The sequence below is a fragment of the Anas platyrhynchos genome, chromosome 29 (genome assembly GCF_047663525.1).
Source record: "Anas platyrhynchos isolate ZD024472 breed Pekin duck chromosome 29, IASCAAS_PekinDuck_T2T, whole genome shotgun sequence".
NCBI classification, from domain to species: domain Eukaryota; kingdom Metazoa; phylum Chordata; class Aves; order Anseriformes; family Anatidae; genus Anas; species Anas platyrhynchos.
The window spans coordinates 8593767-8664407 of record NC_092615.1 but is presented as its reverse complement, the minus strand read 5'-3'; the positions used below and the strand labels follow the sequence as shown (position 1 = coordinate 8664407).

The 70641-nt window shown below is 44.7% G+C and overlaps 2 protein-coding genes and 1 long non-coding RNA gene across 3 annotated transcripts; all 3 read left to right on the top strand.

Annotated features, from left to right (window-relative positions):
- Positions 1–39450: 39450 nt before the first annotated feature.
- Positions 39451–44022, top strand: LOC139999763 (uncharacterized). The gene is made up of 4 exons (XR_011805275.1): positions 39451–40073; positions 40170–40319; positions 41400–42471; positions 43904–44022. It is a non-coding gene; the product is annotated as an uncharacterized lncRNA (long non-coding RNA).
- A 12328-nt stretch (positions 44023–56350) lies between these two features.
- Positions 56351–67261, top strand: LOC139999766 (ubiquitin carboxyl-terminal hydrolase 42-like). Its single transcript, XM_072029279.1, has 14 exons — positions 56351–57721; positions 59321–59558; positions 60303–60503; positions 61096–61206; positions 61366–61468; positions 61673–61740; positions 61897–61967; positions 62500–62582; positions 63552–63663; positions 64041–64181; positions 64376–64476; positions 64940–65081; positions 65762–66043; positions 66841–67261. The coding sequence occupies exons 2-14, from the start codon at positions 59321–59323 to the stop codon at positions 66931–66933; spliced, it is 1746 nt and encodes a 581-aa protein (XP_071885380.1). The 5' UTR covers positions 56351–57721; the 3' UTR covers positions 66934–67261.
- LOC139999730 (uncharacterized) lies at positions 67068–69432 on the top strand. Its single transcript, XM_072029104.1, has 3 exons — positions 67068–67100; positions 67402–68565; positions 69128–69432. Exons 1-2 carry the CDS (start codon positions 67068–67070, stop codon positions 68536–68538), a joined length of 1170 nt encoding a protein of 389 aa, XP_071885205.1. The 3' UTR covers positions 68539–68565; positions 69128–69432.
- The last annotated feature ends 1209 nt before the right edge of the window (positions 69433–70641 follow it).

Below are 70641 nucleotides of genomic sequence, written 5' to 3'. Positions count from 1 at the left end.
TTTATTCTTCATTAAGATAAACATTTTCAAAAATGTGCTTGTTCAACCTTGCTCCCACTGTGTGCATGGGAGGGAGATAACTGAAAGTGGGGAGCGTTGCTTGGATCCTGCAAGTGGCTGAGGTCCAGTGGGGTTGGAGGCTTTCTTCCTCCTTTTGGAAATGCAAAGCAACCCTGCACCTCCCCTGCACTTGCAGGAGGATCGTGACAGCCCAAAGCACAGCGGCTTTGTAATTGCTGCATACACTTCGATCGGATTTACGTTTGGTAGCAGGGGCCTGCAGGGATGGTGTCTGTGAGAACAGGCCAGACAACAGCCAGCTCCAGATAGCTCCAAAAGGGCCCCGGCGCTTGCCAGAGCTGAGCCAATAAGCGATGTTGTTTGCACCTCTGGGAGAGCAGATGTAAGAAGGGGGAAATACTGCTGCACAACAGAAGCTGGAAGAGCAAGGAGTGAGAAGCAGCCCTGCAGCCCCCAAGGTGAGTGCAGCAGGAGGCAGGAGATGCTCCAGGCTCACAGCAGCAGTTCCCCTGCGGCCTGTGCAGGGAGAGGCCCCTGGTGGAGCAGGCTGTCCCCCTGCACCCATGGGTCCCGCATGGAGCAGATCTCCACGCTGCAGCGCCCCTGTGGGTGGAGGAGCCCCCGGTGGAGCAGGTGGCTGTGGCCTGGAGGAGGCTGCGGCCCATGGAGAGCCCCCGCAGGAGCAGGCCCCGGGCCGCAGCTGCAGCCATGGAGAGGAGCCCCCGCAGGAGCAGGGGGGCTGGGGGGAGCTGCCGCCCAGCCGTGGGGGACCCGTGCTGGAGCAGTTTGCTCCTGGGGGATGGATGGATGGATGGAGCCCGTGGGACGGAGCCGTGTGGGAGCAGTGCTTGAGGAGCTGCTGCCTGTGGGCAGCCCGTGTGGGATCAGCTGGGGAAGGACGGCATCCCGTGGGAGGGACCCCACGGGGAGCAGGGGCAGGGAGGGAGCCTGAGGGTCACTCTGCTGAGTCTGCTTTGCCCGTCACGATACTTGTTGAGCCATCGCCCTGTCCTTATCTCAGCCCTGGAGCCCTTTGCATCGTATTTTCTCCCCCTTTCCCTTTGAGGAGGGGGAGTGAGAGAGCGGCCGTGGTGGAACTCGGCTGCCCACCCGCTTCGAACCACCGCAGTTGCAAAGTCCTGGGAAAGATTTCTTTCAAGAAATTAAACAAGGTGTTTAACAAAGAAATGCAGAGTTTCCTTTTGAAGGCTTCCTGGAGAATTGGGCTTCTTTCCTATTCCCAGCTCAGAGGAAGGGAATTGTTGATTTCACCTTCTTTTTTCTGACATGGAAATCAAAGGTGAACTGCTCCACAAGGACGGGCAACGTCTCAGAATCAAGCTCTTTTGCTCTGTAGTCCTTTCTCAAGGAAAAGATTGATCACACACCTTCCACAGATGTAGGGGAGCAGAGAATAATTTGGGAACTACTCTAATTCAAGTCAGTTTGGGCATAGTGGTACTTCCCTAGCTGTTTCTGAGACAGACGCATTAGTAACAGAGAGTGTTGTGCTGTCACTGGGAGGCGCCTGCGGTGATGACTTCAGAAACAGAACTGAATTGTGTCACCACAGCACTTTGGCAACAGCTGCCTCTGTGCACGTTTAGCTGGGAGGCACAGAGAAGGGTGCTGGATGCGATGAAACCACGTGAGGATTTGTGGATCTCCCCTTGAGGTGCACAGAGAGGGACCATGCCCTTCTGTAAGTGTTCTGATGCTTGGCTGAGGAAAAAAATGTGGTTTTGTTGTGAATGCTTCATTGTAGTATTCTGTAGTTTGTGTCAAGTCCTTACAGAAGCCTCAAGGTTGGTACTTTGCTCAATGATGGAGTTGCACAGAGTGAGAACAGACCCAATGTACGGATGAGGGCCTCTGCACGTTCTCTTCTTCCTACAGACGATCAACAAATAAGGGGAGACAGAGAAGAGTGTGCTGTGGTCCTCCCATAGACCGCAAGTACTAAAGCATAAACAAGAGGCTTAAGAGTCCCCCTGTCACGTTAAAATTCAGGACAGCAATGGACTTCCTCACACGGGCTGGCCTGTCGACTAGTGTCTCAGGCTGTGGCGTATGAAGATGCACTCCATCTGCTTTCAGGGTAGCAATGGCAGTGGGCAAGCTGCCTGACCTTAACATTTGTCATTTCATTTCTCACCTGAGTTTTGGTGGTTCTCCACGATTCATTCTTGGTCTAGAAAAAAAAAAAGAAAAAAAAAAAAGTGAATTTGGATCAAAATAAAAGGATAAAAGGATTTCCTTTCCATTAATTACATGTTCTTAACTTAACTAAAAAAAGTGAACTGCGATGAAAATAAAAGGATTTCCTTTCCATTAATTACATGTTCTTACCTTTGTAACAGATTTGGTTATTGACTTAGAAGGCAAATATCTGGCCAGACTGCAAGACTTGTGCTCGCAGCGTGGGACAGCTCTCGTAAAGGTGATTCAGGGCAGTTTCTGGAAAACAAGACATCAGATCTCCCAAACAGCTTTCTTTGTGCTAATGTAGGAAGGGTGAGTAAGTGTAAAGGTAAGAGCCCAGATACCGTAAGAAGCAGAAAGTGTGAAGGAAACTTCCTTCTGGCTGATACAGCTCCATATCTAGTTGTCAAGTATGAAGAGAGCAGTGCTAAGTTTCTTGGGGAGAGGAAAACAAAGAGGCTGGGAGAGTGTACAAAGAAAAAAATGGGATTCCCTATTTCAGGAAATCCTAGGAACTGGAAATAGAGATTGGAAGAGTGCTTTAAGCCAAGACAGACATGTTTTAAAACTAAAACCTAGGAGTTGAATGAACCAAGAAATGAATCCCTTCTGATTATGCAGTTGTGTCCAGTGTTATCTTGGGAAATATGGTTTCCACATAAAACGTATCTGGGGCTTGAAGTTCTCCTAAGGCCCTTCTCTGTGTATTCCCTACTGTTTGGTAAGCGCTGAGGTCACACTGCAGACAGCAGCACGTCCTCTCCCCACTACTTAGCTGTCTGTTCTCACAACACATCTAGGAACAGAATGGCTTGGACACAACTGCGCCTAGGACCGAGTTCATTCAAGCTGCTGGACGAGGTAAAAGCTCTGGACAAGCGAAGGGGAGGGAGGGATGGGTGGACATACAATATGATCACTTTAATCTCATTTCTCTAAGAATCCTGGCTGAGAAAACAAAACAAAACAGAATCAAAAAGAACAGAACAGAACAGAACAAATGAAGCAAGCAGCTAGCTTGCTGGAGACATTGTCTGGGAAGCAGTGAAAACACTTGCAAACAAAAACACGTCAAAGGACTAACTCTTTGAGCTTAATTCTAATCCAACAGCATAACCTCAAAGTCCTGTTTCTGTTCGTAACAGGCTGCTACAGTAACATGTCCCATTGGATGACTTTGCAGCATAGATGTCAGGAATGCAGCTTGGGATCCCCTCCTTCTACTCAGAGTTCGCTTTGAAGGGATGAGCAAGTAATTCTTCCTGGGTTGACGGAAATCTAAAGTCTGTTTTCTAACACTCTTGCAGACGCTTCTCTGTCCATCGGCCTGTCCTGCCAACTCTGGTGTGAGTGTGAAGTTGTGGCAAGAGGGATTTCCCATTCCTATTTGACCTGATGGACACCAGCTTTCCTCGGAAATGGCTGATGTTGCTGAGGAGGCAGCAGTATCAAAGCCCTTGCTGATGAAGGTACAACCAGCTGGGGAGGCTTTGGCATTTCTGCACAACGCTGCTCCCTGACTGTCACTCCAGACTCAGATTCGGAAAGAAGCAAAGCAAGCTAGAGGAAAACTGGATGTCCTGGTAATTTTCTTTTCCTTTTATTTCTTCATTCTTCACTTGTAAGAAAATCTAAATCTTAACCCTTTGTTTGAAAACACGGCTTTACGGAAATGCTTATGGGTGTGCTCCTTCACCTTGTGTGGAACCTGCTTCACCTCGCTTCAGCTGTAGGACACCTATGCTCCAATTTATGCTTCCCATGATAAAGCGGTGTTCTTTCGGTGTTCTTTTCTGTGATGCTTGCAGGCGAGGTTGAAAAGAGTTGTCAGTAGGATTCTTCGTTTCCTTTGCAGTATCCAAAGCTCCGTATTACCGTGGATCTTCTCCTCTGATCTGGAAAGCTTCACAGGCCAAAAGAGAATTGAGATGAAGAAGGAAATAGAGAATGCTGACCAATATTGCCAAGTACCACCCGTAAGTTTTGTGAAAGAATCCGGTGCATTTCTGTAGTGGTAGAAAGTTCATAAAATCATCGTCGTGCACTTGAAGGCAAGCAATGCTGTAAAAATGAAGAATGCAAGGCCCTGCTTAAGGACAATCTTCAGGCTGCTTCTAGATCGACAGCTTATTTGCTTCTTCCACAACCTCATCTCCGCTTGCTTAGAAGTTGTGAAGGTCGGAAGCACACTCCGTCTTTTTCATCCCCTCTGCGTATCTTTTCCCTGACAGCAACTTCTGTCTTGGCTCTTCACATCCAGCCAGAGCAGTTGCTTTGCCTCCGCAACCTGCAGGCTGACCTCTCGTGTGTACCTGTGCTGGACTGAGGGTAATGCTTGTAACGCACACAGATGCTGCATTCACTGTGACTTTTAGAAAAGAGAGCAAGAAGCTAACCTGCACAGCAGACTCTTAGGTTTCTCTCTCTCTCTCTCTCTCTCTCTCTCTCTCTCTATCTGCATATATATTTCAGTACTTATTTACTTCTTTAAAGATACCTTAAATAGAATAGATACTTTAAGAAAGCTTACTTGTTCTTCCCCTTTCCTTGTTTTTAACGTTTGCTTTTCTAACCAATCCTTAATGTTACAACATTGGATTGATGCAGTACTCAGTCCTTAGAAGTTCTCAAAGCACATCAGTGATTTCTCTATTTCTCAACCTTTCCATCTTCATTGAGATCTCTCATCTGAATTTAGGTATGAGGTGAAGAAGAACACTGCAAGCAGCTGAAGCCATATCAGACACATGCTTCTGCTAGGAAGTCATTCCGAGTGATTCCACGGTGTACTTTAGACAGGTTTGCTCTGGTCCTCTGGACTCAGCATCCCCAAGGGATATTTCAAAGCTCTCGGAAGGACCCGTCATTATCTCTGACACTGCAGCCTCCAGTAGGAAGGGGTAAATATTCCTTGCCCTTGTGCAAAGGAACTACTCAGTTAGCTGTTTCTAACCCAAATCTCGTTGTTGTCTTCTATTGACAGACACCACCCGGCTAGCCAAGCTAAACCACTGAAAATGGAAGGAGTGGGACATCTTCCAAAGCCTGCTGCTGCTTCTAAGCAGAACTGCGCTGTAGGTAGGGACACAGCAAGAGGACACGTCCAGGCCACGGTGGAACTGCAAGGCACCTGTCTGAGCCACACAACGAAGTCAGCGATTCCCAGTTGGAGACTGTTGCTCGACCAGTGACACAGCAGCTGGAGCGCTTCTGGTTGCTGCTGATGGGTTCCCGTGAATCAGCCAGGGATAGGAGCTATGAGAACGACTGAAGCGATTTGAAGTTACCTGAAAGAAAGAAGAGAGGAGAGAAGAAGACAAGAGGGGAGGGAAGGGGAGGGAATAAAAGGAAGGGAGGGCAGGGGAGGGTAGGATAAGATAGGATAGGATAGGATAGGATAGGATAGGATAGGATAGGATAGGATAGGATAGGATAGGATAGGATAGGATAGGATAGGAAAGGATAGGGTAGGGTAGGGTAGGGTAGGGTAGGGTAGGGTAGGGTAGGGTAGGGTAGGGTAGGGTAGGGTAGGGTAGGGTAGGGTAGGGTAGGGTAGGGTAGGGTAGGGTAGGGTAGGGTAGGGTAGGGTAGTGTAGCGTGTTAGAGGGGAAGGGAGCATAGGAGAGTATAGGGTAGTGTAGGGGATCGGAGTTTAGGGGAGTGTAGGGTAGGATACGGGAGGGGATTGTAGGAGAGTGTAGGGGAGGGGGGCATAGGGTAATGTAGGGTAGTGTAGCGAACGGGACTTTAGGGTAGGATAGGGGAGGGGAGTGTAGGAGTGTGTAGGGTAGTATAGGGGAGGGGAGTGTAGCAGAGTATAGGGACAGGGAGCATAGGGGAGGGGATGGTAGGGGAGGGGAGGAGACGGGAGGGGAGGGGAGGGGAGGGGATGGGGGGGAGGGGAGGGGAGGCAAAAGTGGGGAGAGGAGGCAAAAAAGGGGAGGGGAGGGGAGGGGAGGGGAGGGGAGGGGAGGGGAGGGGAGGGGAGGGGAGGGGAGGGGAGGGGAGGGGAGGGGAGGGGAGGGGAGGGGACGGGAGGGGACGGGAGGGGACGGGAGGGGAGGGGAGTGCTACCATAAATAAAATTGCCAAATACATGACATTTTGGATCTGGAGCCAGATCTTTGTGTACATGTCCTCTCCCCGTAGCCCCACGTGCTGACCACCCACCCAAATCTATCATACTGTTGGTCAGAAAGAACAGGGAGCATAGGGGAGGGCAGGGGAGTGGAGGGAAGGGAAAAGAGGGGATGGGAGGGGTGGGGAGCACTACCATCAATAAAATTGCCAAATACAATGAAGGAGCAGCAGAGCCTGCAACCTCCAGTCCCCAACATCCTCCAACCACCCCCCCACTGCTCCGTGGGAAATAGGTAGAAGAATCAAGACTGAGGTTTAGCCTGGGATGGAGGTAGTGTGGCGAGGTGGTTTTCTGTTTGGTTGGTTGGTTGGTTGGTTGGTTGGTTGGTTTTAAAGTTTTTAAATTCTCACTGTCTAATTTAGGATAAGAGAGAGAAAGTTGTGTTTACTATTGCCCTGGAGTTTCTGTTGGTCTGGCCACGGAAATGGAGTACTCAAAATCCTCAGGACACTCAGTTTATACCAGATTTATCCTAAAACTGCAGTATTTCTAGGCCCTTGGGATTCTTATCAATTAAAACATACTTTTTCACGCACAGAAGATGCAAAAAAGTGCGTCTACTGCAGTATGCAGACAGAGCCAGTCCTGTCTCTTGATTCCTTCTGCCTTCTGCCTGAAGAGCAGCAGACAATCGAGTTCTTGTCTTCAGTAGCTACGGCCTTAACCAACTGTGCAGTCTGTCCATTCATACACAGAGGAGGAAAAATAGCGTGGAATAACTCCTCTCCTTTGTGCTAACAGAGGAGGGTACAGCTTCCTCACTCCAACCCCACCGAGGCAAACCAGTCAGCAGTGCACGCCAGAGCCTCTGTCTCTTCCCCGTCTCATGATGTGCAGCTGGATCACTCTCCCTTCTATCCCCAGGATCGCTTTCAGCACAGTCACAGAAGGGTCAGACTCACAGCTTTAGGAGCCATCAGAAGAGGCTTTCACTCTTCTGCCACCACACCCCCTATACACATGCAATTTCACACATGCAAAGAGACACCATGGATTGGGGAGTTGCACAGAGAGGAGACCACACCCGTTTGCCTGCCTGCAGTTTGACACCAGTAGGGAGGTAATTCCCGTCAGGAGTTTCCATAGAGATGACAGAATATGGCCCTAGGGTCCTGCTGCTTCTTTCAGCCCTAATTCTTCAAATCCATAGGAACGGAAGAAACCTTCCCAGCCAAGTGCTGCATATCTTGAAGATTGGAGAACCCACAGCCTTCTGCTTCATTTCATTTTAAAGATCAATCCCAATGTCACTCCCATAGAAGTAGTGGAAGCCATCTGGCTGGCTTGGCTTTCTCTCCAAAGAAGACCAAATGAGAGTTGGTCACGGGTGAGGATGAGCCCTGACAGTTCCTGCATTTTGGTTCTCCTGCAGCCCACAAAGCTCTCACTGCCTTGCCTGAATTTGAACCCCTTTGGAACCAAATCTACAGATTATCTCTGTAAATCCAAAACAGCACTTATTCACCATGTGAACAACAAATGCCTGGGATGGTTAACAGCACTTGGGTGCAAAGGTCAGATATATGTAGCTGCATGTTACACATTTTTAGTCTGAATAGCACAATTTATCCTTTGACTCCATTTTGCTGTCATGTGGATATCAATTTGCAATCATTTGGTCTGTCCTCCCTTTGGTGGCTTCCGTGAGAAGAATCTAGAAGCTGCCCCCCGTTAGATAACGGCTCCACTGCTGGCCAGAGCCAAGCCAAGAAACGATGTCGCTTGTTCCTCTGGGAGAGCATATTGAAGAAAGGAGAACAAAAATAACAACAAAAAGCTGTTTCACAGGGAGAAAGAGAGGAGAAGCAGCCCTGCAGCAGGCTGTCCCCCTGCACCCATGGGTCCCACATGGAGCAGATCTCCACGATGCTGCCCCCCTGTGGGTGGAGGAGCCCCCGGTGGAGCAGGTGGCTGTGGCCTGGAGGAGGCTGCGGCCTGTGGAGAGCCCCCGCAGGAGCAGGCCCCGGGCCGCAGCTGCAGCCATGGAGAGGAGCCCACGGGGAGCAGGGGCAGAGAGGGACCTTGGAGGAGGGAACTGTATCCTCTTTTTTCATCGGTGCTGAGATTGAGGATCAGGATTTCGTGGTAGGAATTTGTTTAGATGAACCAATTTACCTCCATATGGGTTTTGTATGTTTGTTTCACCTTGTCTTGCAGGACCATCTTGGCTGGGTCTGCAGTGTTGTGCAAAAGTGAAGTTTTTCACAATAAAGAGCAGCTTTTTTTTCGGGGAAAAGGCTGAGGTGGCCTTCATCAGAGTCTTGTGACCTGAAAATGCAGAAAATGGGTGCATGGCTGGCTGGATGGGTGGGTGGGAGTTGGGAATTCAGCCTTGGGATCAGAACTGGGACGTTGTTGGGATAGGAAATGATCAGTGGGATGGGAAGTGATGATGGGGATAGGAACTCATTGGGATGGGATAAATGGGTTTTATTTTTATTGCATTAAATCCACTTTATTGACTGTGTTGTACAGTATGGCGTTGTTTTATTACTATAAAATTATGATGATTATTATTTAATCTTATTAATTAAAAAATTTTTATACGTTATTATATTATAAATTATAAATATTAATATTTATTATATTGTTTTTATTCCTTTTCTACCCTATTAAACTCTCTTTATCCCAGTGCACTGCTTTGGACTTTAGTTTTCCTTCCGAGTCGTTGTGGATTCACTCCGGATGGGGGGACATTAGTGAACGCCTGTGTGCTTCAGATCCAAGGTCACCTTTGCCCTCAACTCAAGATCCATGTTTGCATCTATTGTCGTGAAACAATGTTAACAACAGCAACAAAAAAGTTCCCTACTTGCTAGCAGCATCCCTACCTTTGCTGGGGTCTGCTCTGTGCATTTTGAAGACCGTTCCATGCTATTCAGCCCCTTCAGGAGGAAATGGATGGTTCTAGGAAAATGCGTCTTGACCTGATGCAAAGCTGTGACTCAGCACCCTGCAGCCCCCGCAACCCCTGGCATTTTACCTGCAGCCCCTCCAACAACTCCTTCCTTCCTTCCTTCCTTCCTTCCTTCCTTCCTTCCTTCCTTCCTTCCTTCCTTCCTTCCTTCCTTCCTTCCTTCCTTCCTTCCTTCCTTCCTTCCTTCCTTCCTTCCTTCCTTCCTTCCTTCCTTCCTTCCTTCCTTCCTTCCTTCCTTTCGTTCTGTCTGTCTGTCTGTCTGTCTTTCTCTGTTTCTGTCCAGCACTGATTTTATGGCTACGTGTGCATATCCACAGTGTAGAGTTTTCTCCGTTCCGTTTCTTCCCTGAGTCTTGCCCCTCTTCCCTGCAACTGAACAGCATTGCCTTGATCAAGGAAGTGGCAACATGCGGCTTACACAGTAAACTGCTGAAATTACAGCTATAACCATGGAGCACAGCTGCCGATCAACACAAGACCACCAATCGCTCACATTTCTAAACTGCTCGTCACAATTCTTCCGTATGTAGGCTGTGATGCTGCTCATCTCTTAAGCACCCATCCATTTCTTCTCTTCCCAGACCCTCAAGGTGTCCTGGTCAAACCACCTCCCTTCCTCTTGCCCCATCTGGCTCTCCCACCTTCCTTTTCCCTCAAGGCTCAACTTTTTTTTTTTTTTTTTTCAGCATAGGAGCTCCATAGAAGCTGCTGCTGCCCACCTCCGAGTTGACTAGGGCTGAACTACTGAAAAAGAAAAGAAAATCTATAAATAAGAGTGAGAGATGGTGAATACCTAACCATCTCTTAAAAGCAGGATTTTAAGAGAATAAGTAATTGATAAATGGAGTTAAGATCGGAGGGAAAAAAATCCACTGTTGCAATCAATAGAGTTAAGAAGTTTTTCAAGTACATTAGGAACAAAAATTAGAGTAATGACACAGATCTGATACGGGATGGGTATTGCTTCAGTGAGAAATGATGGAAAAAAACACAACACAACACATGTGTATGTGTTGTTGGGTATTTGTAAAAAAAAAAAAAGAAAAAAAAAAACAGGTTAATGAAAACTGCATGCTCAATTAGATGATTTTTTTGTTGTCATTGGTAGGGAATTGTGTGCTTTACAACACAGTATGTGTTATATATATATATTATATATGTTTTATATATGTTTTATATATGTTTTAATAAAATAAGGAAATGATATTTTTTTTCTACGTTTGTGGTTTCCAAACTGTAGTTAATAAACATTAAACAAGATGCAATAGGATCTCGTTAACTCTTTTGTTTGAAAAAACAGTGGCCCTGATCGAGAGGTGCAAGTGAGAGGAGACAATATTCAGTATTTCTCTATGTTGTCATTTATTGGTGAAGATGAAAGTCTGCAGTTCATGTTCATTACACTAGCATGACAAAATGACCACAAGGGGGACTGTCTGGTAGTGAAAAGGAACTTCAGCATGGATTAAAAATCTTTGCCTTTCTTTATTCTGAACTGTTTTTCTTACGGCTGCTAGAGAGAGATTCTCTGCCTTAGAAATAAAACTGCCCAGGCTGTTCTGATAAACCTGTAGGGTTAAGGCACTTCTACCAAAACAGATTTCAAAAGGCAAGAAGTCAAAAAGCAACAATTCAGTAATCTGTGTACGCTTCTATATTAAGTTTTAAGATCACCTGGTTTATATTTAGTTCACACAAATTAACCAAACATAGCAGCATACAACCTAAGAAAAGCTTAAGAAATTTATTAGATGCACAGATAAAGTGCTGTAACAGAGAAACTTGTGTAAATCTATTCTAAAATAAATAAGGTACAGTTAAACCACCTTTGACTCGTTTTAACTCGGAAAGAAATAACCTAAGTTTTAATCATTTGAATTTTAAGGTCAAGGTGAAATATACCATAACTATAACAGTGGTTGTGATCTGTATCAACTATTTGAGGCTCCTGTTCCTCTTGAGGTCTCCCAGAAACAGGAAGGCTATTGCAAAATGTATACATTAGACATAGCTCCTTTTACAGAAACATTTTTGTAATAAAGTCTGGTTGCTCAAATACATGTTAAAATATTTAACAAGGAAACAATTTTCTCCTGATCCAGTCGATCTTTTAAACAAGACGATGTATTTTTCCTATGACGCAGCCCACAGGAGGGAACAGAAGTAAACATCCTCCTTAACTGAAGACTGTTTTGTTTGAAGAACTAAACTATTGCATTATTATATGAGAGCAAGAAATATCCATTTGGGTTATCCCTTTCTCCAAACATGGTGCCCAGTGATACATGTATTTTTGCCTTAATCTCAAAGGCCCGTTTGTCTCCAGGTAAGGTACGTTAAAAAGAGATTCCCTTTAAGCATCTTATCACAAGATCTCTTACTGCCTTTCCATCCGGGGAAGCTTGTGTGTTAAACTGCCCTTGGAGTTTTGGATGCTACTAGATTTCTGTGCTCTGTTATCCATAATTTCAGGCACTTCGGGGCTAACATGGCTGTTTAAGTCAATGCAATAATATTACCAACATATTCAACACTCAGAAGAGTCACCACAGTTTCCTTCACACACTCAGGATTTCAAATTCTTCTTCCAATTCAAATAGCTTGTCAGTAGATTCAATGAGTTCTCTAAAAAAAGATAAAGAAAAAAATGCTTCTAAAGACATGCCTGATTTTGTTCACTTAAAAAAAAAAACTTTGAAAGACGCATTCCAGAAAAGTACTTTGTAAGAGTGAAAAAAAAAATCTGTGCTAGCAATTGTATGGCTTGTTTGGATACATGCCTGCTATATATTGCTTGACACTCACAAAGGATAGTTATTCTACCTGTGATTATTCTTTTATTTGCTAACGAGGAACATAACATTGCACAATTAGGCTTTTAATCGGTGCCTTACCTGCTCCTGTGGTTTTCACTTCTGGTTTTGTTGGAGGTATGAAAGGAGGCCAGTGTGGCGGGTGCTTCTGGACCAGCTCAAACATCCATAGACTCTGCTGCTTTAGAATCTCCTGAGGACAGAATACTTTCATTTTAAAAGCTGGCTCGGGAGACGCTTCAAACACAAAATGCGTCTGCTTAATTGAAAGTGTTTTTTAATTACGCATGTCCATCAGGAAAAAAAAGTCTTTATACAGACATACTGTGAAATCCAAGCACCATGGTCTCTGTAATACATCCCTAGTTAAAACACATCTGGAAGACAGATCTCTTGAACTGTACTACAAATTATCAGTCTTATCATCTTTTGATATCAGCTTTGATATCTGCAAACCTGTAATTTTGTTTACATGTAGCAAGCACACTAGGAATGTACAATATTTTCTGCTTTTTAAAAGAAAGTTGCTTGCATAGAACTCTCCTCAAGTTTTCTGTTGATCAATAGCACAAAAGACAGATCTATCAGCTCCTCCAAAGGGGAAAAAAAAAAAAAAAACGCATCAGATTTTGAAGGACAGGTTTTGGTCAGGAAAAAAGGTGTTCCTGAAGCCAAACGCTATTCCTCTTCAAAGAGAAGTTACCTTCTGTCCTGTATTTCAGTTATTTACAAACTGTTTTCCTTAGATGATTTTTTTTTTTTTAAATAAATGCCTTTAGATGTTGATGGTACTTTACATTCAGACGTCTGGTGCTTAGCTTAACAGCTGCATGCAGAAACATCCTCAAGTCTGTTTCCTGTGGCAGCCAGCACCTTCTGTTCTCCCTAGATCAGCAGGAGCTAGAGGCCTGCAGCACTTACAGAATCAGATCTTTAAGATAGCAGGGACTAACAGTCATAATTAGAACACGCAATCTATTATGTCAAACAATAAAAAAGGATCAGGAAGCAAATCATTGATACATCACTACAATATGGCAGTTAAACCTTAGTCATTTAGTGAGAATTAGAAGTTAAAAGCAAGTGTCACCCAGTAACACCTTCAAGTGTGGATGTTTACACCCATTTTCCAACTGGCAGGGTTTGTGGCTGGTAAAGTGCTGAACAATTTCCAATTAGCAATTCAGTAGTATTGCCTTACCCTGATGCTTTAATGCATTCTTCTCTATGGCTCATACAATTTGTATACAAAGGAAAATGCAAAGGAAAATTTTACAAAAAACAAACAATAAAAACCAGACTTTATAAAGAACAAATCGAGATGCTAAGTTCCCACTCTTACCTTTTGTACAAGACTACACCGGTTATCAAAATCACATTCTTCTTTGCAAAAGAAGCCCTTAGGGGAAAAAACAAACACACAGAGTTTTACCTTTGCTGATGGTAGGTATGTGGTACCAGCAGGTAAGGCGGTTTGACCTCTGATACAGTAATGCCCTGTACGATCAGTAGATATAAGACTCCAAATATGTGGCAGCTCTAGGGAGAGAACCCACGGGGAGAACAAGGCCCTGCAAACCCCTAACGAAATAGTCAAGCAAAAAATAGCAGCAGCTCCTGTGTGCTCCTCCATGGAGCGCCACCCAGTTCCTACAGTCCAGGTATCAGCAGAAGCTGAAAACTTGTAGATGATGGACCACCTAAGGAACATTTCCATTCTGGTATCTATACTGAAAATATTTGCTCTTCCTTATGATTTTGTCTGTCTCGTTGCATCATGCCACATTTTGCACAGTTACGTAGTTAAGTATTAAAACAAAACAAAACAAAAAAACTTTCTAAAAAGCAGCAGTATTAAAAAACAGGTATGTGAATGAATGACAGATACCGGTATCTTTACAGATTGTTTAAAGCTTTAGAAACACATCCCACTGGTGACAACTGCCAATCACCCAATCACAGGATACTGGCATGGGATCAGATCCAATTTTTTCAAATACCACACTACCCCCATGACATTTTGAGTGAATTACAAATAATACATTTGTATTTGTAATTTGGGGTGAAATACAATAATTCCACTTAAACATTTTTAACTTATGATATAAAGTAAGTTTAAGTAACTTGTCTAGAGGTGACCAAACCTAAAGTAGTGATAGAATAAAACACATAAACCTGTTTCAGTTCCTTGCTCTGACCATTATAATGCCTCTTGAAAGAAGTAAAAGCTGCTCAGTAAAGAAAACAAAGCGAGCTCCCTACAGTACAGACAGCTCCCCACTTGCCCTAAGATTCTCCATGTAGTTATGTACAAACTACTATGTGTTGATCACAGAAGACAGCTTTGTGATCTTGGTTCTGTTCAAGGAGATGCATTGCTGCCCTTACCAATGTAGAGAGACATTACTTTGAGATAAAGTACATGCATTCCAGATTTCCTGACACTTACTAAAGCTACTGAAGGGTCCAAATTCATGATCTTCATTCTATGTGGGGCTTCCTGGCAGTGGAAACTCTCATCGTCAACCGTGCCATTTTCTTCTGAATCTACAAAGCTTTGAGTGGTGTGAGGGTCCAGATAGATCAGCTCATTGCCTGGATGGGTAAAAGCCGTATGTTAAAAATAAGCAAGTGACATTAATAAGCACTTGGTCCAGAACTGTAAAATAGAAATTAGATTGCCATCGCAGTCAGTATAATCTAGACTTTCCAGCTAGGGATTCTTTAAGAGAATCGGAAGGGTTAGACACAACGTTTCCCACAGGGTATTTAGTATAACTTCCTATTGGTGACCTATTACTGTAATTTTTTGGTTGGTTATGTTCTATCTTTGTCACATACTTTTATTTTTCCATGTGAGATCCAGTACTTTTTTTTTTTTTTTTTTTTTTTTTTTTTTAATCTCAAGTGTTGTAAACACTAACATTTGACAGATTAAAAGGTACAGGATGTTCACAGATGCAATCTGTAATCCCATTAGGCATTCATTCAGAAATTGGAACAAAAAAGCCTAACTAAAACAGGTTAGGTTTTACAAAAGGACAAAATAGGGTTGCAAAATTTTGGCCCAAAGTGGGGTGAAATCTGAAGGAATGCATTTTAAATTAATTAGAGCAATACTTAATAACAGAAGGTATACAAAAGGTGAAAAAGATACTGCCATCAGAAACAGTTTTGAAATACAAGAAAATAAAAGTGACATTTGACCAATACACTTGTCAAATGCTATCAGCTATTCTCAGTATGTTGCTCTTGTTGATGTCATCACTTATTTTTACACCTAGCTTTGCTGTTAACTTTCTGCTCCTGTTAAGGATCATCTCATACTGTTTCTAAACTCTTTTAGATATGCTTCTTCATTTATTTTATTCTATTCTCATCTTTCTTTACTTCTAGAGGTTCACGCTTAGACTCCTTACTATTTCCCCTTCAAAAAATGTTCTCTTTTGATCATCTGCACATTTGGAATAAGTTTCTTTTTTCCTTACCTAAAAATCCTATGAAATAATAGGCATCATTTGGTTTCCCTCCTAATGCTCCCAAAGACTGTGGCATCTTAAAGCATTCCTAGGAGTTCAAAAGGAATAAAGGAAATTGTAATTCATTTCTTTACTGACATCACAGATACCCAAACTTATTTGACAGTAACGAGCAATGAATTGAAAGAAAACCTTACTTTAAATGCATCAATATATACGGGATTTATGTGATTTATCCCTAGTCGTAGAGGTATAATAAGCAAGAGGGCTTTCCAGCCTGTGCAGAGTCCTCCTGCGTTCTTGCTTCGGCCAAGAGCACTTCTGTGCAAATGTGCACTGCTGTGGGACGCGCTGCTGCTCTGAGGAGGGGACCAGCACATTTTTTCTGCGGGAATAAAACTAGAAATCAGTCAACGCACAGAGGAACACAAAGCAGATCTTCCTCTCAGTAGTGAATTAAGCTAGTTTGCCTGGGATCTTTATAGGGCACCCAAGACAAAACGAGCCGGGCATGGCAATTACAGCTATTTAGTAGAAGTGATTCTAGCAGACAGTATGTGCTGGCACGTCCAAGTGAGACGTTAGATAAATGATTGGGGGATGACAATTTAAGACTGCAGTGACATGTACTATTAATGTTATTAATAGTGTCAAGCTTTGCCTATAAAACGCCAGAGAAATGAAATGGCAGCAATGATGACAGTAGAAATTCTTCAAGGAGCTCTTCACATCCAGTGATGTGAGCACGAAGTTGGCATCAGGGATCAAAAAAACACAACTGAGTTTGTATGTCCTTCTTCCCTCTTCTTACCCTTGCAAGACAAACCCATGGCCCCCCAAGTATTTGTTCATGTTTAGATACATGCTGGCAAATGGAGTCAAATCAGAACCTGTTAGCAGAAATCTGATGAGGTTTCACTTACTGATGTCTTCAATGACCACCGTATTGCCCATAGATACATAAACTGCTAATGAATTCCATTCATCAAATAAAGCAAGCTTCCTAGAAAACATTAAGGTACTAATTAATATAAACTAGTTGGATCAAAAGGGTAGCTTTACACTCAGAACCATTTGATTTATTTATTTTTTTTTTCTTAAGAAAAAACATCCTTTCTGCATTTTTTAAAGTCTCCATGTAAGAAAAAGAAAACTTTAAACATTAAATGTTTAATATCTTTAGAAAAATAGGTACTGAGTGGTACCAGGAAAAACATATGCGCTGCACCATGTGCAAACTGTTTTGTCTTACTGCTAAGTGCAGTGACAGTAACAGTCCAACTACATCAAGTTTATTACTTTTTATTGCACTCGACAGTCTCTGCAATGGGTTCTTGCCCAATTGTGTCTTTTCTCATCTGGAAAAGAAAAAAATTCCTATGCCAGTTTTGCAGATTACTTTTTGCTTAAGAAATTCCACTGAATTCAGTGGAATTACTTCTGCCTGAGCCTGCGTGCACAGCAGAAATGGGGCATTAAAAGCTAAACCAGCTAAGGGTTTGGGGCACCAAAACTTCAGTGGGAGACAGCAGCACACAGTTTTATGTCCACTTCTGCAAAATCCAAACCTTTGGGGAAGGGAGCTACACTCTTAAGCTGCACTGGCAGAATTAGCTGTTTCAAATAAGCCAGAAAGAAATGGGGCTGAGCGTTTCACCATGAAAAACTTGGCCATGAAAGATCTGGAGTCCAGGGCATGCTTCAGCTCCCCTCCCTCTTCAGATCATGTGCCTGTTCCAGGGTGTCAAAGACTTGCTGCTGAGCTCGCAGGACCTGTAGCCTAGCCCCTGCCTGAGGTAAGACACCTCCACGTACCCCTGGAGAACTGAGCAGCCTCAGTTCCTTTCAGTGTGGCTCCCAGACTATGAGGAGCTGCCCATCTTTATCCAGTAGCCTTGCTGGCAGAACTGCTGCTCAGAAAGGGAGGAATTGCAGCTCAGTTCCCTCCTCAGCCGAGATGGCTTCTCTCTGATGTTTCACACCACCACTCCGACCTACACGGTGGCACTCTCGACCTGCCAGAGCTGTGCCACTGTGCAGAAAGGAATATACATCTGTGGTGTGACTGGTGAGGGCATGCAGACGGCGTAGCAGGAGACTTTCCTGCAGTTTCTTCTCCTCAGGCTCTTCCTTTATTAAAATTTAGAGGTCACCCATTCCCAACTCAGTACCTGCACACCGAGCTGTGGCATGACATTCCATGCTGCACTTGTAAATAGATGGCAAGTACATTCCTGACTGTGGGACAGGGGGAGATGCAGCCTTCAAAACTCTGCCTGGGCCTTCTCTTGGCTGCCCCAGGGGAGTACGTTCTGAATGAGACTGGTATGATCTCACTTACTTTAGTACTTGAGCAACTGTATTTGGTCCAAACCATTCTCCAATTGACTTCCCCTCTCCAACACCCACCTGTGCTGTTTTCACAGTGAAAAAAAGACACACGTACACAAAATCAAAGAAAAATGAGACCATAAAGAATGTGGGAACAATATACAGTAAATACCGTGACTGTCAAACATTCTAGAGTAACTGCAATCTGTACTTAGCAATAACAATTATTTTCTCAATCTATGCTCTTTTCAAAACTTAGGGAGTGCCAGTTTCTTTAAAAAACAAAAGGCTTCTAAACTACAATGAGAATTACAAGTTAACAAATGTTAGTGCCCTTTATTACAAATTACAGCAATAAGCTACAAGACTGTCTGTTCTAACATTACTGACTCTGGTACCCAAGGCTTACAGAGTTTATCAAGAGCTAGATTCTAGTACATGGCTTTATTTAGGTCTCAGGGAATGTTTCTGTACTACTAGTCTTTGCGCCCATCTGCATACCTTTTTATTTTTGTATAAGCATACACACTGTCTTCACATCCACTTTTTAAAATTATGAATTAACATACTGCAAATTAGTGATTCAACACAGTAGAAATTTCAGTGGAAAAAACCTGAAAGTTTATGTTTGTTCTTACCCATCTGGTGGATTGAATAACAGCAAGCCTTCCTGTCGAGAAAGCATCGTAGGATTCTGTGATATTCTTCTGGTTGTTTTTTGTGTTTTTCCCATTGCCAATCTGAAAGGAAAAATTGATAGAGAATAAAAAATGGTGACGTTTTCATTACACTGATCAAATGTCTAGACAGCAGAAAGCTTTATAATGAGATGTTAAAAGACATTTCAATTCATCTCGAATATTTACATTTTGTGTAGAGCTCCTAGAATTCCAAGCTTGTTATTTATCATCAAGCTGCCCTTTATCATCATAGGCTAGATTGTAAAAACAGGGAAAATAAAACAAAACAAAAACATCAACTGCAAACATATTCTGACGGATCATGCTGCGTGTTGATAGCCATTCCAGTATCTCTGAGCTTCCAAGATTATTTAAAAGTACAGGCTGTGTTTAGACCTTGTTGGATTTCTAAGCACCCATTAAATAACAACATAAGATCCATACAGAAAGTCCAAACACTCCACTGGCAGCATCCTGGGAAGTGACATGCACGCTTAAGAGCTTGCACCAGGGGGGTTTGGACCTCGTGCTGCTGACAAGTGAGGAGTGAAGAGAAGGGTAAGAGCACTGTCCCACGGTGGCAGGTTTTCCCTTGGCCTCAACTTGGGTGTTACACTAAAAGGTTTATAAAAGAATGGCGACAGGATTCCCCATTTGTTCTCCTTCTATGCCTATTTCTCTGCTTCAGGCTGGGATGATTTCACCCAGCTGAATATGAATTGATTCATTAGGAACTGTTACCAGGGCATCAAAGAAAGTCTCACTAATAAATTCAGGGTTTGTGCTTTTAATGGAGTACTTACGAAGAAGCGTCTGCAGACAATACCGAAGTTCCCTCAGGACCAGCACTCACCTCTCCCTGAGTGTCTGCAGATCAGTGCTTGGGCCAGCATCATCTGCCCGCATCGCAGCATACATCCCCAGCCAGCGTCCGACGAAGGACCCGTGCCTCCTGTTCGGAAAGTTCAGCACAATCAGTGCAGGCTTTCAACTGGGTGCAGCACCACAGAGGACATTTCAGAGTGCTAGAAAACAGATAGGGCTGCTGAAGCCTCCATGAACTGTCCTACAGATAAAAGGCACAGAGCAAGACTTTGGTTCCATGCTGTTGGTCTAATTCTAATCTCTGCATTGCACAAATAAACAAAATTCATTTATTCCTTGTGGAGCTGACTTACTCTTTTCATTCTTCAAGCAGCATTCACAAACCATTTACTGCATGCTATACAACATGATCACCTGTTTACATACAGACATAAATAAACACTGATTTTAATAATCTTCATGTTTGCATAAACAGTTAAAATGATGCTCAAAATGCGCTAATACTCTAGAAATATTTTCCCAGCCTACGATGCCATCACTTATCTTGCTGTTTAATTTAGAACAATGCAGCAAATCTGCAGTATACTCACCAATAGGCGAAAACTTTCTTCTATACGTAAACCACACGTAAATCATCTTTGTGCCCAAAGATGAGCCAGCGGGGAAGAAGACCAGCCTGGCTCAACAGAGAATTGTGGCTTGAGCTTAGGAGGAAAAAGAGGGTTTATAATCTTTGGAAAATTGGGCAGGCCACTAAGGAGGACTATAAGGATGTAGCGAGGCTGTGCAGGGACAAGATTAGGAAGGCCAAAGCTCATCTGGAGCTCAATCTGGCTACTGCTGTTAAAGATAACAAAAAACGCTTTTATAAATACATCAACACCAAAAGGAGGACTAGGGAGAATCTCCATCCTTTACTGGATGCGGGGGGAAACTTAGTTACAAGAGATGAGGAAAAGGCGGAGGTGCTTAATGCCTTCTTTGCCTCAGTCTTTAGTGGCAAAACCGGTTGCTCTCTGGATACCCAGTACCCAGAAATGGTGGAAGGGGACGGGGAGCAGGATGTGGCCCTCACCATCCACGAAGAACTGGTTGGTGACCTGCTACGGCACTTGGATGTCCACAAATCGATGGGGCCGGATGGGATCCACCCAAGGGTACTGAGAGAACTGGCAGAGGAGCTGGCCAAGCCCCTATCCATCATTTATCAGCAGTCCTGGCTATCGGGGGAGGTCCCAGCTGACTGGCGACTAGCAAATGTGACGCCCATCTACAAGAAGGGCCGGAGGGCAGACCCGGGGAACTACAGGCCGGTCAGTTTGACCTCAGTACCAGGGAAGCTCATGGAGCAGATCCTCTTGGGAGTCATCATGCGGCACTTGAAGGGCAAGCAGGTGATCAGGCCCAGCCAGCATGGGTTTATGGAAGGCAGGTCCTGCTTGACGAACCTGATCTCCTTCTACGACAAAGTGACGCGCTGGGTGGATGAGGGAAAGGCTGTGGATGTGGTCTACCTTGACTTCAGCAAGGCTTTTGACACCGTCTCCCACAGCATTCTCCTCAAGAAACTGGCTGCTCTTGGCTTGGACTGGCGCACGCTTCGTTGGGTTAGAAACTGGCTGGATAGCCGGGCCCAAAGAGTTGTGGTGAATGGAGCCAAGTCCAGTTGGAGGCCAGTCACTAGTGGCGTCCCCCAGGGCTCGGTGCTGGGGCCGGTCCTCTTTAACATCTTCATCAATGATCTGGATGATGGCATTGAGTGCACCCTCAGTAAGTTTGCAGATGACACCAAGCTAGGTGCGTGTGTCGATCTGCTCGAGGGTAGGAAGGCTCTGCAGGAGGATCTGGATAGGCTGCACCGATGGGCTGAGGTCAACTGTATGAAGTTCAACAAGGCCAAGTGCCGGGTCCTGCACCTGGGGCGCAATAACCCCAAGCAGAACTACAGGCTGGGAGAGGAATGGTTGGAGAGCTGCCAGGCAGAGAAGGACCTGGGAGTGATGGTGGACAGTCGGCTGAATATGAGCCAGCAGTGTGCTCAGGTGGCCAAGAAGGCCAACGGCATCCTGGCTTGTATCAGAAACACTGTGACCAGCAGGGCTAGGGAGGTGATCGTCCCCCTGTACTCGGCTCTGGTGAGGCCGCACCTCGAGTACTGTGTTCAGTTTTGGGCCCCTCGCTACAAGAAGGACATCGAGGTGCTTGAGCGGGTCCAAAGAAGGGCGACGAAGCTGGTGAGGGGCCTGGAGAGCAAGTCCTATGAGGAGCAGCTGAAGGAGCTGGGCTTGTTCAGCCTAGAGAAGAGGAGGCTCAGGGGTGACCTTATTGCTCTGTATAAGTACATTAAAGGAGGCTGTAGAGAGGTGGGGGTTGGCCTGTTCTCCCATGTGCCTGGTGACAGGACGAGGGGGAATGGGCTAAAGTTACGCCAGGGGAGTTTTAGGTTAGATGTTAGGAAGAATTTCTTTACTGAAAGGGTTGTGAGGCACTGGAACGGGCTGCCCAGGGAGGTGGTGGAGTCACCATCCCTGGAAGTCTTCAAAAGACGTTTAGATGTAGAGCTTAGGGATATGGTTTAGTGGGGACTGTTAGTGTTAGGTTAGAGGTTGGACTCGATGATCTTGAGGTCTCTTCCAACCTAGAAATTCTGTGATTCTGTGAAACCACAGTAAACCACGCGTGAACACACCTTGGCTTATTGTCTGACTTTGGCTTATGGTGCGTCTGTTGCTGTGTCCAGCACAGTGCAGCCCCTAAATTGCTACCAAAACCTTGCCACAAACCTCAATCCCCCTGTTAAAAGAGACCCTCTTGTTTGTTGCCCTTCTTTCGACACTCTCTAACAGTTTTATGTCTTCATACATATATATACAACAAAACATCAAAGAGCTCAGCAAGGTCCACCAAGGAAAGGAAGCAATGCAGGAGAAAGAAGACAGGACAACAGGGAGAATGGGCAGCATAAGGGAGGAGGCAGCCAGTGGCCTTAAAAACAAAGCCTAAAAAATAACTTCCACTAGTGGGACATAGTGAATTGGAGCTCTGGGGTCTGCATCTAGAGATGTCTTTTCTATTTATCGTCTTGTTGCGGAGATGGGTCCTCTGGCTTTGGTTGTGTTTTTTCATGTTGGGCAATTATCTCCCAAGAAGAACCCCCTGTTGGACAGAAAGGTAGAGGTGTGCTCCAGAAACACAGTGATGGCAAGGAGTCCTCCACTTCATTCTGGCATTTTTTTCCAGCTGGAAGCATTCCCAGTTGTCAACGGAACTGGTTTTGAGGAGTAGGAAAGACAGCATTGCTGGATTTCTGCTTTCTCCTCCATCCTATCAGACCACATCGTGAGAGTTGTCTTTGTTTGATGTTCTTATGTCGCGTTCTGTTATTCTATATTTTTTTCTCTCTGATGTGATTTTATGTTCTTCTGTTACGTTATGTTCTTATGTTCACAACAGGACTCCTTGCCAACACCGCCTCACAGACACCTGGGCCAAAGAGCAGGGCCTTGAGCGGCTAGCTCACCATGACAGAGCTCATTTCCTTCCCAGTAGCTGCCAGGTGCCCTCTGGGGGCATTTCGGGGCTACAGCATGGGAAGACTTCCTTGGGGTGGGAAGCCATTGGGCTAGGAAATGGGCAATGTTCCCTAGGAAGGAAATCCCTGGGAAGCAAAAGCCTTGGGATGGGAAGTCTTGAATGGGGTGGGTACCATTCCCTGGGGAAGGAAGTGCTTGGAGAAGTCCTCCAAGAGAGGGGAATTCTTTGGGACGAGGTCTCTTTGGCTGAAGAAACGCTTCGTGTTGATGGGGCAGATTTCGTCTGGGTTGCTGGGAATGTGCCATGCGGTGAAATGGCAAGGATGGGCACTGCCGCTGAGGCCGAGAAGCTGGTCCTGGGCTGGGCAAGCCTTGGGCCGGGCAAGTGGTGGTGTGGAAGCGTCCTGGGCATGGCAAGTGCTGCGTGGGAGGGAAAGCCTGCTGGGGATGGCCAAGTCTTGCGCTGGGCAGCCTGCTTGGCTCCAAAGCCTGCAGTCCTCCCCAAGATGTCGGCGAGGGGCTGGTCAGCCGTTGGGACGGAACCCCCGTTGCCCGCGTTCCCCAAGCAACCGCCCCACTCTCCAGCCACCATGGCAGGTCCAGCAGCCGGCTCCCGCTCCTCCCGGGGCTGCGGCCCTGCTGGCGAGCCCAGCGCCCCAGAGCTCAGCCCAGCGCCCTTTTTCCCACAGAGGGTTTCCCCAGACGGCTTCCGCGGCTTCCGCAGACGCAAAACTCCCCCTTCGTCGTCCCAGCCGTGCCGCCAACGGTGGCTGCCTGGCTGCTTCCCTCCCTCCCAGGAGCGATGGCGCTGCCCTTGCAGCCCCCCCAGGTACCCACCCTCCCCTCCGCACTGCCCCAGGCCACCGTCTGGCACGTGGTGCCGGGGGTCCAGGGGCAGGTGCTGCAGCTCCCCGCCAGGGTGCAGCTGCCACCTGGGGGGCACCTCCCAGCCCAGGGGCACCACCTGCAGCTTGGGCAGCTCCCTGCCGCCGCCGTGGGGCAGCTCCCTGCTGTGGGGCAGCTCCCCCACAGAGCTCCTGTGGGTGCCCCCAGTGTCTCCCAGCCCCTGCTGATGTGGACGGGGACGCTGGTGCCCCAGGATGGTGCTCCCCTCTGCTTGAGGCCCAGGGCCGTGCTCCATGGGGAGCTCCTGCACCCCGCAGGCACCTGCCTGCTGCAGGCCCCTGCCTACCCCGGCCCCACAACACTCCTCGTGCCGGGGCCTCCGCTGCGGGGGCAGGCGCTCCCCGCGCCCCGCACCCTCAGCAGCAGCCGGGGGCAGCTGCCGGAGCCCTGCTTGCACGCTGTGGGGCTCAGCGAGGACCAGGGGCCCCCGCTGCCCGGCCCCACTCCCCCCGAGCCTGCCCAGGCTCCAGCGACCGCCAGCACCCAGACGGCGACGCCCGACGGTGAGTTTGGGGCTGGCACAGCCGGCCGCTGGGCGCCCCACACCCAGGAGCCATGGCAAAGCTGGCAGCGGGGGATGCTTGGGGGATTGCATTGGCTTGCTTTTTCCTCAGCGGCGACACTTGCAGAGGTGCCTGAGGAGCCCCTGGAGCTGCTGGAGCTGGGCCCCGATGCCTTCGCCGAGGCCTTTCCCCAGCTGGCAGGGGACAGCCAGCAGCTGCAGCACCTGCAGGACCAGCTCCCGGCCGACCTGGACAGCTCCGGCTTGGAGGAGCTGCTCAGCTGCCTGGATGCCGTGGAGCCCCACGACGCCTTCGCCGCTGTCCCCAGCAGTCCTGTCCTCAAGCGCTTCCTCTCGCAGCTGCCCGACCTCTGCGAGGACATCGAGGAGCCCAGCACACAGGGACTGGCAGCCACCAGAGCGCTGGGTGAGGTCCCCTCAAGCCCTGGGCTGCACCCCGACAAGGTGCAGGCTGGGTGGGCGCTGCAGCCCCCTGCAGCTGCTGTGCCGCCACTCAGCTCCCCCCTCAAGCCTGCAGCCCGGCCCCAGCTCAGGAGAGCCCTGCCCAAAAGGCCCCCCCAGCAGGAATTCATCCCTGCCCGCAGGAGAACCTTGCCCCAGCCTCCCTTGGCTCCCCTCAAGAGGCGCCCCGACCCTGACTGCCTCCCTGCCCGCAAGAGACCCCTGCCCCAGCCTCCCCAGGCTCCCGTCCAGAGCCCCCCCGACCCTGACTTCCTCACTGCCCTCAGGAGAGCCCTGCCCAAGCCTCGCCTGAGTCCCCTCCAGAGCCCCCCCGACCCTGCCCGCAGGAGACCCATGCCCAAGCCTCTCCCCAAAAGGCCCCCCCAGCAGGAATTCATCCCTGCCCGCAAGAGAACCCTGCCCCAGCCTCCCTTGGCTCCCCTCAAGAGGCCTCAACTTCTCCCAGCCCTCAGGAGAGCCCTGCCCAGTCCCCCTCGCAGTCCCCTCCAGAGCCCCCCGCTCTGGAGGGGACTGCCCACGGCTCTGCCCACGCAGCCGCGCACGCTGCAGCGTCCGGCGCAGCCCCGCGGGGACTACGTGCCCTGCGTGGGGCCCTGGGCGGGCGGCGACGCAGCGCCCACACCGCTGGAGGAGCAGGAGTCGTCGGTGCCCATCACGCCGCAGCAGCGTCCCGAGCGGGAGCGCCTCAAGAAGCTGGCCCAGGAGGAGCGGCAGCGGGCGGCCCACCACATGAGGATCGGCCCCGGGCAATTCTTCGAGCAGCGGCAGAAGGACCACGCCAGAGCCTACTCTTACGGCTACCCGTGACCGACCTCGGGCTTCTCCTCGACGGCCCCCGCAGCACCCAGGCCCGCTCAGCACGCAGGCAGGCACAGAGACCTCTGCAGGCACCTGCTCCAGCTTCAGCCACGCTCCTCAGCCCTTGCCCCTCTCGCTTGCCCTCTCCCCTCTCTCGTGCTGGACCTACGCACTGCTTGCCACTCTCAGGGATGGGCAACGGCAAATGCCAATGGCAAATGCGCGCGCGCCTCACCCAGGAAGGTGGCAATGGCAAGCTGGGGGGATGCTGGCAGTAGCTGGGCTGGGAAAGCTTGCCCATGGCAACTGCTGCTTGGGACACCAAAGGGCTGAGAGACAAGACTTAGCTCTTCTTTCGGGGCATTGCTCTTCTTTGCTGCCTTCTGGATTACATTCCTCTCCTTAGGTGCTCACTCAGCAAGGCCTCTGCCTGCAGCTCTTCTTGCACTGGGACACCGAGGGGATCAGAACTGGGACGTTGTTGGGATAGGAAATGATCAGTGGGATGGGAAGTGATGATGGGGATAGGAACTCATTGGCACGGGAAAAATGGGTTTTATTTGTATTAAATTTAAATTTTTAAATTTTATTTAATTTACTGAGTTTTATTTTTATTAAATTTAAATTTTTAAATTTTATTTAATGTACTGGTTGTATTATTTATTTCATGAAATCCACTTTATTGACTGTGTTGTACAGTATGGCATTGTTTCATTATTATAAAATGATAAGTATTTAATATTATTAATTAAACAATATTTATATATTTTATACTCGTAAGGGGGTGTCGAGAGGCAGGAGACCTTTTCTCCATTAACACCAGCGACAGGACCCACGGCAACGGGGTTAAGCTGAGGCAGGGGAAATTTAGGCTTGACATAAGGAGGGGGTTCTTCACAGAGAGGGTGGTTGCACACTGGAACGGGCTCCCCAGGGAAGTGGTCACTGCACCGAGCCTGTCTGAATTTAAGAAGAGATTGGACTGTGCACTTAGTCACATGGTCTGAACTTTTGGGTAGACCTGTGCGGTGTCAAGAGTTGGACTTGATGATCCTTAAGGGTCCCTTCCAACTCAGGATATTCTATGATTCTATGATTCTATGATACATTATAAATTATCAATATTCTCATTTCTTATTTTGTTTGGTTTTATTCCTTTTGTACCCTATTAAACTCTCTTTATCACAGTGCACTGGTTTGTTCTTATACTTTTTCTTATACTGTGGAGCCCAAAACTGCACTCAGTACTCAGTACATGGAATACCAAGAGAGACTGCCTGGCATTTTCTCTTCTCTGCAGAAGCTCTGTTGCTAACACTGTCCAGAAATCACCACTGTCACAGACAGTAGTAGCATTCCCTCCTCCCACAGTTGGTTCTTCCCCCCCAAGACTTAGACACCATCCAGAAAAATAAGAAGAATAATACTAATACAGTAAATAAAATAAAATAAAATAAAATAAAATAAAATAAAATAAAATAAAATAAAATAAAATAAAATAAAATAAAATAAAATAAAATAAAATAAAATAAAATAAAATAAAATAAAATAAAAAAATAAATTAAAATAGTCAAAAGCCATCAGGAAGGCAGTGGTGCAGACTGTGGAGAGCCTGGGTTCAAATCCTTCTTCTGTGAGGCTCTGAACCTATATCCCACCACAATCTCTCTGCTAATGTATGGCAGGGAAAGGAGGAAGAAAGAACGTATCTCCTGCACTTTCCATTTATTGTTGACTGACAATTCTGTAGAGTTATAAAGCCTCAATCAGTGAGATACAAGGTTCTTCTCACATTGTCTCACTGTGCCCTAAGCGGAACAGCTCTCATTTAATAGATGCTTCACCACAAAATCATGAGTCATCTGCAGTTTTGAACTTTTCTGGGATCAAGTCCCTTCAGATGGTTGAGGAATCTGCTCCAGCACCTATGTAAACTGGTGCTCTACTAAGCTAGTGAGTGAACAAGAGAGAAATCCTCTGCTAGATGACTTGACAAATTGGGTCTGAAAATAGTGTTGAGGCACAATAGTCCACGATTTTTGCCTTGGGTGCACAGAGAGATTGGGTGTTGTAGACTTCTTTTATTCTTCATTAAGATAAACATTTTCAAAAATGTGCTTGTTCAACCTTGCTCCCACTGTGTGCATGGGAGGGAGATAGCTGAAAGTGGGGAGCGTTGCTTGGATCCTGCAAGTGGCTGAGGTCCAGTGGGGTTGGAGGCTTTCTTCCTCCTTTTGGAAATGCAAAGCAACCCTGCACCTCCCCTGCACTTGCAGGAGGATCGTGACAGCCCAAAGCACAGCGGCTTTGTAATTGCTGCATACACTTCGATCGGATTTACGTTTGGTAGCAGGGGCCTGCAGGGATGGCGTCTGTGAGAACAGGCCAGACAACAGCCAGCTCCAGATAGCTCCAAAAGGGCCCCGGCGCTTGCCAGAGCTGAGCCAATAAGCGATGTTGTTTGCACCTCTGGGAGAGCAGATGTAAGCAGGGGGAAATACTGCTGCACAACAGAAGCTGGAAGAGCAAGGAGTGAGAAGCAGCCCTGCAGCCCCCAAGGTGAGTGCAGCAGGAGGCAGGAGGTGCTCCAGGCTCACAGCAGCAGTTCCCCTGCGGGCTGTGCAGGGAGAGGCCCCTGGTGGAGCAGGCTGTCCCCCTGCACCCATGGGTCCCACATGGAGCAGATCTCCACGCTGCTGCCCCCCTGTGGGTGGAGGAGCCCCCGGTGGAGCAGGTGGCTGTGGCCTGGAGGAGGCTGCGGCCTGTGGAGAGCCCCCGCAGGAGCAGGCCCCGGGCCGCAGCTGCAGCCATGGAGAGGAGCCCACGGGGAGCAGGGGCAGAGAGGGACCTTGGAGGAGGGAACTGTATCCTCTTTTTTCATCGGTGCTGAGATTGAGGATCAGGATTTCGTGGTAGGAATTTGTTTAGATGAACCAATTTACATCCATATGGGCTTTGTATGTTTGTTTCACCTTGTCTTGCAGGACCATCTTGGCTGGGTCTGCAGTGTTGTGCAAAAGTGAAGTTTTTCACAATAAAGAGCAGCTTTTTTTTCGGGGAAAAGGCTGAGGTGGCCTTCATCAGAGTCTTGTGACCTGAAAATGCAGAAAATGGGTGCATGGCTGGCTGGATGGGTGGGTGGGAGTTGGGAATTCAGCCTTGGGATCAGAACTGGGACGTTGTTGGGATAGGAAATGATCAGTGGGATGGGAAGTGATGATGGGGATAGGAACTCATTGGGATGGGATAAATGGGTTTTATTTTTATTGCATTAAATCCACATTATTGACTGTGTTGTACAGTATGGCATTGTTTTATTACTATAAAATTATGATGATTATTATTTACTCTTATTAATTAAACAATTTTTATACGTTATTATATTATAAATTATAGATATTAATATTGATTATATTGTTTTTATTCCTTTTCTACCCTATTAAACTCTCTTTATCCCAGTGCACTGCTTTGGACTTTAGTTTTCCTTCCGAGTCGTTGTGGATTCACTCCGGATGGGGGGACATTAGCGAACGCCTGTGTGCTTCAGATCCAAGGTCACCTTTGCCCTCAACTCAAGATACATGTTTGCATCTATTGTCGTGAAACAATGTTAACAACAGCAACAAAAAAGTTCCCTACTTGCTAGCAGCATCCCTACCTTTGCTGGGGTCTGCTCTGTGCATTTTGAAGACCGTTCCATGCTATTCAGCCCCTTCAGGAGGAAATGGATGGTTCTAGGAAAATGCGTCTTGACCTGATGCAAAGCTGTGACTCAGCACCCTGCAGCCCCCGCAACCCCTGGCATTTTACCTGCAGCCCCTCCAACAACTCTGATGTTCCCTGCATCGACTTCAACCACTGCGCTGGGACCTGAGGCCCCTCAAAGCCTTGTCACTCGCCCTGCAGCCCCTCGAGCCCCTGGCATGTTCCCTGCAGCCCCTCCAAGCCTGGCACAGGCCCTAAGAGCTGGCTCCGGGGACTACCCCGGTGCTGTCTCAGGCGCCAATACACACAAGGGGAAGGAATGCATGCAGAAGTCATCTCGTTTTGGAAGGGCAGAAAGTCCTCCCAAGAAGGGGAAGGAGCAAGAGGAAGGCAAGGCAGCCTACCCCAAGGTAGGGCCATCCCAGGGAACAGGAGGCTGTTGGAAAGGAGAGCAGAGAGAAAAGCAGCAGCAAGCAGGTGATCCCCATCCCTGGGCGAGCTGCGAGCCATGGGACAAGATTGCAGCTGTCCTCCAGGCGGGCACATTGTCAGCTGGCTGCTGCGCTGCTGGGATAGCAGCTGCGGGAGCCTGGCAGCAGAGGGCAGGGAAGCCAAGCAGCTGGGATCCTTCTCTGGGGAAGGGGGCACTGAGAAAGCGCTTGCAAACGGGGCACAAGCCCTCAGCCTCTGGAGGCGGCGCCTGGCAGGCGTGAAGGAAAGGGATCCCTTCAAGGAAGATGCTGTGGGCTTGCTGAGGCTCAAAGAACAGACGCTGCTGGCTGCTACCAGCGTGTTGCAGCAGCGGCAAGAGAGAGCAAACCATGGTGGTTTTCCTCAGCTGGGCAGCTGAACTCCAGCACAAGCGCTCTCTCCCTGCCCCTCCTCCAACGCCAAGGGGAGAAAAGAGGCTGGAAAGGGCTCAAGGGCTGCCAGAAGGACAGGGAGATCACTCCACAAGGAGCGTCACGGGCAAAGCAGGCTCAGCACAGCCTGTTCCAGTCCAGCCCGGGGCCTGCTCCTGCGGGGGCTCTCCACAGGCCGCGGTCTCCTCCAGGCCACAGCCACCTGCTCCACCGGGGGCTCCTCCAGCCACAGGGGGGCTGCAGCGTGGAGATCTGCTCCACGGGGGACCCATGGGCTGCAGGGGGACAGCCTGCTCCACCAGGGGCCTCTCCCTGCACAGGCCGCAAGGGAACTGCTGCTGTGAGCCTGGAGCACCTCCTGCCTCCTGCTGCACGGCCCTTGGGGGCTGCACAGAGCTTTCCCACTCCTCCCTGAGCCAGAGGCTGCTGGGCAGCAACTTTTGTTCCCTTTCTTAGATGCAAGATCCCTTCTTAAATTCAGTCCAGCCAAGTAGGAAAAGTAAATGTGGACAGCTGTACCTTGGCAAAGAAGATAGTAGGGGACAAGGAGGTTTAGCAGTCAAGATGGAAGGTGATGCCATGAGGCTTACAGGCTAGTAATGTTCTAGTGAAACCCAGCCTTCCTAAAGAAACCTGCCTGACTACTTCACGTGAATAACAGACTCTGTTCAGCTATTTCCTAACATAGAAACGGTGCTGACTGCTTCTTCAGAGTAACATGGTAGTGATACTGCTGAAATAGTTGTGGTTCAGACGTAGATCTGATTTCTCCTAAGCACGCTGAATTCACAGCTGTTGATCCTCCAGAGGAGGCTTTGCAATTGAACACCTGGAGAATAGGTAAATTTCCCGCTGTTGTTCTCCTCTCCTCTTGTTTTGTTTTGTTTTTTTGTTTTTTTTCCTAGTAGCATAGGCTTAAGACTCTGAAGAAACGGGCTGCTTTTTTTCATTTCCAACACTGGCTGTTCCTCCTGTAGAGATTATATCAAACAGTCTTGAAGTGCTTGATGACTTACCAGTCTGCAGATTTATTATCAAACCAAAAAAAACCCCGACTTGGTAGACTATTTTTTTCTTACTTTTGAATGACTACTAGGAAGAAGGTTGTTCCGGCATCAAGAAAGTCACGTGGAATGTAATAAAATTTACTGAACCAGTAAATAAAAACTATATTTTTCTATTAGTTCCATTGTTTCAACTCTTCTGACGCTTATGGATGGCACAGATAACAGAGGGGAGATCGTGGTAATCGGAGCTACCAACAGACTGGATTCTATAGATCCTGCTTTACGAAGACCAGGACGCTTTGGCAGAGTTCCTCTTCAACTTGCCAAATAAAGAGGTGAGAACTTAAATTGAATGTTAGTGCTACCATGGCAAAGTCCAACTTTATAGGAAAAAAAAATAATTGACAACTTGAACAAAAGAGTGATATGTGGAGACACTGCAAAGTTCACAGAATCACAGAATCACAGAATCTCTAAAGTTGTACCTGTTTGCTTAATTATTTAGTCCACTTGGGCGTTTTCATCATGAAGTTGTGTTTTTGGTCACAATCCTTCACTTCTGAATGAATAGGGGACGTGTTTGCATTTGATTGTGCCCCGGATCAGTGGTAGTAGTTTGAGTCATAATTATTTTCTTCTTTATAGTAATTGTAGCAATTTGAAGCATTGTGCCAGAAGTGCTTTCTGTGCATTTACTGCCTGAAAAGCAAATGTGATGAAGTAATGAAACTGTCACAATGAAAGCTTGCTAAGTTTTAGAGAAGTTTTTTGGACAACAAAGAAATGTTTCTGGATAAATTTTTCATTACAGTATTTTCCTCTGGGTCATTAGGTCCCGTAGTTTGGAAACTTGTTATTGAAGCTATAAATGCCTTTTCTTTCATTGTAGGTTCCTAGAAAAAGTTCAGTATAACAAATAAGAAATATTCAATTTCCTGGTTGAAAATGCAGAGTGTATATTAAATAACTGTAAAATACTTGAAAGTTGAGCAAGTAAGAAAAGCGTATTAATAGATGAGGGGTTTTCAGGGAGGACTGTTTGTTTGTTTGTTTGTTTGTTTGCTTTTTGGTTTGTTTGTTTCTTGTTGGTATTTTTAAGGAAAACTTGGGGCAAGCTAAAACGCAATGATTTTGCTTCCAGGCTAGAAAAGAAATTTTCAAGATTCATACTCGTGACTGGACCCCTAAGCCACCGGACATGTTGCTTGATGAACTAGCTGAGAAATGCATTGGTAAGACTGAAACCAAAATGGATTCTTGCTTGTGAGCAAGTTGTAAAGAACCTTAGCTTGTACCAGGCAGTACCCAAGCTCTTGTGCCTTGCTGCACAACTAGTCAACGAGGCAGCTGGCACGCCTTCATAGCAATCAGAGTTAGATGCTTTCATCTATTTACTCTTTGTTGTCGTTCTTTTTGTTGTCTGAGAACGTTAAATGGTTCTGGGGCATCTTCCTCAAGAGTATAGTTTTTGATGAGGAGTCTGCTTCAGCTGCATAAGCGCAGGATATAAGACAGTGCGCAACATGAAACTTCCCTGCAGAGCGGTAGCACTTTGAATTCCCTGTTAACCTGTTTGGTTTTGGCATTACAAATTCTTTAAATGTTGCATGTTGTAAACCTGGGCCTTGACTGATGTAACGTTTGATTTTTGTTTGTTAGGATACTGTGGTGCAGATATCAAATCTTTATGTACTGAAGCTGCGCTGTGCTCTCTACGTCGATGCTATCCTCAGATTTATGCAAGTAGGGAGAAGTTGCTACTAGACGTTAATTCTATTAAAATAAAAGCAAAGGACTTTTTCATGGCTCTGAAGAAGGTTGTTCCGGCATCAAACAGGATCGTGGCTTCACCCGGACAAGCACTATCACCCATTTTCAAGCCACTTTTTAAAAGATCAGGAGCGAATATTTTACAAGTTGTGCAGAAGATCTTCCCGCATGCACAGCTCGCACTAAAGGAGGACCGACAGCAAGGTATAACCACAGCATCCACTTCTTTATAGTTCTGCTAAAGCAAAAACTTGTGGTTTGTGCAATCAACTTAAACCTTTCAGACATAATGATGGTAGAATTTTATTATTTTCATGTGCATGTCTTTCTTTTGGGCATGTCTGGAAGATAACGCATAGGTTTTATTCTGGATTCGAAACTGAAATGCCAAATGGAAGCCCTGAATGACTCAATACACAGTAAAGGACGATGCGTTCTCTACTGAAGCATCCTGCTTCTGACGGCAGCTAAGATAATTAGCATTTGTAGAGGTTGACTTGAGGTTTGAAGTATAAGGCACCTATTTTTCTTTAAAAAATCAAAACTCAGATATTTGGAGGGGAAGCATTTCTAGGTCAATGTTTCTAATTCCTTTCTGAAGAATGTCGGGACCAGGATACAAGTATAACTGGTCTAAGCTAAATATTGTTTTAGCTATCATCGTTTTTAACCAGTCTCCTAATTTAAATGTTTGTGGATCGTACTATACATGTGCACGTGAGATCAATTAGCACTGATATTTACTAGATGAATGGAATTCTGTGGCCATCACATCCTTAATCCCCGTGCTTTCATTGTGGGAACCTCCTCCAGAAAGAAATGGTCTTGTTTTTTTTTCTTTTTTTGCTTGTTTGTTTGTTTGTTTTTAGCTATTTAGCAACTGCGGAAATTGTTTGTAATCTCCTTTATTCTAAGGGGGAGAAAAAAATCACCAAGAGTAGCGTACCTTATACGTACACATCAGTGGGACTTAGTACAGCTTTGTAGGGCCTTGTGCCATCTCCTTAGATCTGTGGTGGGATGAACTCTAGGAAACAGCTTTCAGTGTGTGCTCTCAAATGAAGAAAGGGTTTTGGCACTGATTTAGAAGCTGTATTCATGTAAGAGAACGAGACAAAGGCTATTCAGGAAAGTTAACAAACCTCTTTTGTCTTTCAGACCATTTAAATCCTATTTTACAAGATGATACGTTCGACAGTGATGACGATGCATCCTTGGTTTCTGGAGATGAATTAAAAGAGGGAATGCCTGACGGACCAGAGAAAAAAACGCCTCTGTTTCAGCAGGTAAAGAAAGATAGATCCCTGTTATGTTTAGATTCTCAGGACTGCTGAGTCTTTGTAAACAGTTCCAGCTGTTAAAAGTGCGAGGGGTGGTAGACGAAGGGGTAACATCAAGTTTGTGTGTTGAAGGGGTGCTTGGTATTCACAAGGAGAAAGGGTGAAGGGACTAAAGTGGTAATGAAGTTGCTCTGAATGACCAAATTGAAAAGCCCAGGCTTCTCTTCCTAAGCCAAAGTGATCCGTAGACTACCAGAACACGTTGACTTAATCCATGGCATTCTTTGAAAGACTCAAGACCACATAAATGTCCTGTCTGTCCTTTTAGCTAAAAATACCCCAACTTTATGGGTTTGTGTTGCCACCTTTTGCCCTTCTGTTTTCCAGGATTCTTAAACCAATGGTGAATTATGTAGCAGAAAGAAAACTGAGAAATGGCTTGTTAAAACACCTTGAGAAAAATCTGAATGGTGTCTTTATTTGTTAAGCCACCAAGTTGTGTTAATCTTGTGGTATTTTAGTATGGAAGTCATGCAAGCCCACTGTTGGAAAGTTAGATCATGTTGTCACAGCTGGATCAGTTATTTTTCTCAGTTTCTATTGCTGTGCTGTCCAGAAGATTTTCTGTCCTCTAGAGCAAGGCGAAGTCTCTAGCATCTTTGATTTAAGCCAGCAAAGGTACAGCCTGATTGTAGTGGGGAAACAAATGCTCCTCACAAATTTATTTCCTAGTAGTAAAGCAAGATTGCAGGGATATTAATTTGCAGTCTTGGTTCAGTAAAGAATAGGAAACACAAGGGAAGAAGATGAAACAATTGGAATGACTGAATAACTTAACTGGAAATCTTACATGTATTTAATGTACCGCTACCATTTGGATTATTTGGGGATGGAAAAGTAAGTCTATAGGAAAATTACTTGGAACATGTGTGTGTGTCTATTCAGCACCTCATTTATAAACTTGTTTTCTTTACTCTTGTTCTAGGAGTGCTTTCTGTGAACCAACATCACGCCGGCCCCGTCTGCTAATAGTAGGAAAAGAAGGGTACGGCCAGGTTTCTTACGTGGCACCCGTGGTGTTGCATGCTTTGGAGAAGTTTCCCGTTCACACCCTGGACCTTTCTGTTCTGCTTACAAACGTTGCACCGCCAGAAGAGATCTGCAGACAGGTACCTTTTTTCTTTTTATTCTCATCGGATTCACTGACTGTATATAAAGGATCAATCGAGTTGCAAGTAAGGTGAGCAAAATTCATTGGTAATGGAGGTGGCGTTGTTTTAATGTGCTGGGATGTTTGCTTCTGTCTGAAAATCCCCTTTTCTTTTAGACAAAACCACAAACAATCTGGATGTTGTACATGTCCACATTTTCCATACCCAATTTTACAGTGAGGATGTTGCTAGCAGCTCAGGAAGCTGGGCGGTGTTGCTAATAAACATCTCTTTGTGGAAAGAAATGCTGCTCATCTCCCTGGGATCCAGAAAGTAGTTCTCATTGCCTCCGAAGACTGTGTGCTCCCAGTAGATGGCTCTGTATCAGACTGCATGTCGGCTACTTTTTATAGCCTTCTTCTAAATTGTATTAGTAAGGCAACCAAGGTTTGGGGCTTCTGTTTATTTTGTTTTCACACGGACATACACAACTTGTGCCGTTGCAGTATGTGCAATAAAAGCATTAACATTCACTAAACACTTCATTTGCACGCTGATGTGGTTTTAACTAGAAAAAATAAACAGATCTGGTGTTTTTACTTTTAGGCAGGAAATCCATTTTATTGTTTGGCATCACTACCTTTAAATATTTTTACCTTTAGTGGGAACATTTGAGAGCCATACAAGTAAGGACAGACATGTTACACGACTGAATACTGATGTGTCCCATAAGAGGGACATTTCCTTTCTTTGTTATGCGATGATTGTGGCTGTGGCCATATAGCTACGGTGTCTAGCCACTGCCTGAATATATCCTTCCCATCTTCTGACTAGAGTTCTTCGAATACTGGTAATCTGAAAGGGTGCACAGAGAAATTCCTTATGTGAAAGGATGCTTGCCACTCTGTTCACATAGTTTCCTTTCATGGGGCAGTCAGGTGGCTATGTAGCTATGTATTAACAGGTTATTCTACGTGTTTTAGTTTTCTTACCCAAGCTTTCCTTTTCACTAGCTGATCCGAAATGCTCAGAAGACAGCACCAAGCATAATTTATGTCCCAGATATCCATTTATGGTGGGACAACGTTGGACCTGCCTTGAAACTTACTTTTCTAACTCTAACTCTTCCAGCATTTTCGTCAGTTTTGCTGCTTGCTACGTCTGATGTACGTCACTCAGATCTCCCAGAAGAGGTATTTGTCAATACTTTTCTTACTATTTCTTCAGTGTCTTGTAATTTATGAATGCTTTCAGCATCAAAATGCTGCGCTTTCTTAAATGCCTACTGTTATTACTCAGGCACCCTAACAAATCACTTAAAATTTGCTTAGAGAAAAAGAATACTGTGAAAGCATCTGCTTAAGGTTTTTTCTGAGTCAAGCAAGTGACTTTCACCCCCTTCTCATGCATGCAAATAATAAATTAATACAATAATTCTGGTGGCTACAAAGTGGTTCAGTCAAGAATATGCAGTGCTTGAAATGACAAGAAGATGTTTTTACTGAAGAGATTTCTTCTGACAGTCTGCCATTCCATGCTATGTTGGGTAAACTGCTAATAATGCAATTTAGTAGAGAATTGAAACACTTTGATTAAAAAAAAAAAAAAAAATCAGTTTCTTTCTTCATATAGGCCAAAGCTTTCCAAGCTGGAAAGCTGAGTTCCAATTTCTGCTCAAGTAACTTTGGAATGGAATTCTAGTTGTATTCCTAAATAAACTGTAGTAAAAGTACATGCAGAACTTCATTGACTTCTGAGAGTTTACATTAAGGGAAGGTGCCCAAAACAGGAACACGCTGTTCTCATTCCGATTATTTTGTCTCAGTTACTGGGGGAAGAGAACAGGTCTTACCTAGATGTGTTTATTATCAACTGCTTTGAAAGTGCTTGAGTTCCCACAGAAGTTTTTGTACAGGTTCTAAATTCCTTCTAAAATAAGTAGTGAAATTCCTTACCTACCTTTTAATACTAGAAATTGAAAATGGAGGAAGATGTAGAGGTACTAGCTACTTCAGACACCTTTTGGTAGAGAAATAAAAACTCAGCAAAAAGCCCTCACTTGTCTGCTGAAGCCTTTCTCTTCCCTCTATAGCCATAAAGGTTCTAAGTAAAGGATGCAGCAGGGCCAGTAAATACAAAGGAAGCGATGTTGGATGTGGTGAAAGCCATTACTTTATCAGTGTAGCGTACAATCCCTTCACCAAGATTTAATTCTACAGGTGATTCTTAAAGGTGATATTTGAATTTGCCATGCCAGCCTGTGAAAATGTAGCCATTTAAGGCCAGGAAGATAACTTTTTTCAGTTTGTGTTCTTCAGGTTATTATTCATTTTAAAAGGTACTCATCTTTTTGGAATAGAAGATGAGTTTTTGTGGCCTTAAATCTGAAATGTCTTTCCTCCTTCTGCTTTAGATCCAAAAATTATTTAATAAGGAATTTGGAGAAGTGTGCAATATTGAGTTGCCTGGTAGGGCAGAGAGAGCAGCTTTTTTTGAGGACCTAATTCTAAATCAAGTGGCTAAGCCTCCTGTAAAGAAAACAGGTGAGGAGGATATAAGAAGTACATCTAAAACTTTCCTATCGAAGTTACTAGCTCTTTGGGATTTGCTTTGGTGGTCATTTTCTGTCAGTAATTTTGTCATATGCTTGTATTTGAGTACTGTAAATTGGCTAATTTTTCCTGGTTAATTGAAGTTGATCGGACATTGGAAGTCCTGCCTGTAGCACCACCAGCTGAGCCTCAGAAGCCACAAGAGGAAGAAGTAGGGATGCTGGAGGAGGAAGAGGAGGATACCTTGCGTGAACTTAGAATTTTCTTGAGGGACGTTACTCACAGACTTGCCACTGACAGACGTTTCAGGGAATTTGCAAAGCCCGTTGACCCACAGAAGGTAAACTAGTGCTGATCTGTGTGTGTCTGTAACTTCTCAGCGTTCGTATTTCTCAGCATTTTGGGGAAGGTTCAACTTTGTTTTTAGGGCTGCACTATTAGGATTTTGCAAGAAGCAGAGGCAGTGCTTTTACTTCTGCTGACTCTCAGATGTCTCTTATCGGATTATTCGCTAAAAGCCCTGGTTTCATTCTAAGAAGCCAGTCCAAATGCCAACACAGTCTGTTCGTGAAAAGGCTTTGATATGTAGGCATGTCACAGCACTGAAAAGCACAGAGATCTTTCCTTATAATTACAAACAGTACTTACAGGACTACTTTAATGAAGTCTAAAGCCCTTTATTGGACTGTCAGTTCCTGTGGGAACAGGAATAGGAGCAGCAGTTTGTAAAAATAAGTTTTGAGATCCTGTTCTCTGTTTCATCTGGAACTCCTCAAGAGGAATCAACCATAAGTGCAGTGTGTTTTCTTTTTCCTCCAATAGGCTGCTTAGATCCCTTTTTCTCCTTAATTGATTAGATAAGCCTAAACTAGGGGCGTATATTTCAAAGACAGGTGTAACTTGACTATACCTGCGGATCAGCAAAGGCCTCTTCACGTGGGCATCCACTGGCTTTTCTTCCCCTTTTCTCCTAGGTTCTTGAGCTGTGAAAAATCTAGACAGATACGTATGTCTTCATCTGAACTAGTCATTAGGCTCCTCTTATGGTCTGAGGGAAGAAATCAGCACCTCTGGGCCCAGTTATCTCATTCTAAAGTAGATGCCTGCAATAGGTACTTCACAGGTGCAATTCATGCACCTTTTCCTCAATGTCGACAGCAAAAAGAATGTTGGATGGCTTACTCAGCTTTCACTGTTGTGATTTTCTGAAGCAAAGTGAAATGAATCTCCCACCCTCAGTGTTTCTTCTGTACCATGCACGTGCTTCTGACCTCCCTACTTCTTGTTGTCCTCTCCTAGCAGCTCTAATGCCAGTTGAAAGAGCCCTTCCATTTTTGAGAAGCAAACTGGTTAATTTCAGCATCTTCTGATGCATCGCAAATGTTCAGGGTTTTTAGGAAGTCGTTTATTTAAAGTTTCCAGAGTAATTTTGGTAGACAGTGTGCAAGGTTAAGAAAACCTCTGACTGCTTGTATTTGATCTGCAGGTACCTGACTATGCCACAAGGATTAAAGAGCCGATGGATCTTTTAACAGTTCTGACTCAAATTGACTCGTGCCAGTACCCCGCTGCAGGAGACTATCTGAAGGACATCGATCTAATCTGTAACAATGCCTTAGAGTACTACCCAGATCAAAGATCTACAAGTGAGGATGTGCTTTTTAGCCCTAGTTTAAAAAATCTGTCAAACGTATAGATGGATAAATGCTGTGTGCGGACAATAGACTTTGGATGGATTCGATGATTTTGGACATCCACAGAGAACATCTCTTACCACATTGTAAATATTTTATCATTTTGCTACTTGGGCATGGAATTGTGATATAAATGTTCCCAAGGAACTAGTGCTTTTGTTTTAATTAACTTCTATGTTGATATGCTGAAAATATTCACTGAGATAACCTTTCGGAACCAACCTATGAAGAAAGCAATTTTTTTCTGTGATCAAAACAGTTTCATTGGTTGGTAGACAACATTCAGTTAAAGTCTGTAAAATTTCAGATTGTCACAGAGCCTATGTTTTGCAAGACACTGCATATTCAATGGTGAGGAACAAAATGGTACAGAGTTTGGACGACTTTGTGAACAAATTAAAGAATCTCGTGAGAAAAGAGGTACGTGCTTTAACGCTAAGGATTTTAAGACTTGTCTCTGCATTTGTAACTGAAAATGCACAACGAAGATCTTTGGTATCTATTCTTTATTGCAAGGTCGCACCTCTCCAGCATGTGCTCCATGTGACAACTCCAAGTCACCACAGCAGAACCCTGCTACTGAAGACGACAAACCAGATGAAGAGAGTAATGAAAATGAGGCGATGACAGCGGCACCTGTAGATGCCAGTACACCCATTTCTAATGGTAAGTTGCATTTTATTCAGCTGCTCTTGTCATTCATACCTTCTCTGTCCTTGAGGCGCAACAGGTGTCTCTGATGCCTGGCTCTTTATGCCAGAGGTATTTTGTTTTCAAATTTACTTCAAAATGTGAGAGAGAAATCCAGAGGTCATCCATTCAATATAGTTATGAATTAAAGTTCAAAGAAAGTTGGTTTACAATATAAAAAACAAAAAACAAAAAAACAAAATAAAACAAAACAAACAAACAAAAACTTTGACGGCCCAATTGCCATTTAGTCGCCCCTAAATTGCTAATTCTTGAGGTAAAAAATGTTGTGGATGGCAGTTTCTGAATACTTAACTAGTTTTTAATTATGCAAAATGGTATTTTTACCCCCACTCCACCCCTCCCTTCCCCAAATGCTAAAATCTTAGCTCCCTCATACTGTGATTTCCAGTTGAAGGAGGGAAGTCTAACTAGTGAGAGTGGGAATTTTGCCATGGACTCCACCCATATCCTTTTGCAATACTATATGAATACTACGAATGTTGGGCAAAACCACAAAGTTTGTTTTTTCACAAAAGGTTTACCGAATCAGGAAGCATACGAGGTATAAGTCTTCACGTTTTTTCTCCTTTGAATATTCCCTTAAAATTGTCTCATTAATTAATCTCTTCCAAACATGTATTCAGCTTTTGAAGTCTTCAGCTTGATACCAGACTCGAAGGAGAGCTTATTTCCAGAGGCTTTTATGATGTTCATCTGTATTAGTTCATGCAGTAAGACAGTGACTTTATCAAATAACCTCACGTTGTATTAATACTGCCAATCCAAAGTAAGAATCCTCAGCATGTAAAATCCTGAAAGTGACTGTTTAGTGAATGAAATTCCATAGCAGTGTGTGTGGTTTGTTTGCTTGTTTTTAATCTTAATAGCAAACTGACCCCATTAACTTTCAACTCTTTTCTCAGCATATGTAGGCAGTGGTAGCTCAGTTCCTTTGTTTTCCTTGTCAGTCAAGTAAGATGAAGATAATGGATTTTGAAGAAAGAATTCTTTTGGTTATGTTTTGGATTACTTTTTTATGCTGTCTCTTTGTAGGTGCGTCAGAAAGAAAGTGCAGAAGGAACAACTGTGCGCATGCTGCAGCAAAGCGAAGAAGGAGTTCTCAATTCGATACAGAGAACAGAGTACCAACAGATGACCAAAACGATAGTGATGAAGAAGAGTTTGTGGACAAACATGTTTCTGACATATGTCAAGTAAAACTTAACACTGAAAAGGAAAGTGCTAAGCTTTGTGGATATTCCCCACCAAGATGGGGAACTATAACTAATGAAAATCCAAGTTCAAATGGTAAGGGAGAAGTCCAACGGATCCTTTAGCACCTTATTCTTGCTGAGGAGGATTGCACTATTTATTAGCTTTAGCCTTCAATTTCACTCTATTTTTTCTGTTACAGCTCTCAAAAGTCATCACACAGTTTATTCCGTAATGATGTTGCTCCTCTAATTGTGCAAGCCAAGCCCGCATGTTTCTGTAGGTGCTGTTTTTTTGATTCTGAAGTCTGTTTTTTTCTAATGGTACCTAACTGAAAGCCAGCAGTCACTGACATTCTTTTATTGTACGAGGTGCTTTCCAATAACGAGCAGCTTAGGTGAAAAAGCTGCACTTCAAGATGCGTGGATCCAGAGTAACATGTGGAATAGGAGACTTAAGCCCTAATGTTGTACTCTAAGATGTGTTCCCTAACCTGAATTGGCAACATGACTATTTTTTTCCACTAATAAGCTTTTCATTAGTGCTTTTGGTTTGTTTGTGGGTATTTTTGTTTGCTTTTTTTGTCTTAGTTTCTAATTTTTGTGGAGCAGTGACTTTAGCTGGAAAGAAGGGAGAAGCCAAGTATTTCTCAGTGAAGACGATAACAATTCTGTCTCTGTATTTGTAGAAAGAGACTGTTTGGCAGGTACAGGATACTTCACTGAGACTGTATTCTAGATAAACAGAAAACCTGACTGAAGAAATCTGTGTCCTTCCAGATTCCTGGGCATTTCAAGCGGTGACTCCTGAACGTTCTTGGGAAGAAGACCAACAACAGATAAGTGATGAGAACACTGTACAAGTCCCTACGGAGACAGACTACATAGTTATTGTGGATCGCTATGAGCTCAAAGTATGTCTAATTTCAGCTTTTTTTTAATGCTCAAATAGGACATATTCCTGCGTCATGTAAAATTGCAAATTAAGCCCATTGTTAACCAATGCCAATTAAAACAATTAATTGGAAGGACATACAGATAGTGAAATAATTCAGCCTTTAATGCACTGTGACTGTTTAGTTTCCACACCTCATGGAGATTTCTGTAGGCTACCATTTGCTTCTGGTTATCTGTAGTTTAGGAGACAGATTCTTTGCCTAATTTTTAAGACAAAAGGCCTTGCTGAATTTTAAAATACCACACTGACAACCTGCTAGTACTATTATGGATATCATTTTAATGATTCATAATTCTTATGATGGGTTTGAGGGCTTTTATTTGGGGATTTTTTTTCATGCTTTGATGTACTAAGAACCTGAAAAGGATCTTTATTTCTTGCAGTGATGATATTAAACCTGAAGTTAGCAGGTTGACGTAAACTAGCTAGCCATGGAGAAGTGACTACTTTTCTGAAATTCCTTGAAAGTGCAGTATTAGAATTTCTTATATTGTGTGTGTGTGTGTGTGTATATATATATATATATATATATATATATATATATATATGAAGGAGGCAGAGTTTGCTGATAAGATGATAAGCAGCATTATTTCCAGGGGGCAGTAGTATTTCCATTTGGTATGGCTGCTCCCTAAAGCTACATGCTTGCAGGCTCACACAGGTAATGGACAGCTGTGGCAGTGGAAGAAGGTGCTGCCACTAGCTTGTCACTGTTGCTGTGCCAGAGATTATCATCTCTGCATCTTTGGTAATAGAAATGACTGTGTGAGAGAGAGGTGATTGCTACAAGCAGTCGCTTTGCTATTTACCCACCCCTGAATTTAAAGGTAGGATTGAGCAAACTAATCCACCTTTGCTCTGGGCGTTTGAGCAATCTGTTCTGCCAGCAGAGTTGTAGGCATGGCACACGTGGGTAAAGGTAATCACCTAAGGGTGCTTCCTTTTCCAGCTGGCACAGCTGTATCTACAAGATCTGCAGCCTTTTTACAGTGCCCCACGCTGCTGCAGTGCTTCTCTAATGAAATGCAACAGTGGCTTTGCTGTGGCAGCAGCTGTCCTACAAAGAGGATCGTGTCATTCCCTGCTGCTTTGGGAGCAGTCGACTTACAATTACAACCACTGATGTGATAGATTGGTTAGTAGTAAAAGATTGTCCGAAATTTCAGCCTTTCCTTTCTCTGAAATATGAAAAATTAACTCATTTTCCCTGCTGAAATCTCATGGGATATTTAATCTGTTCTCTGAAGTGTCACATTTTATTTAATAGCGTAAGAAAAAGTAGGCTCTCACTTGTATTGTTACTGTTCAACCTCCGAAAACATATAGAGCGTATTCAAAGGATCTGGTACTATTCTAAAGTTGTTGTTTTGCTCCATTGTTGTCTTCAGAAATTGTTATGCTTTGTCACTGAGATAACGAAGGGATTTGACATTTATCACCTGGAAAAAGTATATGGCGTCATTAATCAGTGTATTTACAACCAGAGAGAAGACTACGACAAAACCGATTTGGTGAAGGTAATTTTTGTTTTGAATTCTAGCACTTTCTGTCATTGTTACGCAGTATTTGTGTGTTCTGGGGTATCGTGGTTGTTTAGCATTGCTCTTCACTGCTTAGCTGTCTGTGCACAGACAACAACAGTACGACTTCTCCCTTTCAGTCTGGAAGACGTTTATCCACCTTGCAAAACAATTGTTATATTTGGCATAACTGTTGGCAGTTTCTGCAGGAAAAAGCTTGAACTTGAAGACAATGGGTCCACCCACACAGCCCTTTCAAAGCAGTTAACCTTAGTCTGTCAGTAGTTTTCCTTGGGAACCATTTTGGGAGCGGGAGGACTACGAAGGGAAGGTGCTTTTCTAAGTCTTTCACTCACTCTCTCCCTCTACAGCCAGTCATGCACGGTGATAGCAGTTGTTCCATCCTTGGAGAGAAATTTAAGTATATAACAAGAGTTTGAGACTTCTCTCTAGTCACACTCTAATCTCTTTTTAACTAATGCGCTTGAGCATCTGTAATTGGGGAGATTTCTGCCTGTGCCAGTTTTACACTGAGTCAAATTCTCTGGTCTCTTCCTGTAAAAGATGATTTCGGAGTTGTCCGAACTCCTCAGAAATCTGTGTGAGGCGTCCATGGTCCAAGTCAGGTGTTCCCAGTATACGCTTGGATATTCACTCTTCACATTGAAGATCCTTGAACCCATTTATCTTAGAGTTGCTTGTGCTTGAGAACAGATGAAATTTGTTGTGCCGATCAGTCTGCCTTGAAAAGAGAGTGCCTCTTTTTTTTAGGCACTGGTCATCTCGATCTCTTCTTCCACATCGGATAAAGAGTTAGAACGGACACTCTGTTCTGCCTGTGAGAGGATTATTTAGATTCAGGGAGGCCGCTCCTGAAAAAAAAAATGAGATCTTTTAGCTCGAGAAGGGATTTATTTATGTTATCTCATGGCCTGTGAACTTTTGTAACTTAACATTTAATTTAAGTGTTAAAAGTTAAGTAGCTTTCTTGGTTTTCTATTTCTTCCTTTAGCTTAGGCAAACAAATCTCTCCTATTCAGAGTGCACTGTACAAGTTAGTCAGGAGCGTGCTCTACTGTATGGAGAGAGAGAGAACTTAAGGAGTAATTATTCAAAGTCCAGAAATTAACTTGAGCTTGTTGTGGCTTCTCAGCAACTGTTTCTTCCTTCTAATTGTTGTGAAACCACTGCTGAGAGAGATCCATATAGTTTATATCCTCCTCTCTATTTTGGATGTGTAAGGATGCCTCTGAAGCTAGAAGGGGTAATAGGCCGTTGTGATGGTGGTAGCACACTGTTTGCTAAATATTACTAACCATGTATTACAAATTATTTATTTTTATAGTAATAGAAAGTGTTCTTAAGCTTTCATTTGTGCTTACTGCTATTTTAGTAATAGGTAGTAATGGTAATAGAAGGATGGTTGGACTAGATGATCTTGTGGGTCCTTTCCAACCTTGTGTTTCTATGATTCTTTCATGAGGAAGCTGTAGACCGCGATGAGGTCTCCCCTCAGCCTGCTCCTTTCCAGGCCGCACGGGCCCAGTGCCCTCAGCCGCCCCTCATGTGTCTTCCCCTCAAGGCCCTTCACCATCTTCGTAGCTCTTCTCTGGACACTCTCCAACAGTTTAATGTTCTTTTTGTACTGTGGTGCCCAGAACTGCACACAGTGCTCGAGGTGAGGCCGCACAGCGCGGAGCAGTGCAGGACAATCACCTCCCTCAACCGATTAGCAGTGCTGTGCTTGATGCACCCCAGGGTATGGTTGGCCCTCCTGGCTGCCAGGGCACACTGCTGGCTCATACTCAACTTGCTGTCAACCACGACCCCCCTAGATCCGTCTCTGCAGAGCTGCTCTCCAGCATCTCATCGCCCAGTCTGTACATATAACCAGGGTTGCCCCGTCCCCGGTGCAGGACCCGACACTTGCTCTTGTAAAACTTCATGCGGTTGGTGATCGCCCAGCTCTCCAATCTGTCCAGATCTCTCTGCAAGGCCTTTCCACCCTCAACAGTCAACAACTTCAAGTTTAGTGTCATCAGCAAATTTGCTCAAAACACCTTCTAGTCCTACATCCAAATTGTTTATAAAAGCATTGAAAAGAACTGGCCCTAAAACGGAGCCCTGGGGGACCCCACTGGTGACCAGCCACCAGCCTGATGTAGCCCCATTTACCATAACCCTCTGAGCCCTACCCGTCAGACATTGCTCACCCATCGTATGATGTTTTTTATCTATGCTTGACATTTTTAATGGGATTGTGTATATGGTTTGCTTTTCTTGTTCTCTAAAATGACTTTTTGAGAAATCCTTTATATAATGAACATGAAGTTGAGGAATCACAGACAAGACAGGTGACAAGAACTTCTGAGGTGCTCAAAAGAGTACACCATAAAAATATCCATTTCTGCTTCCTAGCTTTTTTCCTAATCTGTTGTAAGTGCATTGTCATCTTTCTCCCGTGACTGCATTCTACAGGGCTGAGTTTTTGGGATACTAGCTAGCACTCCTGAGCACATTACTTCAGGTTTCTAGGCCAGTCTAATAAGCGTCTTCCACCACTGTGGCACCAGTATGAATATGAACCAGTCCTTTTTGTTAGAATTGTAGGGGTTGGAAGGGACCTGCAGAGATCATCGGGTCCAACTCCCCTGCCAAAGCAGGTTCCTTAGAGCAGGTTGCCCAGGTAGGCATCCAGATGGGCCTTGAATATCTCCAGAGAAGGAGACTCCACAACCTCCCTGGGCTGCCTGTCCCAGTGCTCCGTCACCCTCACCGTGAAGAAGTTCTTTCACATGTTGGTGCGGAGCTTCCTGGGCTCCATTTTGTGGCCATTGCCCCTTGTCCTGTCCCCACAAACCACTGAAAAGAGGTTGGCCAAATCCCTCTGTCCACCACATCTCAGATATTTATACACATTGAGGAGATCCCCTCTCAGTCTTTTCTCCAGGCTGAACAGCCCCGGGTCTCTCAGCCTTTCCTCACAGGGGAGATGCTCCAGGCCCCATTATCGTCTTTGTTGCCCTCCGCTGGACTCTTTCCAGGAGACCCCTGTCTTTTTTGTACTGGGGAGCCCAGAACTGCTGGACACAGTGCTCCAAGTCTAACTTTTCTCAATTGTTTCAGGATCTATCTATGCTATATAAACCATGGAGCTTTCTAGGCAAACACTGGCAAATCGTGAGCCAGGTGCAACTCAATGCCGACGTTTCCGTCAGTGTGTTAGGGGTGGCAGCTTTTTCCAAGACTGACCTACGCCTGGCACCTAATCTGCGTTTCAGTAGATGTACAGAAGGGAACAAAGAGCTGTGTTGTTAGCACTGTATTTAAAAAGCTACCGTGAAGAAGATGCCTGTGGTGAGCGGACAACAGGAAGCTTTCATTGCATCTCCAGGCAAAGGAGAGGAAAAAAAAATATCACTGAGGCAAAAATGTGTTTCTTCTTATCCACTTCAAGACGATGTTGAAAACCTGGTATCCTAAATGCATCTTTACCTCTGGAACCACAGTCAGCTCATTGCATTGCAACTGGAAAATTTCATACTTAAAAGGGAATGACAGGCAACGAGGAAGCAGGAGCGTTCCTGGCATCAAAACTTTTGCTCTTCAAAGTTTTGGGCAAACTTCTCCCCGTTATTAGTCTGGAGAGAAGAAGACCTTCACAGTTAAATATATATAAAGGAGTAAATCTAGGTTGGACATGAACAGCTGTCACAGCTAAGGGTTCCCAGAAGCCCCATTCTGGTTTTTCTGACTTGGGGAAAAGATCAACTTTTAGTGTCTGAGGTAAAAACATTGCTAAAAGCAGCGGTATTGAAGAGAAGTACGTAGTGGGAGTTAAAGCGAAGCGTAGACTAAGATATCTGGACACGTACTGAAGGAAGAGCTCCTCTTTATTCAACTTGGAGGTGGAAAAAAAGGGGGTTGGGGGTAGGTTTTTTGTTTGTTCGCTGTTTGTTTGTTTTTTCTCCAAAGGTTTTGGGGGTGTCCCAGCCAGCCCCAGAGGGCATTCCTCCCTCAGCACCGGGCACCTGAGGGGAACTCGGGGCTGGAGAAGAAGCCGAGGTCGGGGAGCCGGGCGCCCTCAGCGCCTTTATGCCCTGAGCCGAGGCGAGCTGAGCTGGGCCGGGCCGGCCGCCGCCTGCCGGGCGGAGTGGCTCCGCCCTGCTCCCTGCCGGGGGAGGCTGAGGCACCGCGGCCCGCCGCTGCCTGGCCCTGCCCGGCTCTCAAACCCTCCCGGGGATGGGGGGGGGAAGCTGCGAGGTGCCAGGAGGATGCGAGTGGGTTCCGCGGGCTGCGAGGCGAGGGCCCGGGCGGCCGGCGGAGCTGGGACTCGGGGACGGCTCAGCGCCCGCCCCGCCGGCAGCGGACGACTCCCAGAGACACAAAACGGCGGCGGCGGAGGAGGAGGCAGGCGGCGGGGCTGAGAGGAGAGGGGGGCGAGGCGGCTGCGGGAGGCGACCCCAAGCGGCCACGGGAGACCCCCGGGGAGAAGGCGAGGCGCTCCCCCGGCCGGCCCTGAGGAGAGGGGCGGCTGCGAGCACCCCTTCCCCGGCTCTGTGAGGGGGGAACGGGGCGCGGTTGGGCTGTGACAGAGCCGGGGGTATGGGGGGCACACGGGCAGGGCGAGCAACTTCGCTTTCCGTGCCTTGAAACGGGACGGAGCCAGCCGAGACCGGGCTCCCCCCCCCTCTATATATACACACACGCGCTCGGTGTGGCGGTGGGAGGGGAGCGGGGCCATGTCCCCAGCCCTGCCGGGGGGTTTTGCGGTGCCGGGGGCTTTTGCGGTACCAGGGGCCGCCCTGACGCCCGGCTGACCCCCAGGTGCTGCGTGGCGCTGGAGATCGGCAGCCGGCGGGGCGAGGCACCTAATGGAGGTGGCGGCGGGGCGCTGAGGGAGCGGAGAGGCTGCGGCTGTCAGCGCTGCCCGGTAGGTGCTGGGGCTCCCTGCCAGGCTTGACGGAGGAGTTTGGCTTCGTTGAAGGGTGAGTCAAGGCTGAGGTGGCGGTCCCAGCCGGGACAGGCGCCCCAGAGAGCGCCTTGGGGCTGTCAAAGTGCACGGCGATCCGTGCAAAGGGGGCTTTGTTGTGGAAGGCCTGAGGTGAACACGAGCAGCCCGCTGGAGGGGGAAAGGAGAGGGGAGTTTGGAAAGCTGCGCTGCTGGTGTTAAGCAGCAGCCTGTGCTGTGTTGGTGTTTGCTCAGAGGGGTTTCACGCACGAGGAGCTGGTGGGTGCTCTGAGGAACCTGGTCCAGCTGTGGAGAACAACCTGTATGAGGCAAACCCCAGGACCTAAATGCCATAGGCTGTAAGTCCAAACCTCCCCGAACAAGCAGACATTATGTAGAAAACCCATTTGTTACCATCTTGAAACATTGCCAGCAAGGCAGCCTCTTCCAGTTACGCTGTTAATTGGGTTCTCCGGAGCTCGTTAGAAGGAGGTGCCATTTTTTCTAAACGAGGTGACTGCTAACTTCAGGCTGGCAGTCTTACTAGCTTTCCTCAGCCAAAAAGCCCTTTGCATTTCCGTAAAGCACCTGTGCACTGTGCTTGTTTAACAAAGACAAGTTTGAGACATAACACTTGGAGGTAGGGCACGCATTCTCTTTGTGAGGCTTTCCTACTCCTTGAATGCTTCTTGTGGCTCTCCTGGGCTCTCTCTTCTCTTGCCAAGCCCTCGATGACCTGTGCCTGCTTCAGCTGCATCCAGCGCTCCGTTTGCTAGCCGTAATTGTCGTCATTTATCTCTGCTGGTTATTACTGGGAAAACCGATGTTTATCGCTGCGTGTCCATGCGTCCCTGGAGCCTGTTAGAGCTTGGTTTTGAACGGTTCTGCCTTTTGTAAATTTCTCTACGCTGAAGAATTTCTGTCAAGTGATGGACTTTGTGCTGTTGTTAGGATTCCTTTTGTTCCTAATGTACCAAAAAGGCTGTTTCTTTGGGTCTTTTGCTTCCCTTAGCAGTTTGTGGTGTTTCACTTAGGCTTATTACTATCCTTGCGCTGTTTTTCCCCCAGTCACTTACAAAGCCTGAGGGACAGGATTAATTTTTTTTTAATCTAGTTACCATTAATATAAATGATCTTTTTGTTTGGATGTGACTTCTGAATTCATAACAGTCTTACTTCAAAGATCTACGACTGGTTTTGAAGTCTGATGCTTTCTTCAAGTTTGAGTTGAGAATTTCTTCCATCTTTATGGAACTAACTTCTAAAGCAGCAAGTCAGTGTAAACTGTTTTTCTAGTTCTGTTTGCACATAATAAATATAACGGAGGCCTACTCTCTTGTGGCTGAGCTCTGGCCAATCTCTATTTCTATGGTCAGTTTCGCTTTGTCTCAAGGCTGAAGTCTAGCTGAGAATTCCCCTGTGCCAGATGCAGTATTTTTGTATATTATGAAGTTAGCCTCTCTAATTTTGAGAAATGCTGAGCCTGTTGCAAAATTGACAGAACGAGCTCTTTGGGGTCTGTTTAATAGAAGTCCTACGTGATAAGTTTTGGGGTGATGAGGGGAGGGGACATTCTGACCACATTTGGCGGAGTGCAGGAGGGCCTGGACGCGCTATTCCCTTCTGTGAATAGCGGTCGGTATTCCCTCTCCGTCCTGTGCCAGAGACGTGAGGTCACTGATCCATAAATGCCCGAGATGGTTTGCCTCGGAGTTGCCGGTGACTTGTAAACAAGTGATGCAATTTTCAGGATAGCACGGTTTCCCCTCCTCCCTTTGTTTCCTCGCTGTTTCCCAGTCAGGTACCAGTATCAGTGTTCAAGTCCGGCTGTCGGTTGTATCGCCTTTGCCGAGTGTGTGCTCACAGGAATCCAGTTTTGTGGTGTTATTAATTAACTTTCTGACACTGTCACATCAGGCACTAAAGGTGCTTCCTCCTGCAGTCTACACAAGGGATGTGATGACTCAAGTTTTCAACATCTTTATTGTCATTGGTAGTATTAATTCTGATGTTCATCTTTTATTGCAGTCCATCATGTTAGTTTGGTTTGGTTTCGGGTTGGTTTGTGGTTTTGTTGTTGGTTTTTGGGGTAGCTCAGGGCCTCCTGAAATACTCCAACCACTCTGCTGCATAAATAGTTGTTTCTTTTTCTGTGGAGATGGGAGCCACCAAAAATGCCTCCTTTCCTTATCCTGTAGCAGCCAGATGGCATTTTGCAAGGCTGCGCCGTGCCTCCCTTTGGCTGATGGTTCATTTCCAGTTCTCTCGCCTTTCTGAGAGCTGGAAGGAACCACACCAGGACCACTCACCTCTTTTCGTGTACCCTTCAGAGTGCAGTGAGCTGCAAGGTGTTGCATAAAGCAGCATCTCTGCTTCCAGGGGATCCTTTCTACCCAGCTCTGGAAGTCAGCCCAAAGGGAGCACAGGGCTGCTGACGTGGAAGAACGTGAAGGGAAAAACAGGCAAGAACTCTGACCACGTTGCTACTAGCTCTTAGAAGACCTTGGAGATAGATCATGGAGAGCTTAATGATGCAAACGTGCTTTGAGAGTTTGACTTCTGCTTGCACCTAACAGGTCCACAAGAGCTCACTTCCAAAAAAACCAACAGGCTTCCAGTTGTGTTTGGAGCCGTTCCAGAAAGCCACTTGGTGTTGCAGGTTCTCGTTGGGTGTCTTGGCCTTCTTGACCCACAGCTTGAAGCCGCTGCTGGAGCCAGCCTTGGAGCCAGCAGGGAGCTCCTGAACTTTGTCATGGTTATGGCAAAGGCTGCAGGTGTTCAGCGCCCTGAATCTGGAGAGCATCTCTCAAGCCACATATAGTTTGTGAGACCAGAAAGAGCTGCCGGCTTATAATGAGTGCTGTGACTTAGGCGCACGATTTGTAGAGGTTTTAAGGCGTAGTGCATGAGTGCCAGGCTCCTGTTTGGTCACTGGGACAAAACGAGATCTGGGAATGTTGGATGTCCTAAAAAGAGTACAGGGGAGACAAACGGGGAGGAGATGTGGCTCTTCTTGGCCTTGTTTAGCCCCCAGCCCCTCTACACCCCACAAACCTTAGTTACAGCTGTGGGCTTCTGCAGAACGTCACAATGCCTAGTAAATCTTTGGGATATACTTAAAAGCAGGAAAATACTGTGTTGGTTTCTTCTTTTTTTGTATACATAGGGCAGCTGCCAGCAGCAGCACCTGCTGGAGTCGAGGGTGCTGAGCAAGGCAGGGTCGTGTCCCGAGCAGCAGTCACAAGGGGAGCTGAGCGGAGCCCGCCTGAAAACTCGGGGGGTTTCTGCTTCTTAGCAAGCCGAAACACAGCTCCCCGTCCCCAGTACTCCTTGCTGTGAGGATGAGGACTGAGGAAGGCTCACCCTGCCTGCAGCTTCTTCAGTTCTTCGTGCGGGGAACTCGTGGAGGAGCCAGTGCCTCTGGAAAGAAAGCACCTGTTGGTACTGTGGGCATCTGAGCGTGATGCTAACCCACGCAACGCTGCCCCTTGCATCTGACAAATGTTTTACAACTTTGACTTCTTTGCAGGTTTTACTTAAATTTGGTGGAGGAGGCTGTGGCTGAGCAGAGAACTAATTTGTTATTTCACTAACTGGAATAATTTACAATGGAAAGAAGCTTTTTTTAGTTAAAAGTTGTGTTTCTGATTACAGCTTCCGGTATTTTACCTCGCAGTCCACAAACACTCTTCTTAAACTTGATTCCTGACAAGTCGCTTTTCTCAATTCTCGCGTTCTTGGACTCCACCAGGGGAAAAGGAAGGCCCTGCTAATATTGCTTGGCTGTTTCCTTCCGGAGGAAGGAGGGGAGAGTTGAGAAAAAGAGGAATGAAGTAAAATGAATTTACTCTTTGCACACGTGCTGAAAGAATAGGCAGGTGTTCTTGGGAATATCTCATTTAAATCTCTGTGTATGTGTTTCGAGAGGATGCGTCCTCACTTAGAGGAGCCAACATCCCATTGCTGGACCTAATCCTGATGGGGCTGGCATCTGAGGGTTACGCGGGCTGCTCCTGGCGGAGCTCTTCCCACGCGGGGAGGCCGAGGGAGCCGGTCGAGCACTGCTCCGCTGCCTGGAAAGATTCAGTCATTTCCACCCAAAGCGAGGAAATAAAAAGCTCGGTCAGCCATTTCATCTGGAGATACCCCGCCCTCCTCCAACAAATATGAAAAAGGGAAAATATAGGCTTGGGCCCTCACATATCCCAGCAGTTTGCACCCATTCGGGCGATGCGATTGGGGTCGGGGCAGGCAAAATAGAAGTTACCTTTATTTTTTTTTTTAATTTCGGCAGAGGAAGTTATAAGGTTGATGTTGCCCCTTTGATATTTGATTTAACCCACTGACTGCCTGGGAAGGAAGGAGTCTGTTTAGTTTACCTTTGTCCTAGATTCAGTTTTAATATCTCATGTTTAATTGGAGGGGGAGGGGGGGGAGGAATCTTTATTCTTAATGATTCATGCCGCCTCAAAGCACAGTGGTTTCTACTTGTGTGCTGCCTTTCCCACTGGGGGAGGCAAACAAAAGAACAATAATTTCAGACTCCTCCTTCAGTTTCCAAGAGAACCTTAGCTGCTCAGGGGTAGCTCTGAATTTTAAAAGCATTTTTTTCTTCCAAATTATGTATTGATTGCACATAAAATAGCAGCACCGTAATATGCAATTTCAAACAAATGCACGGGGGTGCTTGGTTGCTTTTAATGCTCCTCCTTTATTTTTATTTTATTTTTTTTCCTCCAGCAGAAAACAAAAAGTGGATTCTGTTCCCATAAGCCGCTCTTGCAAAATCTGCACAAACATTTATTAGTCTAGACACAAAATATTCTCAGCCGGCCTCAGCCTGACGATGGCAAAAAGAAATAAAAATAATAATAATAATAAAAAAAAAGAAAAGGCAAGCTAATATTGTACTTGGCTGTGAAAAGGGAAGGGGGGAATCATGCCCCAGGCTAGTGAAGCTGTAACATTTTGCTGGGGCTGCCTGCAACAACAGATGCATCTCGTTCCCCTGGGCTTCCAGTCCTGCCTATTCTCTTCTGCTGAACTTGGCCGCTCGCAAACATTCCCTGTGAGTACCACACCCCGGGCTTCTCCTGGACGCTTTTGATTTGATTGAATGATGGCACCAGGCATGCTCCTCTTCACCAGGCCTGCTCTTCTGCCCCAGAAATCATGTAGCGAATTCATTGATTGGAAAACGTGCAAAATAGGTGGGATCTGGGGTGACTGGTAGAAATCAAAAGGGTTTGAAATAGGCGATGTGACCGCAGCTTAAACCTGCAGGAAGGGAGCATCGACCCGAATGGTTTATCTGAATCTTCAGCTGCAACTTCTGTAAATACCAGCTCCTTCTCCTCATTTGCTACCATGGCAGTTTGCAGACTTTTGCTGAGTTAAAAGGACAAATCATAGTTGTGCGCGTTTGTTTGATCAGGCCTTTACCTCAGCGCTCACGTTCTCAGACTGCTGGGGTTTTATATTTTTGTCATTTTCTTAGAAAATGGCGAATGATGCATATCCCGGCTTCCAGATGATTAGTTCCTTTTGCTCCCAATTTGTGTCAGGCTGCGTTTGGTTGGAAATGAAAATGTAATTGCAAATTCCCCTCAACAGCACAACATGTCTGTGGTATTAATTAAAGCACTGTAAATACGTAGAATATCTGAGAATGCATTCCTTCAAGCATGGCCGTGTTTTTTTAAACCTACAGAGGAGGCAAAATACGGTATTTAGGCTTAGTAGATGAAATGTATTGCTTCTGTGGTGGCAGATCTGTGTCTTGAGATTTTAAACCTGGTGTATCTCATGCTCGAGCCTTCAAAGGAGATGTTACATAGACAATAAAACGTCCTGCTTTTCGGGGAGGGCTCTCCTTAGGTCACTCAGAAAACGCCTTCAGTCTTCACTCACTGCAGCATTCACAAAGTGAATGCCTTCCTGTAAGGTTAGTCACCGATGGCCACTCATTCCATGCTTTCACTAAGAAAAACCTTCGCAGCTTTGAATCTGAATTTCCTGCCCCACATTTAGGTGAGCCCGGAGCGGCGTCAGGCATTGCTGGGCTCCTCGTCCGGCGGCGCTGGTGAAGTGAAAGATGCCAAAAGTGAAGTTTGACAGTGAGCTCGGGGGCTTGTGCTGGCCCGGTGGCTCTCTAAGCCCCCGTGTCTGAGCAGCGGGAGCATCCGAGCAGCACAGGACGGAGCTCAGCAAGAGGCTGGGGTCAGGGCACTGCTGCAAATAGCAATGCTTTGCTGGTTGCAGAAGTTAACCAGGTACACAGCACTGTTTTACTACATGGTGGAGACCTACGGAGAGTGTTTCTGCCCTCCTTTTTAGCTGAAACATCCCCAGATTCTAAGGGGAAAAGGAATAGAAGGGACTTGCGGAGCAATGTTCTAGTAAACCCAGCCTTCCTAAAGAAGCCTGCCTGAATAATTCCTGTGAATAACAGACTGTTCAGCTATTTCCTAACATAGAAACGGTGCTGACTGCTTCTTCAGAGTAACATAAGTTAGTGATGCTACTGAAACAGTTGTGGTTCAGACGTAGATCTGATTTCTCCTAAGCACGCTGAATTCACAGCTGTTGATCCTCCAGCGGAGGCTTTGCAATTGAACACCTGTGGATAGGTAAGTTTCCCGCTGTTGTTCTCCTTTCCTCTTGTTTTTTTTTTTTTTTTTTTTTTTTTTTTTTTTTTTTTTCTTAGTAGCATAGGCTTAAGACTCTGAAGAAACGGGCTGCTTTTTTTCATTTCCAACACTGGCTGTTCCTTTTGAGCCCCGCCTTCTATTTTTGCAGTCACAAGATATGTGAATGTAAATTCTTGGGAGAGAGGTAGAAAACTCTGTTTCAACTGGTGTCTTTTTTGGCTATGTGGGGAGACCAAATAGGGTGGTTTTGAATCTTCTGGCTCTTATTCAGAGCAGCAGCATGTGGAGGGAGACAGATGCGTGTGCTTTTTTAGTGCAATGGCTTCAGAAGCAAGAGGGGAAAAAACACTTTCTCTGGGAGCTGGAGAAGGTGTCCTAATCGCAGGAGAGGTTTCTAAATGGCATATCTTTGCGAGTGTTCCTGTAGTCTGGAGGTTTTTGTTTGTTTGTTTGCCTTTGGAAGGTTTTACTGTTAATCTTCACGTCCTTCAGCAGAAGTGAGAAATGTGATTTTATTTTGTGCAGTGTCGCGGACCCTCCGAAATCTACTGGGAAGGATGAATACCTCGCACAGTACCAATGTGATGACGGTGGAGACAAGGAGAAGCCAAGAAGATCAAAAGAACGTGACCTCATTTCTAATGAAAATGTTTTGTACGGCAAAGAGACTTCTGAGCCTGGTGAGAAATTGCGGCAAACTTCCTCTCTCAAGTGTGACACTGAATGTAGCTCTAAAAAGCTTTCCTCCTCAGCTATTGCAGAGAGATGCCAAGGTAGAAAGGACAAGACTAAAAACACTGAGAAAGAGCATTACCAAAGCAAGAGGGAACATGCTCCTAGTGAAGAGAAGGAGAGTCAAAAAGCAGGTCCTTCCAGCGGCCAGGTTCAAAAGGCGTCACGCTGGAGCTCCGAGTTCGGCAGCATTCCGAGACCGTTTTGGCGGTTGTGGAGACGGCCCTGGCTGAGGTGGCTGCTGCTGTTGCTGCTGTCCCCTCTGTCCTCGCTGTTGCCGCTGTTGCCGCTGTTCCCGGACCTTGGAGACCTCCGGCGGCTCCCTGTGACAGGCCCTGTGGCCCCGGGGAGCTGCCCGCCGCCTCGTCGGCCAGCCCGGCAGCAATCCTGCCAGCACAGAATAGCTCACTGCGTTTCAGGGTAAAGTGACGATTAATTTCTATTTCCTGGCCTGGGTGCTGCTTCCTTCTTTAAGGAAGCTTCAAGGTTAAAGGTTAAGCTCAGTTATGTCAGGGCCCAAGTCCGTTTCGTGAAGGGGCTCTTGTACGAAAGCTTAAGCTGGGATTGACTCTGCTAAGCGGAGGCCAAACGTGTACCTACTGAGAAGCAGGTCCTAAGTGATAACGTTTTCTAAAGAGACTGCTAAACACATCTGAACAGTGCTGCTGCAGAACTCTGAATGGGGGATTAGCAACTGTCTTAACTGATCTGGAATCTTGAGTTTACTTTTCAGTGGACAAGAGGTGTGTCTCTCAAGGCAAACAAAGAGAGGAGTAACACCCGATACTCATGTCAACATAAATTTATGCTCAGAGCGTAGGTGTAGGAACAGCATCGGTATGTATATGGAACATCGGGAGAGGAAGCTCTGTCGGTATTTACAGTTTTTCTACTACCTTGTCAGAGAGACGTTATCTCCACATTAGAAATGGATGTATTTTGAAACAGTGGTGGTGGATCGGATTTCTTCTTTCTAGTGTTAATATTTGCTCTTGAATCGTACTTAATACCTGGTAACGCCTCAATCAGTTGTCAAAAATAAACTTAAAAATGTGTAAGGCTTATCTCGTTGGTCAGTATAAAGATCAAGGCTTTTTTCCTTTTTCCTTTTTCCTTTTTCCTTTACCTTTTCCTTTCTTCCCCAGTGTTGTTTTTCTTTTCTCCTTCTCACTACAGTCTTAATTTTGTTTCTTGTCCCTTAAGTGTGTTTTCAGTGTGTTGCTGAAACATTTTCTCTTTCAATCCGAAAAAAGGAGCTGTCACTGGTGAAGATCGGAGCTTATCTGAAAATCCCTGAGCCCAGGAGCTGTCACCTTAGTCTTCCAGTCGGACAAGGACGACTTCATTTCTCGTGTAAATGCATTTTTCAGGTTTGCGTATTGTTTTTTCAGGAACGGAAAGTGTGTATAGAATGGATTTAAAATCAATCTTAAATGTAAAATGTCAAGGGAAAAAAGTTCTAGTTACAACCTCTGCACATAATTTGCCAGCTGTGGGACTAGGAGTTTTCTTATTTACTGTGTTTTGTTTAACGTGTCTGAAGTTTAATGGATAGCAATCAAGGCGTGCTAGAAATCTGAAAGCACTTTATGCTTTGTTCTCTCAGTCATTTTGGTATAACAAACTAGCTTATGTTTTAAACGCTCCATTAGGTTAGTGGTTTCCCTATAGGTAACAAGTCCCTGTGTGCTACAGTAAGACAGTAACAAAACATGAAGTATAGAAGTTCATCCTGTCATGGATGCTTCTGCCTACGGACACACAATTATGCTTATTTAAAGCGGTATCACCTTGAAACCTAATCAGCATTTTAAAAAGGACTTTGTAGCAGTTATTGGCTTTTGTCCTGGAGGGCTGAGGTTTGTTTTGTTTTGTTTTACATTCAGCATTTCCGTTTCTAGCTTACATTGCCCTGTTGTTTTGCATGAGGAAAACGTGCAACTTTACAAAGCAGAACGGAAAGAGCTGCTTTTTAGTCTAACGTTTCAGTTTTTTGTAGGAGTTTTAAATGTGGTAGGAGTAAAACACCAGAAGTACTGCTGCCAAAGTTATATTCAAACTCGTATTTCGTGGAGAAGCAGAAGAAGCCCAGGGAGAAATAAATTTGCAAACGTGCTCTTCATGCTCTCCTTTCCTAAGATTTCTCTGAGATATAGCCCATCCTCTGTGGGTTTTGAGGTATATGGTTCCCAGGAGTGAGAAGGAGGGCCAAACATCTCTCTTCTTGGATCTCAACATGCCAGGGCTTTAGTGTACTGCCACTTACGGCTCCGCTTTTTCACCTGGAAAAAGCGACCACATGATGTAGACTGAGGAGCCCTCACAAATTAACTTGCTATCACAAAGTGACGCCCAGAAAAGGTGTATTTAAAAGCTAGGCTCATTATAGAATAACAACAAACCCCTCATGATTGGTGCAGTAGACAGTGAGGTAGAGGGCGATCCCTGGAAAGACAGAAGAAAAGGAGCAGTGAGTTCTGGGTACCTTTGTGCACACGAAACAGAAAAACGCAGGCAGTGAAGTAATAGTGTTCCATTACTAACGCCAGCAATAGATAATTGCAACAATTATCTATTAGATCATAGGTAATAATTAACAGATAATTGTGCAACTCTGGAAATCAATAAATAACTGATTCCCCTCAGAGAATGTCTTCTACATTTTTATATTAAAAAGACTCCAGAGTTGTAATGGATTAAAATCCTACGGAAGTGAAAGAAATGGCATCAGCCACTAGTTCTGCAGAAGCTAAAAGTAATACCGATAGAGTTTAGATGGAAATTTTCACTTTGTGTGTTTAGTTTGGGGATTCTTTTTAAATCATTCATACCAGCGATTTAGTTCTTAAGGCTGTTTCTTTGAGATTAAGTGACAGGACTTCTGCTATTCTTTTCTTCTTGGAATGCTTCTTGATATTCTTACGTCAACCAGAACTTCTGTCTCTGTCGCAGATGTCAACAATGACCGTAGTTAAGAAGCCCAAATCTTCAAAGTCTAAAAAGCCCTCTTCAAGGCGGTCTGGCAAATCCAAGAAACCAAGTACTAAAATACTGATGTCACGCACCGCAAACTGGGGCCAGATACCGCCTGCAGAAGATTCAAGCCAAGTCTCTGTGGCCCAAGGACGTGGAGGTGCTATTTACTGTAGATCATCTGAAAAATCTAAGGCTTTTGCCCCAAGAGATCTAAGTAAGTGTGAGCTTTATCCTGACTCCATTTTCTTCAAAGCAAAAGTAGAAAATGCAGTTCTTACTTGTTGCACTGATAGAGAAGGGGACTAGTGTGAACAAAGACTTCAAAAGCGAATCCCCTAAGGCAACTGAAGTGACTGATGTTACAGAAATTAATTTTGATATATTTACAGTCAACAGAGAAATATGGGGAGCTTTTTGTAATGCACAGATTCATCCATGTCTTTTCCGTTTTGCAAAGAAAAGTGTTTGATTGTTGCTATTCACAGCTTCCATTTTTCACACGTTTTTTGAATGATAACATTGCTCAGGAAAAGATCTGGTATCTGTAGGGGTACCGTCATTCCTAGTTACTAGTTTTTACCTTTTTTCCGTATAATTTCAAGTCTAAGCTTGTGGTTTAAGTTATAATAAGGAAAAACACAGTAGTTGAGTTAATCAGGTTAAAGATTATAGATGGAGAGGAACTTGGCATTAGGTACTACAAACAGAATGGCAGTTAGCCTTGCCTTAGAAAAATTAAAATGGTTGACGAAAGCTGTTTTTTTTTTTTTTTTTTCCCCAAAACATTGTGTTGACCAGCCAATTTGAATTTGGCGGTATTAAAGCTGTCTGCAATAATTTTCTTCTGGCTTGGATTGTAGCTAGCTCCTCTAGGTGCTCCTGCAGAATAGTATTTTTTTAAATACCTTGCTTAGAAACAAACAAACAAAATCTCTTTTTAAATTTAACTTTCTTGCAGTCGTTAATGATGGAATTGCTCCACCACAGAGCATTCTTTTTCCACCTGAGAAGATTTGTATGGATTGGCGAGAAACACAAAGTGTTGGAGTTGGCCTGTACAATCTTGGCAACACATGTTTTCTTAATGCTACTCTACAGTGTTTGACCTACACACCCCCACTTGCCAATTACATGCTTTCTCTCGAGCACGGCCAGTCATGTGAGTACTTTCTAAGAGTATTTCAAATCTGTTGGACAGCTCTGAAGGTGAAAGAACAGCAGTGATTCTGAGACAAGCTTATTTGCCTGATTTTACCTGTAGAAGCTGGCTTTGAGCACTGTATTAGCAGTGGGCTCCGAATAGCATACGGAGTGCAATTAATGCACTGTTTGTTTAATGAATGAATTTATTTATTTATTTATTTATTTATTTATTAAAGGATCATTTATTGCTTCGTGGGAATAATGAAGTGCATTGGACAGTAATGCATTTAGTAGTAATTTTAGAGAGTAATACATTTTTCAGCCTGTGGAGTTCACATTCCTGTCAGCCTTTACAAATGTGACTTTGCAGTAGTCTTTTAGATTTCTCATCACAAAATGCATTTGAATACAGGCTTAGTGGATATTTTTATTCTGTAAAGTTGTGTGAAATGAAATGTTACAAGACTGTTGGGACATTGGCATCTTGGGAGAATAGAATGTAGCAAGGAGAGTGGATATCGTATCTATAGTTTAAATTTTACTTAGATGTTTGTTTGTAGTTATGGATATTTTGCTGGACTGGGATGCTTTCTTCTTTCACTCTTCAGGTCGTGAACAAGATTTTTGCATGATGTGCACAATGGAGACTCACATTAACCAGGCCCTGCGTTGCACTGTTGATGCCATCGAGCCTACGCATGTTATCAGTAATCTCAGTCGTAAGTGGCTTCAGATGTGTTTCTTTTCGATAGCTTGTAATCTTCAAATACTTATTTGATGTGTATAAGTGGTTTTAACACTAGAAAGAAGAGAGATTTTAGAAATACAAGAATGATTTCATTTTTAAATGAGGTGAATGCTATCATCTTCTTCTTTAGGAATAGGACAACATTTCCGTTTTGGCAGTCAAGAAGACGCACACGAGTTCTTGCGCTATACTGTTGATGCTATGCAGGAAGCGTGCTTGAATGGAAGCACCGAGTAAGCATAAACAAGTTCACTTTCATACATTCTCTAGCACCTTCTAGTCCTTTATTTACTATCAAAAATGATCTCTAGCACCTTTTAGTGCCTTATTTACTATCAGCAACGAAAGTCTACATCATCCTTAGTTTTCATAAAACTCTTTGAAGAGTTAACTGTGCGCCTTAAATCTTCTGAGGTCTGATTATAATTTATTTCCAGATTGGACAGATCTTCTCAAGCTACCACCATCATTCATCAAATATTTGGAGGATTTCTAAGATCGAGAGGTACTTTAAAAAATATTCCTGTCCTTAGAACTGATCTGTGTCTTTTGTCGGTAGTAAAGCAGTCTGTAGTTTGTCTAAAGTAGTATCTGGCAACAACTTGAATTTGGACAGTTAGTCTCCTTCACATAAGGTTAAGCATTTATATTTTGCTTCCAGTGAAGTGCTTGAATTGCAAAGCAGTTTCGGATACGTATGAGGCATTTCTTGATATCACTTTGGATATAAAGGTAAGATGTTTTCTAAATATAATTCATGATGTTTAAGTACATGCCTAACTTTCTAAATTAAACTTGTTTACCTTAAAAAACCAAACCACATATAATGTTAAAACGTAAGAGCTTGGTGGTGCTAAGGAAGTGGATTGGACTTTGTCCTTCTGTGGAACCCATGTAAATAGTCTCCACATTTGCATTGGGTTTAAGGGGAAAGAATTCTCTTTCTGCAAAAATTATAATGCTGTCATACTTCTCTGTTGTTCTACCCCAATGTACATCTAATTGTTAGACTGATGAATTTGTCCCCAGTATTGATGACAAAGCACACTATAGATGCTGTCTAGGCTACTGGAAAAGTATTTGTTCCGAAGTCAAATGACTTCCAGGTGAGGTCAATGCTGAGCATGCTCTTTCTGCCTCCTTCTTCACAGTGCTCATAGTAGATCGCTGGAGTATGTTAGTAAGATTCTCTTACAACCTACTAGTACGTCTCTGGAATTTTGAATTTACGGTGACTTTACGCTCTTCTTTCTCACTCCTCTAGGCGGTTTCATCTGTTACCAGAGCTCTGGAACTCTTTGTGAAACCTGAAGAGCTGGGTGGAGAGAATTGCTATAAATGTAGCGAGTAAGATTTTGACGAATTAGGTCTTAATCCTAGATGTCAGTTTTATATGTTGCATGACTCTGTTGGACTACCTCTAAACTTTGGATCTACTTACGAGTTTTGTGGAAGTTTATAAAACACTTGGATTTTTGTTTCTTTGGAGGGGGGAAGTCTTGTTCAGAGGCATTCCCTATGGGTTTGCAATTCTCTGGCTCGTATTTTGCCATCAGAATTCAAAAAGAGATACTTTTGTTCTTTCTATTTATTAGCTCTCGACAGTACTTTTCTTGATGTAAACTGCCCAGTTTCCGTTGTTCTCTGGGCTAGTGGCTAATTTTCACTGCTTACACTGTAGGTCCTACCTTGGAGCGGGCCATGTATCAAACTGAACTATTGTGTTTCAAAGGATGGCAGACAGTTTCAGTGTCTTTCCAGACAAGCTCAGTACATGAAGTACATGTACATGAAGTACATGAAGCTCAGTACATGAAGCTCAGTACATGAAGACTTCCTACTGTTAAATGTCTCCCTCCTGTAGAATGACCATGTGCTTCTGTTGTATTTTTGATGTTGATAGACGACCTATGTTGGAGATTATTTGCAATTTCTAGTCCTGGGGACCAAGGCTCTCTCGTTCCACTTTCATTATTTGTATTTCCCTTGAAAGCTGAAAGAATGTATCCAGGATTGGAGTTCAAATAGCCACTTTTGTAGACCAAGAAATGGTACCTTGCCATCCAACCTGGTAATACCCTTTCGTGAGAGATTCCTGTTCCTGCTATGCCCGGGGTTTTGGGAGAATTTACCTTCTTCACTGTATTAACAAACCTGACACGCAGTGCATGGGTTTATGAAAAGAAAAAAGACCAACCTATTATGCAAGTAAATGTCATTCAAATAGCATAGGCATGCGTGAGACATTAAAACGAGTTTGTTTTGGGGGCGAAAAAAGAAGATGCCTTCAAACACTTATCTCTGCTTGTTTTTAAGGTGTAATAAGATGGTTCCTGCATCCAAGAGATTTACCATACACCGTTCTTCCAAGGTTCTCACAATATCACTGAAAAGATTTGCAGATTTCACAGGTGGAAAGATCAACAAGGTATATTTACCACTGTAATGCAACTATATCATCATGTAATGGGACATCCCCCAAAGCTGAAAGTTGTTTATATTTTCAGACAGTAATTGTAGACTAACGACTATGGCTTATTCTTTCTCTTAATATCAATAAAGTTCCCGCTTGACAAGAAGCATATGCTTTCCTCTGAGAAGGCTGATTCATCAGGAAACAGTTCTCTGCAACTTCTAGTCTTAAACATTGTTTATGGGAAGACTTATTTGTAGTGAATCAAGAAATATCTTCTAGAAATATATTCTAGAAATAAATTCTAGTCTGTGTTTTTTGGAAGTGTTTTTCTCTGGCTAGTCCACGAGGTACTCTGGGATAATTTTTCTATCTTCTTGGTCTCTCTTTAGGAGGTGAAATATCCGGAGTATTTGGACCTGAGAGCCTACATGTCACAGTCAATGGGAGAACCACTGCTCTATGCCTTATACGCGGTGCTGGTACATCACGGTGTCAGCTGTCACTCAGGACACTATATATGCTATGTAAAGGTAGAAGTCAACAGCATTTCTAACAGGGTAAAGGTTGTGCTGGCAAACCAGTGAAAGCGTGACTAGCAGCTACTGTTTCTAGGGAAAAAGATTTCATTATATTTTTATTTGACACGTGTGTATTTTGTTCCTATCCGTGATTTCATTTGGAACACGTGCTATTCACCTAAAGAAATGGTTGTCTTTATTTGCAGGCTGGTAATGGACTTTGGTATCAGATGAATGATGCTAAAGTAGTCCGTACTGACATTAAGAGAGTTCTTGGTCAGCAAGCTTACATACTTTTTTATATCAGGTAATAACAAATCTTAACATGTGTTCAGAAGAGATTTACTTTCCTGTTATTGATATTTTTCTGTTTTGCAAGTGTTTTTCTTGCTATCCCAGGGAAAGATTATTATTTGTCTAATTCAGTTCTGTCTAACCTGAAATTCTCTGTGTCATTTATTATCTTTTGTTGCTTGGCCTGAAACTGCAGCACTTGTGTAAATTGCTATCTATGTGTTACCTGTAGCTGGCTAATTTAGAGAAGGAGAAAAATGAAGGTCATCTGTCGTGTAAGAATGAATTATTGTTCTGAAAGTGATAGTCTTAGTAGGAAGACTGTTCTCTCCTTTTCAGTTTGTAGTCTTGGCGAAGCCTTCTGTAGAGAAGGCTTCCATATCGTATGAACTGTTCCTCTAAAATTATAGGATGGGATTTAATCCAAGAGTAGGCTGAAAGAAAAACTAAACTACGATCACTGCTCTTTTCTGAAGGCGCTATGATTTGACACTTGGAGAACGTGCGTTTTACTTGCCAGCACCATCTTATCCCTGTTCATTCCCTCCTGGTCAGCAGGGGGCTAATAGTAAGCAGGCTGGATTTATGGGACCACGACTTCTTCCTCATATGATTAAGGTAATTCAGGGAAGTGGGAGGGCAGGTAACGGCACCAAACTGCTAGTGGGTTTGGGGTTTGGTGTGGGGTTTTTTGTTTGGTTTTCAGCATCTTAGTTTTGTTTTCCTTCCCATGCTGCAGCTTTCTTCACAGCCTTCATGCTACAGCCAGAGTCATTCAAACAGTGGTTACTGCTAAATTGTGCAGCCATGCGACTCCATTACTTAATACCTCCAAGACAGCTTTCTAAAGCACAGAGAGCTACGCTCTTTGACAATTTAAGCAGAGTGTACTAATCCTCGAATCATTTAAAAGAGGACTTGTTTTTCCTATCGTCGTCACTTTAGCTAAGACAGGGAAAACTAATTGTCTTATTCCTGAGCACCAGAACAATTCCTTCAGGCTTTTCAGGGTATGTTTAAAGGGGAAAATAAATATATTTGGGAATAGCAGCAGGTAATGTTAAGTTGTTTGGCTGGTTTTCAAAGATGATGTTAATTTGATTCCAATCGGCTGTAAACCAAAAGCAGGAATTGAATACGCTTATTGGACTTGCATTTATCTTTAAAGGGCAGTGTGTTTTTCTTTGTAGGTGTTAAGACCATTTGTAGAAATACTCAGTAGGAGAGTTTTGTGTTTCAAAATGTTAAATGCAGTGTTTGCGTTAATCCATCTTGCCATTTCTTCTTTTTAAATACAGAATTCAAGCCGTTTAAATGGAAATGGATCCATAAAAGAGGACGCAAAGACCACTGGTGTCACCCTAAAAAGGCCATCTTCAGCACCACCGATGGCCTGTGTTCAAAACCAGACAATTACCAGGCCTTCAATTACTGATCCGTCAAGAAAACAGAAGATCACCACCAGTATTCACAATAAATTGCCTGCTCGTCGGACTGTGTCACAGCCTGACTGTCTTAGCAGTGCTGCGGAGGACGAAGATCTCTACCAGGCTGTTCCTTCATCCACAATTACAAATTCGGTAATGCAAATGAAGCAAATGCAAACAAGCAAAAAAGTTTCTGATGAGATTTTTGTGGAGCCAACAGTGAATGAAAATCCTAAACTCAGCTCTGATAACACAGTCCCTTACGGTGCAGAATCTTCAGGAAAATCTGAGGAGGAGTCAAAGGGCTTATTTAAAAGGAATTGCAATGCAATGTCCTCTAATGGAATTTTGGTTGGAAAGGTAGTCCGTACATTGCAGCATTCCGGTTCTTCCTGTCAGAATGCTGACGAAGGAAGATCCCAGCATGAGCTGCCAAAAACATTCACTAAATGGTGCTATTAGGTTAGTTAATGAATCGAAAGAAAACGGACTGAAACTTGATGATTCCACTTGCCGAGTTGAACCTGCTAAACCTTCTGAGATGCTCTTTTCTAAAACAAATGGATTGCTTGAAACATAGATTTGCTCCATCGAGAATTTCTCACCTATGATGTATTCGGGAGTGTTTATTGTGTTCCTAATTCAGGTGAAATACTGAGAAAACACAGCACAAATGTGATTGTAAGACTTTGTGGTATTATCCCATTAGAATTTGCAGACCTGAGCTTACATTAGAACTTGTCAACTTAAGCTCAGCTGAGATAAAAATTCCTAAGTTTCATAAAGTAGATTTTGGGAGGTGAGTTGGGGTTATCTTTGAAGTGTAGATAATGCATACAACTCAAAACGGTCTTGCTTACCATTTAATGGAGAAATTCTGACAAGACTAGTCCTCAGTACTACTACAAATAGTATTTTTTTGTCTGCTGACTTGTGCGTTTTGATTGCAGATGCCTGGAGCTATGCCTTCAGTCAATCGAGAAATCATCACGGAGTCCCTCACAGCCAGCCAGCTGAACAGCTTGTCAGAGGAAACGAGGTAAAATGAGCACAGTCTGATTAAGACAAGACCTTATGGAAGTTCGTTACGGTTTTATCTGTCTACTAATAGTATTTAATGGAAGGATTTAAATTAGTACAATTCCATGCTGTATGTCCAGCGTTACGAACAGAACTAATGATCAGCACTGAGCATATCACTCTGATGCAGGTTGGTGCCTCAAGGAGAACTTGTGTTCCTTCATAGAATGTTTTTCCATTTTTCTCCACTGTCTGGAGAAACACTGGCTGTTCCCCGCTCGCCCCTATGCCTTTTTTCTCAGAGCAGCAGGTGGAAGGAGACGGATGCATTTGCTTTTTTAGTGCAATGGCTTCAGAAGCAAGAGGGGAGAAAGCACTTTCTCAGGGAGCTGAAGAAGGTGTCCTAATCACAGGAGAGGTTTCTAAATGGCATATCTTTGCGAGTGTTCCTGTAGTCTGGAGGTTTTTGTTTGTTTGTTTGCCTTTGGAAGGTTTTACTGTTAATCTTCACGTCCTTCAGCAGAAGTGAGAAATGTGATTTTATTTTGTGCAGTGTCGCGGACCCTCCGAAATCTACTGGGAAGGATGAATACCTCGCACAGTACCAATGTGATGACGGTGGAGACAAGGAGAAACCAAGAAGATCAAAAGAACGTGACCTCATTTCAAAAGAAAATGTTTTGTACGGCAAAGAGTCTTCTGAGCCTGGTGAGAAATTGCGGCAAACTTCCTCTCTCAAGTGTGACACTGAATGTAGCTCTAAAAAGCTTTCCTCCTCAGCTATTGCAGAGAGATGCCAAGGTAGAAAGGACAAGACTAAAAACACTGAGAAAGAGCATTACCAAAGCAAGAGGGAACATGCTCCTAGTGAAGAGAAGGAGAGTCAAAAAGCAGGTCCTTCCAGCAAGAGGAGGTGTTCTCAGAGCGTGGAAGTTGTTCATCAAAAGCGTCACAAGCAGGAGCACTGGGAGGGAAGCAGGTGCAGATCTTTCCCTGGTGAAAGAAACAGCCCTGAGAATGGCAGAAGAGCAGTCAAATATTCAAAGTCCAGATCTGGCAGCGGAGGAAGATCAGAACAAGGTAGCAATAGATATTACCGATCCAAAGGGGAAAGAAGTTGGAGCAGAGAAAGATACTATCGAGATGAAGCACGGAGGTGGGAAAGATGTAGCTATTACAATGATTACTATTCACCTCATGCGACAGGAGACAGTAGAGAGAGAAAGTTCTCTCACGGCGATGCAGCCTTTGACAAATGGACTGCAACTTACTACGGCAGGTCACATAAGCATTATCATTACAAAAGTGGATGGCCTCACGGTTCCCTCTTGAGAGATGAAGATGGACGTCGCTTTAGCACACCCCGAGCAGACTTGCATCGTTGCTCGGTATCTCAGCAACATTCTGGAAGACATTCTCGTGAAAGACATGCGCTTCCACCTGTGTCAGCTCATTTGGAGAACTGTCGCCAGAAAAATGAAACAGAAGGAAACAGAAAAAGAAAATCTACCCGTGCAGAAGGTAGTGAAAGTGAAATAGAAAGGAAAGACAGAAAGATAGAAAAGGAGCTTTTAGGTGGTGAAAAAAATGCAAAAATATCACAAGTTCTAGAAGAAAAAGAAGTCTAAGGATAAACATGGAGAGAAGGATTCCAAGTAAGCAAGGATTCCAGCATACTCCGCATTTTTTATCCTAATTCTTTTCTGGGTGCTTCTCATGTATTCCTTCTTTTTTTTTTTTTCTCCTTTTTTTTTTCTTCTCTTTTTTTCTTCTTCTTTTTTTTTTTTTTTTTTTTTTTTTTTTTTTTTTCTGGTAGTTTCTAAGTTACTTAGATAGCATCAGCTGGCTGGGGATCATGTTGTTAGGTTGATCAGTGAAGATAGGAAAGCTATTGCTGAATTGTTTCAGAGCACTAGCTTTGGACCACATAGTTGGAAACACATCCGTACACCATTCTGGATTAGGTTAAAAGTTTTTTTCTGCTTGCACGTATTCCAGAGCTAGCCATTGTTAATGATCTGTGTACAAACCAGGACCTATGGTCCTCCAATCTGAGGGCTTAAGTTTGCTACATCTAAAGTAAGTTGCGTGTGCACAAAGCACCACAAAATAGCTGACATGCTGCAAATCATCACCTGTGGTAAAATAAATAAAGTTTCATATAGGCAACAAGTGCCACATCTTTTTTTCTCTTTTAAACTTGCATGTTTCTTTCAGACTTCACGATTTGTGTTTCTGTGTGCTCCACTTTGACAATGCCAATCCCAAGCGTAAAACAAGAAGAAAAAGGAGAAGAAAAAGAAGAAAAAAGAGAAACAGCAGGAAAGTGAAAGGCTCCTTGGAACACTTAGATCCTCGTTTCCAGAAGATAACGCGGGAGAAGAAGGAAGAATCCCGTCCTCCAGATGGCTCTTCATGTGAGCAATGCAGAAGTGAGAGCAGTAAACAACCTTACAAGGAAGGGAAGCCTTCCAGTGCAGGCGAAAGCAAGAAATACAGCTCCGTCTCATCCAACGAGTGTATTAAAGGTAAGCGGCCGCAGTGTGTCTGAGGAATTCCTTTTCTATTAATGTAGAGATTATTTCCAACAGTCTTGAAGTGCTTGGTGACTTAACAGTCTGCTGGATATTAAAAAAAAAGCTGATGGACTTTTTCTTTCCGTTTTTAAATGACCACTAGGAAAGAATGCCTGAAATAAAGAGGTGAAAGGCAAATAGTTTTCATTTGGTGTGATGATTAAGTGGCAAACAAGAGGAAGAGTTGCAAGATCCCTTCTTAAATTCAGTCCAGCCAAGTAGGAAAAGTAAACGTGGACAGCTGTATCTTGGCAAAGAAGATAGTAGGGAGCAAGGAGGTTTAGCAGTCAAGATGGAAGGTGATGCCATGAGGCTTACAGGCTAGTAATGTTCTAGTGAAACCCAGCCTTCCTAAAGAAGCCTGCCTGAATAATTCCTGTGAATAACAGACTCTGTTCAGCTATTTCCTAACATAGAAAGGGTGCTGACTGCTTCTTCAGAGTAACATAAGTTAGTGATACTACTGAAATAGTTGTGGTTCAGACGTAGATCTGATTTCTCCTAAGCACGCTGAATTCACAGCTGTTGATCCTCCAGCGGAGGCTTTGCAATTGAACACCTGGAGAATAGGTAAATTTCCCGCTGTTGTTCTCCTCTCCTCTTGTTTTGTTTTGTTTTGTTTTCCTAGTAGAATAGGCTTAAGACTCTGAAGAAACGGGCTGCTTTTTTTCATTTCCAACACTGGCTGTTCCTCCTGAGCCCCGCCTTCTATTTTTGCAGTCACAGGATACGTGAATGTAAATTCTTGGGAGAGAGGTAGAAAACTCTGTTTCAACTGGTGTTTTTTTCGGCTATGTGGGGAGACCAAATAGGGTGGTTTTGAATCTTCTGGCTCTTATTCAGAGCAGCAGCATGTGGAGGGAGACAGATGTGTGTGCTTTTTTAGTGCAATGGCTTCAGAAGCAAGAGGGGAAAAAACACTTTCTCTGGGAGCTGGAGAAGGTGTCCTTATCGCAGGAGAGGTTTCTAAATGGCATATCTTTGCGAGTGTTCCTGTAGTCTGGAGGTTTTTGTTTGTTTGTTTGCCTTTGGAAGGTTTTACTGTTAATCTTCACGTCCTTCAGCAGAAGTGAGAAATGTGATTTTATTTTGTGCAGTGTCGCGGACCCTCCGAAATCTACTGGGAAGGATGAATACCTCGCACAGTACCAATGT

Coding starts and splice junctions, on each gene's coding strand:
- LOC139999730 (XM_072029104.1), top strand. CDS start 67,068: ATGATCAGCACTGAGCATATCACTCTGATGCAG. Junction 67,101..67,401: donor AGCATATCACTCTGATGCAG/GTTGGTGCCTCA, acceptor TGCCTTTGGAAG/GTTTTACTGTTAATCTTCAC.
- LOC139999766 (XM_072029279.1), top strand. CDS start 59,321: ATGTCAACAATGACCGTAGTTAAGAAGCCCAAATCTTCAAAGTCTAAA. Junction 60,504..61,095: donor TCTCGAGCACGGCCAGTCAT/GTGAGTACTTTC, acceptor TTCACTCTTCAG/GTCGTGAACAAGATTTTTGC. Junction 64,182..64,375: donor ACTATATATGCTATGTAAAG/GTAGAAGTCAAC, acceptor CTTTATTTGCAG/GCTGGTAATGGACTTTGGTA.